Below are 72,089 nucleotides of genomic sequence, written 5' to 3' on the forward strand. Positions count from 1 at the left end.
CTTGGAAAAACAGTAACAGGGAATGAAGTATATATACTTTAGTGCCCGTAGCGGGAACTGCTAGAGGAGATAGCTGGGTACACATTTGTAGGCGTGGCTGCAAGCCCTTCTGTCTTGCTTGGTGGCTTGGTTGTTTGGAGGATTGGGGTTACGGGTGCAGTATATGTGGTTTCGCCCATTTGGGCACTGTGGATGGATGGATGGATGGATGGATGGATACGGCTGAACCCTTTACATCGGGCGGTGGCTCAAGCCACCTAGCCATGTCTTGTGAAATTTTACTCCTGTCTTGCTTTTAGCCACCAATCGGATAATCTCCGCTTGGTTACTTCTAACCTCTTAAAATCCACTTTCCGTTCACTATCCCTAAACCCCAATGCCTTGGGTAAGTCAGCCCCGCTGCCTTCCACTGTAGGGTGAAGCCCTTTACAGAAAAGTATCAAGTGTTCAGCTGTTTCCTCCTCCTCTCCGCACGCAGTGCACAAAGTGTCTATCTCCTGGTACCTGACTCTATACTTCTTAGTCCGCAAAACTCCAGTCCTGGCCTCAAACAACAAAGAACTTCCCCTACAATTATCATAGATATTTTCTTTGACAATTTCCTGTTTAAAGGTCCGGTATGTTTCTAGTGCCGATTTCGTCAGCATCCCTGTTTTCCACAAAGCTCTCTCTGTTCCTTTAACCTTTTTCTTAACCGATAATTGCTGATTTGCCCCCTTACTGCTGTCCAGATATTTGCTTGTCAATTTTCTAGTTCGCTTTCTCCATTTCGTGTCAACATTCTTTATATACAGGTATCTGAAAACTTTCCTAGCCCACCGCTTTTCCTCCATCCTTCACAATCGTTCCTCAAATGCTATCTTACTGCTAGCCTCTCTGCTCTCGAAAGACGCCCATCCCATATCACCCTGTACCCCCTGATTTGGTGTATTGCCATGTGCTCCCAAAGCTAACCTCCCTACTCCCCGTTGCCTAATTTCCAGCCTTGCTTGAACATCTGGCCTCATACACAGGACCGCATTCCCGAAGGTCAGGCTAGGGACCATCACCCCTTTCCAGATCCCTCTTACCACCTCATACCTATTGTAATTCCACAGTGCCCTATTTTTCATGACAGCTGCATTCCTACTAGCTTTATTCATTACATATTTTTCATGCTCTGTCAGATACTCAACACTGTTATTTATCCACACCCCAAGATACTTGTACTCATTCACTACCTTTAGCACGAACTCCTGTATTCTATGCTCGCCGCCCTCTTCATTAAATGTCATGACTGCAGATTTTTCCTTACTATACTTGAAGCCTAATCTATCTCCCTCTGTACTGCATATGTCTAACAACTTCTGCAGGTCTTCCTTGTTGTCAGCCATTATCACTATATCGTCCGCATATATTAGTCCCGGTAATGTCTGTTTAATCAATTCCCCTTGCTTGAAAAAAGGTAGGTTGAAACCTAGTCCGCTCCCCTCTAGCTTGGCCTCCAAACCTTGCAGGTACAACATGAACAACAAAGGGGACAGAGGACATCCTTGTCTAAGCCCCCGCTGTATCTCTACAGGCCCTGATACATTTTTTTCCCATTTTATGAGCACTCTGTTACCTCTATATATATCTTTTAAAAGATTAATTACTCCATTTTCCACATCCAATGTGCCCAATATGTCCCACAAATGCTCCTGAGTAACGTTGTCATAGGCTCCCCTAATATCCAGAAATGCTAGCAATAAGGGCCTATGTTCCTTTTCCGCAATTTCTATACACTGTGTCAATGGAAATAGATTGTCCTCCAACCTCCTTTGTTTCCGGAACCCATTCTGTATTTCCCCTAGCACCCCCTCGTTCTCCACCCAAGCCTGCAGTCTATCCTTTATAATTTGCATCACCACCCTGTAAACCACAGACGTCACTGTTATGGGGCGATAGTTACTTACGTCTGCTTTGTCCCCCTTTCCCTTATATATCATGTTCATTCTACTTAATCGCCATTCATCGGGGACTTTCTCATCCACTATCATTTTGTTCACTACCTGTATTAATGTTTGCTTGGATTTTGGTCCTAACTTCTTTATCAACATAATCGGGATACCATCTGGTCCTGTTGATGTGCCACTAGGAACCTTCTCTGCCCTTTCCCACTCTCCTTGCTCAAGTGAAGCTATTGCTGTAACCGGTCTATCCTGTAGTGCAGCAGCGCCACCTGTACCCTGGAATAAGAAATAAAGTGAACACAGCCTGCGATGAGGTCCGACAGGGAAAGCAACGGTCACAAATTCAAACCTGGAAACAATTAACGGCTTGCGCGGCTTCTTCCACTCCCGTGGCGCAATTTGTAGGGTATGAAAAAAGGGCAGTCGGCAGCGACGGGAGGTGGTAGTCCCAGGGCTGCACGGAAGCGTTGGTCTTACCCCTCTTTTCCGGAGCTTGCCGTGGGCCGTCGGAGTCAGCATTGCGGTACTGGTACCCACCAGAAGCCCTCACTGATCCGAGGGTTCCCGGTCGAGGCAGTGTAGATATCCCTTACTCGGACCCGCGGACTTAGCGTTGCGGCACTGGTTGCACTCTGGAAGCTCTCGTTACTTCCACGGCCCCCTGATCAGCCCCCCTAATCGTTCACGGCAGCGCCCCGCTGCGTTAGTATTTTATACCCCTGCAGTCGGACCCTCAAGTAAGATGTTGGAATTAATCAGCAAACCCCCCGGTTCGGTTTTCTGAATTCAACGACTCTCCGTCGCAACCAAGGCTGTTTCCTTCCTACTTGCGACAGTAAAAACTCATTGCGCTGCAGCCGCAACGAGAATCATATTTTGAAAAATCTAAAAACTGATGCGGATATTACAGTCAGCTATAATTAACCTTTCAATAAATAAGGCACATTACTGTAATTGGTAAAAAATTAAATCTTATACAGTATTGTGCGTTTTTATCGCTGACACATTCAAAAATTTCCCCGCCTCAACCGCTGGCTCATTTGTGGTGAAACTGCACACAGAGCTTGCGTATTATGGTAACTTTTGTATCGTAGCAAGTTTGACAATGGTACTTACTTAGTTCAGGCGCACATGATGCGAAAGCGTAAGCGTCTACGAGAGATCGGCGAGCCAAAATAATAATAATAATAATAATAATTGGTTTTTTGGGGAAAGGAAATGGCGCAGTATCTGTCTCATATATCTTTGGACACCTGAACCGCGCCGTAAGGGAAGGGATAAAGGAGGGAGTGAAAGAAGAAAGGAATAGGTGCCGTAGTGGAGGGCTCCGGCATAATTTCGACCACCTGGGGATCTTTAACGTGCACTGACATCGCACAGCACACGGGCGCCTTAGCGTTTTTCCTCCATAAAAACGCAGCCGCCGCGGTCGGGTTCGAACCCGGGAACTCCGGTTCAGTAGTCGAGCGCCCTAACCACTGAGCCACCGCGGCGGGGCCGAGCCAAAACCCGCAGACGACGCTTTTTCGCTGAAGGGCGGCGGTGGCGCCATCTGTTTGCGGTAGCGGAAAGCGTCACGACTAGGCCGCCGAGGCGAGCGTTGCAAGGAGCACGGGCTCGCCTCTTTAAATGAGTTGTTTTGATATTTTCCCGCTGAATTAGCCGAAAATGTTGTAGCGCTTCAGTTGAAGCAGACGCAAATGCCGAACGGCATATTCAAAGGGCCCGCGCTCCTTGCAACGCTCGCCTCGGTGGCCTAGTCGTGACGCTTTCCGCTACCGCAAACAGATGGCGCCACTGCCGGTTTTCAGCGAAAAAGCGTCGTCTGCGGGTTTTGGCTCGCCGATCTCTCGTAGACGCTTATGTTTTCGCATCATGTGCGCCTGAACAAAGTAAGTACCATTGTCAAACTTGCTACGATACAAAAGTTACTATAATACGCAAGCTCTGTGTGCAGTTTCACCGCAAACGAGCCAGCGGTTGAGGCGGGGAAATTTTTGAAAGTGTCAGCGATAAAAACGCACAATACTGTATATTAGATTACCAGCCTACTGTTTAAATAACACACGCTAGCTTTATTTTGATGCACTCTTTTAACACAAAAAAATCTATTTAAAAATTGTCACATCTTCGGAGAAACACAGTGTAGATCACAAATTTTTGAGTGATAATAGCATGTAGAGTACCTTCTAGAAATAAATTCGGCTCGGCATATATATATTTTCCAAATGAAAACGCTCACATGCACCTGCTGAATGGCATTTATTTTTTTTTTTTGTGCAATACATACCTTAGTTATTTTCTTCTTCCGTGTAACTACTACGTATTTCACATAGCAATAAAAACTATAGTTCTCTTCTTTCGTAACTACTACATATTTCACATAGCAAAAAAAACTAGTTCATCTGCAATTGTGAGTGCACATACTGGGATGCATTTCTCTAGGGATTATTTCTCTGCTGCAAGCGATCAACTTGCATCAGATCGCCCTGTTACCCATTCTCCTGGCCGAAACCTTAGCTGCAGCCACGGAATCAGCATTCTTGGGCATGTGTGACATCTGTGGTCATATCGTCCAGGTGGGTGATGTACGTGATTTGTGTGCATCTGGGAGAGGATGGCCCTATGGGTCATGTACACCCGGTATCTAAATATACGATTTTTTGGTATGCTACTGTGCTGAATCATATAGATGAAATTTGGTATTCCAAAGATGATTTGATCTCATTAGATATACAGCAAAACATTACTTATTTTAATTAAAGTTCCAGAGACAATATGAAGTTCAATTTTTGGGCTGCATGTACAACCTAAAGTGAGAGTTGAGTGTGCACTCGTGTTCATATATAATTGTTAAATGCACCAAAGCATTGAATGCAACAGAACATTGCTGCCGCATTTTTCATGGGACCGCGAAAAGAGAAAAAAAAAAGCCAGAACAGCCAGGAAATGCAGTAGCCGAATGTTTAGCGTGAAAAAAAAATTGTGCAGCGCTGCCTGCAGTTTTTTATTATTGTGACATATTCACCATATGCTTCTCTGGAATTAGCAAGGCTGTGTGATTCTCACGATAGTTCTGTATGTGTGCAACGCTTCAGAAATTTTACGCGCTGTGACGAGTCTCCGTTAGCCTGAGCAGCTGTCTGTGGAAGCTGGGGATTTAGCAGTGAAGAGGGAGCATGTCTAGAGCGTGCGAAGATGCGGTACGCGTGCTTTTCTTCGCTGCTATCGCGGTGGCCGCATTAATCCTATAGAATCATCGCCTATTGGCATCTAGAAATTGTGTATATTAAGGTGCAGGCGACAAGAATAAAGCGGTTGACAGAAACAAAATTTTCGGAGCGAACCCACACAAGCGCATTTCGTACAGCGCTGTTTGTGCCGTCTGCCGCGGCATAGTTTAGTTTTTGTGCTGTCGTTCGATCGCGCTAGCGTCGCAGCAGCGATGTAATTGTGCCAACAGACGCACAAAAAATCGCATGGTCCGTAAGTGTGTTGGCGTTGGCCTGGGTGTTTCCTTCCAGAAGTCGTCGAACCCAGCGGCGAACAAGCGCCTATATAGAGTACGGGCGTCGCCATTACTTGCGCATCGAACGAATTCCGGGACGGTGTAAACATACCGTCGTGAGATGACTTTCTCGACGTACGACCAGAGAATTATGCAACAATTGCATTATGTAACAAATATAGGCGGTCGAGTTTCTGTTTAGAAGAGTAAGTACGTTGACAGGCTGGTTGGTATTGCATGGTGAAGGAACAGCGCTATAAGTACGAAACAGGATCGAGACAAACATGGAAGAACAAACACGGGCGCTGACTGTCAACTGAATCTTTATTTCGGAGCACAAACATATGGTGGCAGTAAGGGGTGCGGAACATTGAGACATGCGCGGTCACAGGGAAAACTGGATAGTCACGTCAAATGATAAAATTAATAAAAACCTGAAGCTGGGAATGACAGATGGGTGAAGGCGATAAAACCGATAAAAGCTGCACGGCGAGAGGGCCGTCATGCAAACTGAGAAGGACCAGATGAAGGATTAAACAGGATGCGAAAGTATGGCACAAAAGGGCGTTTTGAGTGTTTAAAACTGATGAAAACGATAGTAATAGAACGATAAAAATGTTGCGGTGTAGAGGGCCAAACACATAAAAAGGGAAACACATTCAACAAATGTGAAGCTTAAAGGTAGCCAAAAGGGTAAAAAGTCTGTTAAAACAAAAACAAAACAACAACGAGAAAGGTTAAAACGCAGAAATACGAAGCTAGGGATCAAGCCACCGCTCAAAACGCATGGCCAGCTGCCCTTAGGGATATCAATTCTTAGATAGACGAAGTGCGAATTAACACAGGAGTCCTTGGCACTGTCATTTCAATGGCTTATATTATCTCCCTAGATAAACGATCTCGTCCTTTGTCGATAATCGCGCATCCATCGTACAGCTGGGGTGCAGGTGTGCAGCACCGGGAAAAACGCAGCAACCGCGAACGTAACAGCGGGGTTCTACTGGATGCTTGTTTTGCAAAGGGAAAAATCAATCCTCCCTTTTTTCATTGCGAGGGCTAGAAGCGCCAGCTGCTGAATTCCATGTCGTATCGATATCACCGTTTCGCTATGCCGCAGCAAGCACCATGATCAGTGCGTTTAGTGGTAAAACCCTTTATTCCTCAAACACACGCTCACACAGTGAACTCTCGTTGTTTCGTGCTCGCTTTTGTAGCTTATAAGCTGAGTTGCTTTCGTGGGCTCATTACTGGGAGGTTATATATGACCGCCTTGACCGAGTAGTTTTTTTATGGTTTATGGGGTTTTAACGTCCCAAAACGACTCAGGCTATGAGGGACGCTTTTGACCGAATAGTGCTCAGTTGGTTGCGTCTGTACGCGGAGGCCGCTAACTATTCTTTAACTACAACGTTCATGAATAGTCTGTAAAGCTATATTAGCGTGCTCATTACCAAGCCAGCGCCTCCTCTAGGTAGATGCCTGCCGTGCGCGCCAAAAACCTGCTGCCCTTACCTTCCCTTTTTTTTTCTCCTTTCCACTTAATGTAGTAGCTAGCGATTCTTGTGGCGGCCGCTTGCAACATATGCGCGCATGCGCACATCACTGCGCGGTCGCGGCGCGCCCGCGCCGTAGCAGACGACGTCTCTGCGAGACGGCGCCTTCCACGCGTTTTCGACTGTTTAAACAAACGATAACAAAAGCACGCAGAGCTGGAAGTAAAAAGCCGCAAATAAATTTATTTTACTCTCTCATAGGCTACTTAATTCCTCTTTAAATGAAGTTTAACGTGCGACTCGCATCATGCTGCGTAAGCGACACTCGAGGGCGACGCAAGTCTGTCAAAATAAAATATTTCCCGAGGGCGTCTTGTTACGTTACTTGTGAACGCTAACTACATTAACTGCAACAACTGCGGTACGTGCAAAAAACTAAAATTTCATTGCAAGTGACCAGAACACAATTACTTCGCTCAAATACAATTGAACAGACGGGTCGCGCCGCGCTTGCCGAGCAGCTAGAGCAGCGCCGCCGGTGCCGGCTACTAGCTGGTACTATAGTGCCTAGAAATATGGACCTCCTGCATGTTTGTAAACAAACGAGGTGGCGCTGCAGTCGCTAGCGAGCTCGTGGTAGGCAAAAGGTCGGGGAGTGGCGTCGCGTATAGACGCTTTACAGCGCCGTATCATGGGGGCTGCCATCTTTGGTCACGTGAGCACGCCGCCATTGCACGCCTCCTGACTGCTCCGAGCGCGCCTCGTCGCGACGGCTGCCGCGTCTGATGGTTCGGTTCCAACAGGCTGTGTTTCGGCTGATACGGTTGTAAAATAGTGGGAAGGAGACAGTATGGTTTGTCCAAAGATTCGAAGGACACGTGAGAACTCTAATTTGATCTCTTGTGGCCTTGAAAACGGTGTCCGGTTTCATAGCCAGCCGATGGATGGATTTCCTGATACTTGTCTTTGCGTCCGCAGAAGGCTTTACTGAATGTTTTTTTATTGTTATTATCTTAAACGGCAAGGTTTAATGCTTCTGCGGCAGCGCAGGTCGTTGTAGTATTCTGTACATGCACGCAGACACCGCTTTAAAACGCTCGCATGCACATCGTACGCATTTGTTTGCAGCCTGTTAACGGTGCTTAGGAAACCGAAAATATTTTCTATTGGTTTGTTAAGCACACAAAGGTGACAAAAATAAATAGACACACAAATGTTAACTACCATGTATAGCAGTACCATTCATCAAGCAGCCTTCACAATCTGGCGCGCAATCGTTTCGAAGGATTCCGCGATATAATTGTTATAACGCGCACAGCAACGCATTCACACTACACGAAGTTCATAATTATGTCAGTCTCACATATGAAATTGCGGTACGCTCCACTCTCGATATGCGGACATGAAAATGCTCGAGGTCTCGTTGGTGGTAAGTAATCAGCTTCTCTCTGAGCGCTGGCCTGGGGGTAACTTTTAGTGGCTGTCTCGCATGGACCGCGAGGAAGTGGCAATCATCCAGCCCAGCAGCCGTAACGCAAATGCTGTATTCCGAATCTGGTCCACGAAAAGCGCTCTACTTGGAGCGAAGTTCAAGAGTAGCACCAAGACGGCATACAATACACGGACGGTAAGCGTTGTCCGTTCGTACGGCTGTGCAGCGCACGATCTACAGTAGCGGCATGTATGAGCATAAGTCGTCCTTCTTTTCCGTACCTGATCTGGCCTCCGGCGCTGCTGTTACTACAATTGCCGAACACCTTAACTTACGAGCAATGGGGCCTCACTACACACGTAGGCGCAACTGCACAGCAACTGAAAGCACGAAGTGACGGTTTCGGTGGCGGAACACTTTGATCATGAAGCAATGTTGCGCACTTACCCTCGCAGATTTTCCAAGATCGTAACCTTTCTTTCTATATTGGCCATCTAGCACTGGCGGACGTGTTTGTCGCGTTCGCCCGTTCGGAAATGATGCATGGCAAACGGGCGCGAACAGGGGCAGTACTTCCTTGTGCAGTTCGGTTCCGTGAGGCTCGCAAACGATCGCATCCTGCACCTTTAACTCTCTGTCGCAATTCTTGCAATCCACAATAAAGCACGTATTTCCTCTGCCTTTCCCCATCTTCGCAGAAAGAACACTTCGGCAGCCACCCGCGATATTTCCATTACTGCATCGAGGCGTACACTCCGGCGACTTACGAGGTCCGTAATGGCGCCGTGTTCCGAGCGCGTCTGTGGCGCCATCTGGTCTCAAACCAATTTAAGGAACGGATTCAAGATGCCAAGCGAGAATGTTGAGGGAGACTACACTGAAGTACATTACATCAGTTATAGCTTAGTTTTTTAAGAGTAACGATAGGGTAATCTCCCTGAATGAAGATGCAAAGAGGACATCATAATAGAAAGCATAGATGTGACCTATCAAATGGAAAAAAAAGGGAGAAGGAAATATTCCCAAATGCACATCTGGAGGAAGAGATGAAACTGCAATCAAGTTACTAGAAATATCAACTTGGGAAAGGTGGCACTCTCCACTCATTCTTTACAAAGGGAAAAGCTGCCTACCGACCTGCCTGCCTGCTTGCTTGTTTACCCTTTTTTCTTCTGGGCCAAAGAAAGTTTTTATTTTTCGGCTCATGCGCGAGCCTACTCACTTTGAGGCTTGCTTCAGTAGCATCGCTGGCTGGTTTAAACTTGGTGAAACATTTTTGGATAGGGGTCTTCTCACCAGTTTTGTCCAAGAAATGAAATTAATATATTAACTATCTGTGGCTGATGTTATGCGTACTGTTCAACATGATGGAACAGCACTTTTTGCAGCTTTCAGACTTTCAGTGATATGCTTGGCCAAAGCATTCGTAATGTAAAATATTTCGTTCTGAATTGTTTTTCAGCAATAGTGATCTGCACACCTCGGCACAGCACACACTTCATGTTCTCTTTCATGACCGTGTCACATTCACCAAGAAGCTAGACTAATCCCAGAAAGTCCTCAAAATGTTTTTCTGTGAAAGGCTGACCTGAAGAGCCACAAATTGTTAAGCAGTGCTTCGAGATAGTGTTATCCTGATAAGATGCTCTAAGATACTCTTCCAGCACTTCTCTTGCATCATGATGAGTTCTATGTCCAAGCACGTTTCTTCGTTAACCCGTGTCTGTTCCTTCACCACTCTGCCTGCTTCTGGTCTCTTAATGTTACACCTATTATTTTTCGTTCAATAGCTCGCTGCGTTGCCTTCATGCTGAGCCCTTTTCGTTAGCCTCCATGTTTCTGCCCTATTCACCAGCTGTGTGCAGAAATCTTGCGCATTCAGCACAGTGCTCCGAAACGGCTGGCAACTTCAGCGTGGTTGCCGCCCTCCATGGGGTGCGTTTGCGAAACGAGAGGATATTAACAGCGAAGCTGTTCTTGGTCGATACTTTCATGGGACAAGGCGTGGTAACGCGGGCGCTGCAATGTGGAGAGGGCATAGCCTAGCGAGGGAGAGAGCAAGCGCCAAGCACAGGTGCAGCGTTGGGAGAAGGGGAGCAGGCGCAGGTGGGCGGAGTCAAGGAGAGGAGTCGGCCAACAGATGTTCGGAGGAGCGCATTTCTTGAATGTTCGGAAAATGATTCAGGTCGCGCGCTCTTCGGAAAGGAAACCGCCCGTCGGGAGCGCCAACGGGCACGGCGTTGCCGGGCGAACCCAGAAGCCCGCACGAGGGATACCGAGCTTCGAGTGAGAGAAGCCAAACGCCAGGCAGCTTCACTGCTAACATGAGCGTTCGCGACGTTAAGTCAGTGAAGCTGGGCTAATTTTTTTTTTCGTGCTAAAAGGTTGATTAACCGCGTCTTCAGGAAACTGGTTACAATCAGTGCATTTCTGTTCGGATGTCTTGCGCAAAAGAAATTTGACAGAAGTTCCCGCCACACGGAACAAAAACTCGTCTTCACCACTAGCTTGTTCGGGCTCGAATTTCGTACAGAGTTAGCATTCGGGGGCAAGTTCTGTTTTTTTTTTTTACTAAGTTTGGATGGAGTCCTTACCTGATTTGTTGAGAATTGTTCCATAAATCCTCACTGTCTGCAGCGACCAAGAAACAAAATATTTTGCATGATTGGTGCATGTAGCGCCATATCGTGCCTACAGGAGCAACGAGCATTCGTCATCGCACCTCCCTGCTCCCTCGAAATCTGTAGACCTACCCGCCTCGGTGGCTCAGTGGCTAGGGCGCTCGGCTACTGATCCGGAGTTCCCGGGTTCGAACCCGACCGCTGCGGCAGCGTTTCGATGGAGGCGGAACGCAAAGGCGCCCGTCAGTGCACGTTAAAGATCCCCAGGTGGTCTCGAAATTATTCCGGAGCCCTCCACTACGGCACCTCTTCCTTTCTTTCACTCCCTCCTTTATCCCTTCCCATATACGGCGCGGTTCAGGTGTCCAACGATATGTGAGACAGATACTGCGCCATTTTTCCTTTCACCCAAAATCAGTTTTCAATCCTCTCCCCATGTTCTCTCGTCAGTGCTTAGACAGCTTCCAGCAACCCCCACCCCTCTAGCTTGAAGAAATTCCCTCCATGCTTAGGTAGCTGTGCGAAATTTGAGTCCGAACAGGCTGTCTTCGCCGTCGCTGTTATCGCCAATCACGTCACAGTGGCGCAGACTGAGGCGTCCATTGACCAAGTGAGTCAATTATCCGCCCATCCTTTCCTCAGAATCGGAGTCTAGAAGGTTGACGATTAACAGCTAGGCGCCCCACCCAAGCTGCTGTGTGCAAAGTGTTGTGCGCGAGTGTTTTTCCTTTATTTTATTAATTTTGCACACGCACAACTTGTACAAATGTATTGCTATGTAAATAGTGTATCACCTCTCCCTTTATCCTTTCTCTCATCTCACCTCTTTCATTTCACTTCTAACTGCCTGCTATCCTTTATTTCCGCTGCCCCATCTTCAAATTGCCGCCGCCGTAGTGATGGCAGATGCCGGGGTTAGCAAGAAATTTCTACCTTCCTTTTTGTTTTTATTTTACATTAAACACTTATTACTTACTACTAGAAGGTTGTCAACGCCAACGCCAGTGAACGCCGACAGCTTTCGCTTTAACAAAAGAACTGTAGCGCGACCAAGACGAACGCAGTTCTTTTGTTACAGTATGCACCATCTAGCCCAACAAAAAGTTCTTCTAAACCAGCTTTCGCTTTGTATACCCTGGATTAACTGAGCTAATCCACATTTATTTTTTGCACGTATGCTCACAATTCTGAGCACTTTTCGCTCACAGATATCCAAGAGGAAAGAACTATACTCCGTTTTAAACATGTGCAACGCTGTAAAAGTTAGCGTTCTTGTTTGCGCTGCCTGCATCCGCGACCAAAAAGTAGTGCGTTATTTCTGGTGAGCGAAACATACTAAATGCTTTGCTTGTAGGCTTACCACATGACACATTTGTCACGGTCTTGAATAAATGCACTGTTATTGCTTACAACACGCTGTCGCTCCCTCGTGCCATAGACCACTCGGCCACAGAACAAGTGCTGAATAACACGCCTACCTTTATTTTCCTTTCCGGACTACTTTCGTACCTTTCCCAGCGTTGCAGCTGATGTATGAAACGGAGTATTCGGTCATTCCAGCTCCTATAGGTGGCGCGGCGGCAGCACGACATGGCGAACCAGGCGGTGATGGCGCCGTTGTCAGAGCGTGCGTCTCTATTGAAGCAAAACGGCTTCTTGACGTTGTGGCACTTTTGGTGCGATTTTTAGTGTCTTGATTAGCAGCATTACATGATTGTCGGTTATTAATAAGTTGCTATGCTGCATTACAGGTGCGAATTAAATTTTTATCGATATGAGCAAGGAATCGCTAGTTCGCAAGTGCCTCAAAAACTCCGAAACTTGCGAACTCAGCCTAGTAAAGTCCGACAAACATTTTGATCTGTAATTTTTTGCACGTTCACATTCTTGTTCTTTCGGCACTCACCCGAAGGCGGAAACTACTTTAACGACCCAAACAGTCTGACGCTATATTTCGTGCCTACACGAGCGCGGCCCTGACCCGCATAAATAAGGCATGTGTATTTATTGCGCGCTGATGTTATAAGGACACAATAGAAAACAATAAAATCAGCAGTTGGTAACACTGGCCACGGTCCATGGCGTAATATAACTGCACTTACCAATTACAACAGTGATCAAAATCATCTTTTTAATGGGGCTGTACCAGTGAAACCAGAAAGATCAAAACCCTTGAGCCTACAATTTTGACTCGTGATTGGCTGCTTGTTTAGATAAACAGAAAAGTTTTACCAGCGGTCTCCATGTTTTCAGGGAGGAATTCTGTTCGGTGGTGCTGAATGTGGGTGGATCTTAATACTGCAGACTTTATTGTACCCGACTATAGTCCACCTGCAGCGTACGTGGGTCACATATGCAGTAAAAGAAGAAGCAATGTAGTTGTTGTTTGAAGCGGCAGCCAGGGGGTCGTTCGAGCTATATTTATAATACAGTTCAAATTAGCGCTCAAAATGTGTTTTTTGACTAGCGGGGCAAAACGCTTTGATCGAGTGAGCAGACGACAGTTGCCAAGAAGCGTTTGCGGTTATTCATCCACTTTGTGCATTATGTCCGAGAACTGAAGGTACAATTGTGGAGTTCTTGCCATTCATATCGCCATTTAGCAGTCACGTTGTGGCCAGAAAGCCGTGTTTAATCCAGACTAGAATGGACTGAAGTGTCTTTGTTTTCTGCAAACGTCCGCCTTAAAATATAACCAATATTATTCATATCAGCTCAGTGTTTAAGCACTGCACTGATTTCATGTACGCTACGTTGGCCGAATGAACAAAACTCCGAACAGGAATGCATTGACGACACGGTGTCGTGGCGTCAACAGAGTACGTCGCTGAAGAACAGACGAGTCACTGGGCTCAAACATGTTATCAACCTGCAGAATACACTTAACCACTGCCTTTTGAACTCTTTACGTGTTTGCAGAAACAACTTGTTTGCTGTTTGGAATGTTCGCACATCGTAGAATAACAGAATATGCTAATTTTTTACGCGTATCTTACGCTCCTAACCACTGCGATTGCACGCGCCGCGCCGAGCGATCACCGGCTCGGCGCTTCAGGAAGAGGCCGTGTGGCGCCGCCACCGTCGCTGGAACGATCGTGTAGCGTATGCTTGCATGCACGCACAGCTCTCAGGGCAAAGCAACACTGTGCAGCTAGGTCAGCACACACACTATTTGGCCGTCTCCATGCTAAAAGCGGTTATTTTGACTAGCGGCTGCTTTGCGTCCCCAAGAAGGAAGCGACGGTGCGGCAGTTTGCGCTGTTTCTTTCCGTCACCTATGGAGCGTGAAAAGGAGTAACGCTAGCTGCTGTGCTGTTGGCTGCAACAGCACTTGTCGCAGTTCTCTGGGGAACAAATTTTACCGCTTCCGATGCGACACATGCGAGCACTAACGGCAGTGGTTCGGTGCACTGCAGCCTTCGCTACCCGCTATTGTGCTGCAAGCGATACCGCTCTTCTATCAGAACTCTGTAAAGATCCATAATGTCGGGAGTAACTAGGCTGATGGATTGGCGTGGCACTAATAAAGAAGGAATATTTGCATGTGGTGTGGGGTGGCGCTTGCGAGTAGACAAATTCTTGCATGTAAACAGACACAGGAGGCTGTAGAGAAGCTGTTCATATTCATCTTTCCAGGGTGAGTATCCGTATAACTTTGTGGTGGCCTAATAGGGGTGTTTCCAAAATTTGTGGAACGATGCACACGACAACACTAAAACACATATAAAACACCTAGAGTTGGTCTTTCTTTTATGTGGCCTTTGTTTTGGTTTGCGTTCCACCTTATGGATATTGTGCATTTGCTCTTAAATATACACTGTGGGCTGGCACGACCTGGAAGAAAAAAATGTATAGATTGTGTTAATTTTGTGGCAGGATTATTAAGTGAAAAAAAAGTATAGGCAGTTTGATATCAAAGACATATATATATATATATATATATATATATATATATATATATATATATATATATATATATATATATATATATATATATATATATATATATATATATATAATGCGTAGTGCTAATCACTGGGTTAATAATACTTAGATTAATCTATCGCTTAAAGATAATTACTGATAAAGCAGCAGAAAAAAACCATGTCGCTGATGGGATCCGAACCCATATATATATATATATATATATATATATATATATATATATATATATATATATATATATATATATATATATATATATATATATATATATATATATATATATATATATATTAATCTAAGTATTATTAACCCAGTGATTAGCACTACGCATTAAAAAAAGATTAAACATTCCACTATGCACCTTGGTTTCGGTAACTGTTGGCTCCCTTCATAAGTTTATATATGTATATATAAGATTACTGGCTCCCCAGGGTAGAAATCCTCCGGATTGCCTGAAATTCTGCCGTGAATTTATTAAAAAAGTTGGCTAAACTTGGCTGTCAATAATTGCTAGGGTGTATGCAATGACAGCCTTAACACTTTCATCCCAAAGAAATCCAAGAAAATGGGAAAGTGATCTCCCTGGACGACTGCTCGTCAAAATCTTGCATTTAACAAAGAAAATTGAGCATGAAAAACATGGCAGCGCCTGTCACAGAAATATTCAACCTAAGCAATCTCAACTTTTTAAAGCTACCAGGGAATGTATACAGGAGTATTTGAAGCCTACACTGGCCCACTATTTAGGAACTGAATTTTAACAAAATTGCGAAATTTTTTCCAAGAAAGAAATATGGATTCTCTGCAAGCAACGACAACAGAGTTTTCGCGGGCAGAACAAGCACTGGTGCGGAATTTCATGCCATTGTCATGGTGTGTTTTCAAACCCTTCCAAGCATCTACGCCATGGTAGTCTCGAATGCCGAGCTGTCTCTAACACTGTATCCTTTCTTGATGCGCATGCGATATTGTGGAACCTGGAAGTAAAAATGTCGCCTAAACCTCAGAGAATATGCAATGATTTCTCTCGAGGTTTTGCTGAGTTTAAAATCGTCATATTCCTTAGCACCCATCAGTGTCACATGTGACGATTACGAATAACGCGGACAGGCCGGAAGGCAGTTACCAGTAGTTAAACTAAACAATTGCAACAATGAAATTGCGAAGGCGGATACATTGCGAACCGCGCTTGCGATTGCAATGCTGGGAACGTCAGTTAAGGCCGAGTCACACTGCGGTAGAAGTTTAACTTCCATGCGGCAACACGACGTTTGCCTGATGTTACCGACCCTGTCAAACCGCGTCAACACTCATTAGAAACACATCCCTTTCATCCAGCAACATGTATCGGAAACCTCTGCGACAACGGTTGGAGAGCTGCCTGTCACATAGAAAAAAAAATTGGCACTGTAAACGTTTAACTTTTCTAAACCTAGTTAGACAAAGCGAGAGCTCTATTACAATTGGCTATGCGTGCTTGTACGTCTGAACCGCCTCGCAGGCGTTTCAGGCACACTGTCAGCCGCGCTCACATCCATGGCGAAACTGCATGCGAGATACGTCCCCTCTTTAAGCGAACGCCGAGTTCCGTGCATAATCACATGACTACATCTGGCGAATCGGCGGTTGGCGCACCGCTGTCGGAGCAGCGGCATGGCGTCTGCAGCTGCGGCGAGTCACGTGGTCTGATGTCACAGCCACACCTCCGGCGCTCCTCCTGCTGATGTTCAAACTGCAACATTTGATGACCTTTGCGAAACGAGGCGTAGTGCAGCTCTCGCTACAGAACTATTTCGGCGGCGCTTCTCCACCGCCTCTTGGGCGCTGCCGTTCGTCGTGCTCCCTTCCGGACGTGTGCAAAGCCCCGGAAACCGGACTTCTTTCGCGGCCGAGCTGCTTGTGCGTTTGGGAATAAAGATGCCGGGACGGATAACTGTCGTGTGCGGGTGCTGCGGCAGGCTTGTTAACGGGTCGCGCAAGTGTGTGTGTGTGTGGGGGGGGGGGGGGGGGGGGCTCTTTTGAGGGGGCATTCGAGCCGCTGGGAACGGGCCGCATTGCAGGCCGAGATTTTTCCTGTGGCGCGAAGAATACACATTTCTTTTGCCGCCATCGTTTACTACTCAATTTTGTAGCGATAGCTACATTACCGTAGCATTTCGAGCCTTCAGCGTGGCGACGCTGTGGCGGTGGCTGCGCTGCCACCCTATAGCCTTCAGCGTGGCGGCGGCGGTGGTGCGGCGCCATGGTTGGTCACGTAATCAAGTTACACTAGGCCAGCTGTAGCTATCGCGTCTCTACAGGTTTAACCAGAGCTAAACCACCGCCATTTTTTTCTTTCTGGTCGAGAGATCGCGCAGACAGACATACATCCACGAAATGTAGACCGGAGTCGGTTCGCTGTGCAAGAGGCTGCTTACTGCAGCCTTGGGCCATACGTAAAATCGAAATCGCTGCCCGGACACAAAAGCGGCGACAGAACACCGGACACAAGTGCCGCTGCATTTGGCTTTCCTCTGTGACAAGGAGTTTTACAACCTGCTGTAGCAGAAGTTTCCGATACGTGTGGCTTTACGAATGGGACCCTCACATTATTACAGTATGGTCGTCCGGCCGAAACAATGGTATGGTTTCTGTACCGTAGCCAATGTAGGAGAGTATTCGTTCTGGCAGAGCGTTTTAGGGAGCGGTCGTCTACTGTGAGGCAGTCACGTATAGGCATTTCCCTTTTTGGCCAAAAAGAGACTGCCCCTAGGATAGCGCATTTCTGTACGCCTCATTTGTGCGGCATGGTATACAGAAGTATACTTTAAAATAGTTATATGTTGGGCTGGTTGGATTTCTGACAAAGTATACATACCTTTAGCGCAACCAGAACAGGATACAGAAAGAAAGAACGTGTTAAATTTGTCTTTCGTTCTTTGTGTATCCTGTCTTGGTTGCCCTAAAAATGTGTATACTTTGGTATATAGAAGGTTTTGTGGTTTGTCTCACATTCTTAAGACTCGCGTTTGAAGCTCGTGCAAAGGCACTGCACAGTTTTTCGGAACAGAAAAGATGACTCGTACACCGGCTCTTCCTGTGATTCCTTTCAAGCTGTGAGACACCTGGAGTACGTATCATAATTACCGCGGAAATGCGGCTCTGCGCGCATCATGTTTGCATATATGGGTTATTTTTTGCCGAAAATCTCCCAGCATGATCTTCGCTATACTGCGCGCACAATGTGGTCGAAATTTTCATTCTCATGCTCCGGCTTTTCAAGCTAGCTTGCATTTAGTGTCGGCATGATCTAGGTAAGAAACCGTTAAAGCCGGCATCGCGTGCTGAGTGTGCGAGGATGAGCGTGTTAGAAATCAATTTATAATAAATTTTACTGCATTATTTTCTTCTTCACTTCGTTGTTAATCTACAATTTTTCATCATACGTTGTTAGTCTTTGATACAGCGCCAAGCGTTGGTTTTGATGAATTTCATCTGTTAATTGACTGACAGCAATAAATTGGTGGATCAGCCCCGTGTCCACTATCTCACGGTGCCTTTACCTATTCAGTACGTAATTACCAGTGTTACTACGAAAAACTAGTAACGTTGGCACTGACTAGCTCAAGAGAACGCTGCCACATTAAGCAAAAGGAGGATATCCATAGAATTTCCTAAAAGCGCTTTTGATAATAGGAGGAGCACTCATTAGAAGATTGTATGGCAGGGTTCGAGAGACAACAGGAACACAATGCTCCTCAAGAAATACTTTTCACGCGTGAAATACTGCGCTTGGAGCCTTAATTAACTGGCGCGCATGTCTTTCTTACCTGCTCCCGCCGAAAACACCTTAACATACTGCGCTAAAAGGCGCTGTTTTTTTAGGTGAAATAAAACATGGAAGATATTGCGTATTGGATGAGCGACAGTATAGGATGCCTTAAATGACAGCAAAATGAACGAGGGCTTACCATTTCATATCGGTAGAGATCTAAATCATGCCTGAACTTTGCTCCGATTTCTCGGGTATGGGGGGTGACGATAAGGTCTTTTGGTTTATTGGTGTCAAAATCATTGGTGATGAAGAAGCCACGTTGTGCAGTGCGGATCATGAAGGTATACTGAACACCGAATTGTACCCTGTTGGTGAAATACACTTTCTTGCTAGTTGTTGACATTTCGACGTACACCCTATAAACAGAGCAGAAAAAAAAACAACGTTAAATGCATTGACGTTCACAAGGAAGAATAGGCTCGCCGACTCAGCTAACACGGATTGACTTTCATTGATTCATCAAGGAAGCGTCTTCAGCCCTTACAAGTTCATTGCACAGCATATTGAGTGTCCGTGTGCTTTTATCTACAAACTCTATAGCTTTCTATAGACAAATAATATAGACTAGTTTCTGGGAAGTACGAATACTTTGGACAGTCAATAAGAAATCTATAAATTTACGGCCATGCACCTTTAGTAGATTTCGGTCTATAGACTATAGATACACAAAAGTTAATATCTAAAGGCAGGCAACAGAGTCTATAAGAAGTCTATAGATCTGTTCATAAAGAAGGGTGGCTTGCACAAGGGCTGACCAATAATCTTACTGTCCTGCAATCTTCAAAGTCTCATATCGTGCAGGCATCTGAAGAAAATGCTGAAAGATTTTTTGTTCCTCCTGTGTTCGCGAGACAAATAATTTATTTCGCCACTCGGTCTCGCTAAAAATTCCCAGCCTAGCCTAGAGTAGTTATCAGCTTCAAAACACACGTCTAACACACGTCTAACTCCATCACCTGGTTCCTCAATATTTTACAGCTTAGACGAAGTGGAAGTTGAAAGTTTATTTGTGATTCCAAAGGAAGTTGCAAGAATATACAGCGAGATGTCCCAATGTAAAAGACCGCAGGTGTGGGACCTCCCATGGAAATAAACTTCAATACATAAGTAATCACAAAACAGAAGCTAAAAAGACGATCAATCTACACGAATTATATGGCGAAACAACGTAGTCTATTAGATAGCAAGGTACATAATATAAGTTGCAAAACAAAAAGATTGAATATAAGAAATAGAATACAGAATATAATACAATTACACACAGTAGGATACCGTGACACAAGGAAAAGTTTCAATTTGTACTTAAACAAGGAAAGTATATTAGTTTGCTTGATGTCCAAATTAAAATAATTCCAAAATGATGGGATAGAAAATTGAAGGCATTGTTTCTAGTAGTTGGTTCTGACCTTACTATACCTTATTTCTACTATACCTTAGGTATAGCAGAAGTTATTACGCAGTGCGAACCGTGCGAAGTTGTTGCTTATGACCATATCGGGACGAAAGATGCTTAGCAGGAGCTGACGGTGACGAATCTTAAAAGAACTGAAGACAGCCATAATCATCTATACTTTACACGACGCTTCAGCTAATATTGTAACAGTTGTTACACTGAAAAGGAACTGCAGCGGCTGAACGAGGGCACCAGAGAAACGGACCTACACTTCAGCGTCGACTACTTCTAGAGGCTGCGATCTCTTTCTTCTTCTACTTCCAATCCTCGTGTCACTGCCCCCTCTTCAGAAGCATCGCCCCGATGCGGTGTTACCGTCAGACCGAATAGCGGGGAGAAAAAGTGTTCAAGAGGTACACCACGAGTCTGACATCAGCCGGAAAGTCACTCGGGGGGTCGCTCGTAGTACGGCTTCATTCGCACCACATGCACGACGTCGCTGCGCTTGCCGTTGTGCGATGAACGAGCTGGCGAGGCTGGTGCAACTTCGTACGTTACGTCGCTGAGGCGGCGGACAACAAGGTAAGGGCCGAAGTAGCGGCGCAGTAACTTTTCGGACAGCCCGCGACGACGAACTGGCGCCCAAACCCACACATAGTCTCCTGGGTGGTAGGTAACGTAGCGGCGTCCAAGGTTGTAGCGGTCAGCATCGATCTGCTGCTGACGGTGAATTCGGTGTCTGGCCAGTTGCCGTGCTTCTTCCGCGCGCCGAACATAGGTGGCGACGTCAACAAGTTCACTCTCACTGTCAGGGGGGTCCACGGGTAGCATAGCATCGAGGGGGGTGGTAACCTGTCGACCAAAGACTAATTCGAACGGAGTGAACTGCGTCGTCTCTTGCTGCGCGGTATTATACGCGAATGTTGCGTATGGGAGAATTTCGTCCCATGTCTTGTGCTCGATATCGATATACATGGAAAGCATGTCGGTCAAGGTCCTGTTGAGGCGTTCTACCAAGCCATTTGTCTGCGGGTGGTAGGCTGTTGTACGTCTGTGGCTGGTGTGCGTGAGCTTGAGTACAGCCTGAGTGAAGCGGGCCGTAAATGCAGCTCCACGGTCAGTAATGATAGCTGCAGGAGCGCCATGACGCAGGACGATGTTGTGGACGAAGAAGTCGGCGACTTCAGCAGCAGTACCGTTTGCAAGTGACGTGGTCTCAGCGTATCGGGTCAAATAATCTGTCGCGACCGCAATCCACCGGTTTCCTCTGGTCGACTTCGGAAAAGGGCCGAGGGGGTCTATGCCAATTTGGTGAAAAGGGGTCTTTGGTGGTGCTATGGGCTGTAGAAAGCCGGCTGGCTTCAGAGGAGGAGATTTGCGCCGTTGGCAATCCCGGCATGTTGTTACGTATCTACGCACGGATGGGAGTAAATTGGGCCAGTAATACTTAAGCTGAATATTTGCCAGTGTGCGACTAACCCCCAAGTGGCCGGCGGATGGTTCATCATGATAAGCGCTTAAGATTTCGGAACGTAACGGGGATGGCACAACATGCAGAAACGTCTCTTTGTTGCTGTCAAAGTTGCGCTTGTAGAGGACTCCACGCCGCAGAATGAAGGTCTGTAGTCCACGGCGAAACACACGAGGTACATGAGAATTCAAACCCTCCAGATACTTAACGAGTGGCGCCAACTCAGAATCTGCTCGTTGAAGCTGCGCCATACGGGAGATGCTAATGGCACAAAGAACAGGGAAATCTTCGGGGATGTCTTGCGTATCCGGTTCCGCGGGCGCTCGTGATAAACAGTCCGCGTCCTGGTGCTGCCGACCCGATTTATAGGCGACCGTAACGTCGTACTCCTGTAAACGGAGTCTCCATCTGGCCAACCGGCCAGAAGGGTCTTAAATGCTGGCCAGCCAGCATAGCGAGTGATGATCGCTGACAACACGAAACGGTCGGTCGAAGATATAAGGTCGAAACTTACTCAGAGCCCAGATGACGGCAAGGCACTCTTTTTCGGTCGTCGAATAGTTCCGTTCCGATCGAGAAAGTGTGCGGCTCGCGTAGGTGATTACTCGCTCTGCGCCGTCCTGCCACTGTACGAGGATCGCTCCGAAGCCGACATTGCTGGCGTAAGTGTGGACATCAGTCTCGGCATTCTCGTCAAAATGAGCTAGTATTGGTGGACTTTGGAGGCGGCAGTGGAGTTCCTCGAAGGCTGCGTCTTGGGCACTTCCCCATACGAAGTGTGTGTCATCTCGAGTCAAGGCAGTCAATGGCTCAGCTAGGCGAGAAAAATCTTTAACAAAGCGGCGGTAATACGAGCAGAGGCCCAAAAAACGTCGGAGGGCCTTCTTGTCGGTTGGGCGTGGGAAACTGGAGACGGCGGAAGTCTTGTCGGGGTCTGGAAGAAAACCTTGTGCGCTGACAACATGTCCTAAGAAACGGAGCTCCTCGAAGGCGAAATGGCATTTCTCTGGCTTGATCGTTAGTTGTGCAGACTGAAGAGCTTGAAGGACAATGCGCAATCGCTGAAAGTGTTGTTCGAAGCTAGACGAAAAGATGACCACGTCGTCCAGGTACACAAGGCACGTCTGCCACTTCAAACCAGCTAAAACAGTGTCCATCATGCGTTTAAATGTGGCCGGAGCGGAGCAAAGTCCAAACGGGAGCACCTTAAATTCGTACAGACCGTCGGGTGTCACGAAAGCCGTTTTCTCGCGGTCTCGCTCGTCCACCTCGATCTGCCAATATCCGCTTTTCAGATCTAAGGAAGAGAAGAACCTGGCGTCCCGGAGTCGGTCAAGGGCATCATCGATCCTCGGGAGTGGGTATACGTCCTTTTTGGTAACATTATTCAGTATCCTGTAATCAACACAGAATCACAACGTGTTGTCTTTCTTTTTCACCAGGACCACCGGCGACGCCCACGGACTTGTTGACGGCTGTATAACGTCGTCTGCGAGCATTTCATCGACTTGCGTCCTAATAGCTTCGCGCTCTTTAGGCGAAACGCGGTATGGACGCTGACAAACTGGTGGCGTGGCCGAATCGGTGACAATGCGATGCTTGGCTACCGGCGTACGTCCGACCTTGGAGCTCGCCGCGAAGCAATCTTTAAAATCAAGTAGCAGCGACGACAGAAGGTTCTTCCGATGAGGTGACAACTCCGGGTTGATTTTAACCTTCTGAAGGGCGTTACTTGGTGCGGCATCGTCGTGAAGATTCACCTGTACGGGGCACAGATTCGGCAACCTATCCACGTCGTCGAGGAAGGCGACGGCCGTTCCCTTGGCGAGGTGCTGAATTTCGTTCGTGAAATTCGTCAGAAAAACTGTCGCACAGCCGTCATTCAGTTCAACAAGACCGCGCGCGATAGCCACACCCTTCTCGAGCAACAGCGAAGGGTGACTGTCCGCAATACCTTCGTAGTCGTGAAACGAGTCATTCCTCACTAACACCAGCACACTGGACCGTGGTGGCAGCATTACGTCGTCTTCGACTATACGCAGAGCGTTGACTCCTGGGTCTTCTGTGTTACTGTGCGCCACGGCTTGCTTCGTCGAAAATGTGACTCGCGCCTCGTGTAGATCGATCACAGCACCGTTTGCCTGTAGAAAGTCGGGGCCCAGGATCAAATCTCTCGAACACTCGCTCAACACGACGAATTCACCCACGTAGACGAAACCGCGGATGCCGACTCGGGCTGTGCACCTTCCGGCCGGGCTAATGAGGTGACCTCCAGCCGTGTGAATGCTAGGGCCCAACCATGGTGTCAAAACTTTGCTCAATTCCTGGGCGAGGGTGTGGCTCATCACGGAATAGTCAGCCCCAGTATCAAGTAAAGCGATGGTGTCAGTTCCGTCAATCGTCACACGCAAATCAGAAGTAGCGCGTCGGATGCTGTCGCTACCCTGCCCCGGTGAGGAATCAGCGTATCGGTATATCGGCGGCGGAGGATCTTGTTTTCCCTACAGCAGCGGCCTTGCCACCGGAGACCGCTGGAATTAGTTTTCCCGGCGCGGACTGGGAGAACGCCGCTCAGGGTAGCCGGCGTCTCGGCGAGGGCTTGGGGAACGGTAACGCAGCGGAGATGACGACCTAGGATCGTAGCGACCGTATGTCCCAGGCCTCTGACGGGCCGACAGATGAGCTTCAATTTCGAATGGTCGTTCGCCATTCCGGGGGCAAGGGTCGTCGGGCGCGAAACCACGCAGACCCACTCGGTGGTACGGGCAGGCCCTGTAAAGATGTCCCGCCTCACCACAGTAGTAGCAAAGGGGCCGCCGGTCCGGTGCACGCCACACTTCACACTTCCGTGGCCGCTGATAAGCTGGTCGAGCAGGCACACGGGAAAGACCAGACTGCTGCGCTGCGTGAGTCGCGGTATTCACGTCGTAGCTTGGCGTTGGGGCCCGGCAGAGGACAGATGCATAGGTTGGTCTGACCTCAGTCTGTCTTGGGATCTCAGGCAGTTGTTGCTGCTGTGCTGCTAGGCGCACCTCGTCCCGGACGACTTCAGACAGCGATGTAACAGACGGCGCGCTGGGAGGCAGCTGGAGGGCTTGTAATTCCTCCCTGACGATCGACCTGATTAGGTCCCGTAAAACGGCCGCATCACTCCCTAGCGGCATCGAAGAAACAGCGGGCCCAAGCGTGCTTACATCCCGATTGTATTGCCGGGATCGTTGCAGGAGCGTCGTCTCCATGGTAGTCGCTTCCGTGAGGAATTCGGCAACAGTACGCGGTGGACTGCGCACAAGACCGGCGAAAAGTTCCTGCTTGACCCCACGCATGAGGTGGCGAAGCTTCGTCTCCTCCGCCATGGATGGGTCAGCACGCTTGAAGAGACGCGTCATGTCCTCTACATACATGCGGACGCTTTCGTTAGTCCGCTGGTTACGGGAGCGAAGCGCAGCTTCAGCTTTCTCCCGGCGGTCTGCGTTGGGGAATGTAGATATGAGATTTTGGCGAAATGTCTCCCAGGTGGACAGGTTGCTCTCGTGGTTCTCGTACCATGTCCTAGCGGAGTCCTCGAGCGCAAAATACACATTATGGAGCTTACGGTCGTCGCTCCAACCGTTGTAGCGGGCGACCCGCTCGAAGGTGTCCAGCCAGTCTTCCGCATCTTCGTACACGTCGCCGTGAAAAGATGGCGGTGTTCGCGGCGTGTGGTAGAGGATGGGCGCCGGGAACCTACTGTCTGTGGCCATTTCCGGTGGGACCGTCGGTCGAGGCTGCGTCTTCCTCGTCGGGTTGTCAAGAGGCCCGAACTCAGGTGTCTCACCGCGGAGGCGGCGACTTGGGCGCTGATGGACCGGTGTGAGTGCCGTCTTTATCTCGTAGGCATACTCAGGTCGGGAAGCGTACCCAGCACTGCTCTACCAGATGTGTAACAGTTGTTACACTGAAAAGGAACTGCAGCGGCTGAACGAGGGCACCAGAGAAACGGACCTACACTTCAGCGTCGTCTACATCTAGAGGCTGCGATCTCTTTCTTCTTCTACTTCCAATCCTCGTGTCATAATCATCTGTAGTTTACACGACGCTTCAGCTAATATAACATTATGCCGCTGAAGCTACTAAAAGATAAATGATTTTTTGTGCAGCTAAAGAATTTATTCTTACTTATTAAACATCACAGGAAACCAGTTGACAGATACAGACGCGCTTGGTTACGCTACAGAATATTTTCAAGACGCCTCCGTATCTAGTTCTTGTAGATCCGTTGTTTTGAAAATTTTCTCCTTTGAACACATTGTGTATCTTGCGTTAGTTCCCGGGTTCGAACCCGACCGCGGCGGCTGCGTTTTTATGGAGGAAAAACGCTAAGGCGCCCGTGTGCTGTGCGATGTCAGTGCACGTTAAAGATCCCCAGGTGGTCGAAATTATTCCGGAGCCCTCCACTACGGCACCTCTCCTTTCTTTCTTTTTTCACTCCCTCCTTTACCCTGTCCCTTACGGCGCGGTTCAGGTGTCCAACGATATATGAGACAGATACTGCGCCATTTCCTTTCCCCCAGAGCCAATTATTATTATTATTATTATTATTATTATTATTATTATTATTATCTTTAGAACTTAGCGTTACATTTTTGGTTGCTGAATCGTGCTACCTGTACCGTTTTGCTGTTTTCCCCCTACAATAATGCCAGTTTCAGGGAGCTGTGGGAATCTGACTAAATAAATAAATAAATAAATAAGTAAATAAAGAAATAAAAAAATAAATAAATAAATAATGACCTGTTAGAGATAAATGCATTTTAGTATAGATGACATCTATACCTCTAATATCAATTTTTATTTTTTTGTTTGATGCGCGCGGTTTTCTTTGGTAAGGTGCCCGGGTGTCCTACCATGGGGTACACCAATCAGCTTATCCAGAAGGCATCACCAAAACAAGCACAGTTCGCATGTGTGAACATTTTGAAAAATTGACCAGTCGTGCTGCACAGTTTTGCATCCGTGAACAATAGTGCATAACGAACTAACCTCAGCGTACCACAAAACATCGTTTCAGCAGCGCTTAGAGCCTCTTGGTATTTACTCGTGCACAAAATGCCCACCTTTTTAGCCGTTCGGTGACAGAGTTTCACTCCTTAAGTCAAGGGCACCAAGTATGATAAACCACTCACAACGCTGACCAAGCCAGCCAGAGAAAAAAATTTTGAGCACGAGAATGAACTTGGTTGCAGGTATTAAGTGCATTTCCGAAGTATGGGATCATTCGTTTTCTGCACAGTTATGAATATCAACTCTTAAACCGGCTTTATTTTCGTCCGTTGAATCTGCAAATTTTCTTAAAACTGTTGCAACATTGCAATAGCGAACAATAGATGTATTCACTAGAAACCCCCCACACTGACTAGTTCCCTATTTCCGCACCCAAAATAAGTTTCAGTCATTAAAGCATAATGTTCCATCACTTCTAAACAAATATCCATAGGAATTTTTTCCATCTAAGAAAGAACGTAAAAATTATTTCTGTAACCTCAACTGAACTCTTACGTGTCACCCTGATTTGATGTATCTGGCCTTGGTTTTAATCTGGCCTTGGTTTTAAACTGACTAATTGTCCTTTGACCGCGTGTTTCCATATCATCTCATGATTTTATTCTTTTTGCCTCACTGTTTGTTTCGTTATATATGAGCTTTTGAGACCTGCTTTATTGCCCATATATTTTCAATGTGACCTTTGGTGAGTGCGGTTTTCGTTCTTTTCTTGATAATCTGCGCTGACTGCTGTCTTGCAAGGTGGCCCCTGGGCCGTCGTCAAGTTGCTTAGTGCAACTTTTTGTACTGGGGACCATTCAGAGTTTGTGTTTGTATTACTCTGATAAATAAACGAATTGAATTGAATGTACCAGCATTGTACTAAGAGTGTTTGACCCGCGCAATAATCCGCCACTGCAGACGTTTATGGCTGCGGACCTGAAGTGCCCCCCTTTTGGCACTGTATGCATACTGAATGCATTCCTGACTGACTCGAGAGCGTGAAACCGTTTTGAAGCGAAAAGCTTCACTACGCTAGGTAAAGCAGTTATCGGGTAGGCGGCACAACGACCCTGAACGACCTTCAGCCCAACCAAGGAAAGCCGTGTATGACTATATGTGGTACAATTATGGTGTTGAACCCTTGACCCCCTGATCTTTACCGATGACCTTTAGTTAACCTTTGACCTTAAGAACATCCGATGGGGTGATGTGAAGCCACGTGATGACATCCGATGGGGGTGTCGTAAGACCATGTGATACCACGTCACAGCCATGTGGTCATGTGGGTATAGTATATAGAACGGCTGTAGCGAGGGTATAGCGGAGCTGCCATGGACGAGCCTCAGACGCTTAATTCCAGTATTAGCCAAGTTAAGCCAGTGCCAATTTTTTAAATCCATATATTTAACAGAATGCACATGCCGATGCTTTTGGCGTCCCAAGATTAATGGGCGGGATGGCAGCAAGGTTTCTAAAAGATTGCGCTTCATATAATTTAGGTTCTCTGATTCCTCCTTCTTATATAACGCAAGATTTCACTATAACAATCAAAATATCCGCAGTTCATCCGACGGCAGTCTTGTATTTTTTTCTTTCTATTAATATTTTCCTATCGTCAAAAGCGTTCCCAATTGTTTTTCTATGGCAGTCTTAAATGTTCGATGCGATCGATGGGAACACCTTAAAAGAAAGAAAGAATTGACCATTACCTTCAATATTTTCATAAGAGTGCCTCAAAATTTTCCAATTTTCAAAATGTTTGTCCGAGAATGTCGAACATTAAAGACTGCTGCCAGAAATGCCGTGGGTCGTGCGGTCTGTTTACCTCCTCCTCTTGATGATTACAGGATTGCCCTGCTTGATCTGTCACTGACTTGGACACTGGACGGCAGTCGCTTGGCATTGTCTTCCTCTTCATATTTTTGCATGGACTCATTGACTAAATGTATCTAGCCGCTTTGATCAAGCTTGGGGTGCCTGAAGGGTCGGTGGCACAAAGCAATGTGTTTGACATCTCACCGTTCAAAACTCAGCACCATTGTGTTGATGATTTGCACGTAAGTGCTATGGAACCATCTGGTCTTGCTCTATTTCAACACGATTTTTACTCTTTTAAAGGGAACCGGCCTTCCTGACTGTTATTCTAACACCCTTTGACTGTTAACTGTTTCTACCGTTCATTGTTGTCTTCTTCTTTTTTTCATTGATCTTTTTTGATTATTTTGTTATTGTTAATTGTTATTTTCTCCTTCATTGCTCTGAGTGCAATTAACAAAGAAATAAATTGATCAACAGATAAAATCCCTGCGAAGGACTTTTGCTCTAGAAACAAAAGAGCCAGGCCGAAAACAAGGCTTTGTTTTCGGCTGAAATCCCTCTAGAATTGGGAAGCGACCAATGAGGCAGAAAGAGGCGAACGCAGGAAAGTCAGGGATGCTGATTAGCCGTTGCATGAGTGGCTTCCCTCATCATATGTAATGGGAATGAAGGATCTGAAAGGGATAATAATAATAATTGGTTTTTGGGGAAAGGAAATGGCGCAGTATCTGTCTCATATATCGTTGGACACCTGAACCGCGCCGTAAGGGAAGGGATAAAGGAGGGAGTGAAAGAAGAAAGGAAGAGGTGCCATGGTAGAGGGCTCTGGAATAATTTGCACCACCTGGGAATCTTTAACGTGCACTGACATCGCACAGCACACGGGCGCCTTATCGTTTTCCTCCATAAAAACGCAGCCGCCGCGGTCGCGTTCGAACGCGGAAACACCAGATCAGTAGCCGAGCGCGCTAATCACTGAGCCACCGAGGCGGGTCGATTTTAAAGGAAACAGATGTTCTTTCGAATCAATATATAAAGAGATACTTACTCTAATGGATTACTCCTCGTCGGTATGACGATGTAGGTGCAAATTGTGTTTATCGGCACCGGCACAGGCAACCAATAATTATGTCCATACTGGAATGATGGAAAGTGTTCGCTGTGATATGTTCACATCAAAATACGCCACAAAAGCTCCATTTCAGTGCGTGCTAAGCTACTGACTGACGCGGCAAAAATAAGCCGACGCTAAGGCAGCGATCGAATATCGAGCGTTACCGCACCTAACACAGGTCGCAGGTTCGAATCCCTGCCGCAAACCAGACTCTAACCTAACTAGTAAGTTTATGGTGAACGAAACGCTGAATGGTATGACACCATTCGGAACATTCTGCGGCAAACGCTTGGCTTATAATTATTACACGGATGTCGGGACTAAGTGGCCTGACTCTGACTTCTGCCAGACAGGGATGTATATACCGGATCGAGATGTAACTTGGCTCGGACTTCCGGCAGTCTCAAATCACCAGCAACGCATGCCATAAACCTTACTTGACTTGAAAGACGACTTGCGCCCGACTTGGCTCGATCGAAGTCGGGCCAAGCCGGATCAAAACTCAGGACACAGCATGGGCTGCCTTGGGAGCGACTTCTCGCATATTTTTCAAAATGGCCGCCACCCGAAGGGACGTTGCTCGGCGTATCGCTGCTTTCGAGTTCGCGTGCCATGCCGTCGAAGTTGTATCTTCGGAGGCATACTGTATGCCTCCGATACCAAGACCGGCCATTCGTGACCGGGAAAACCCGATGGAACTGTTCGATGAGGAACAGTTCCTATCGCGGTACCGCTTCACGAAGAGCACAGTGCGCCGACTGCTCGCTATGCTGCCCGTGCGGGAAAGCAGCGATAACAAAGGACAACCAGTGCCTCCCATGCTCCAGCTGCTGATGGCTCTGAGATTTTACGGCGCAGGAACCTTTCAAACGGTAACTGGAGATCTGGTCCGGATCCCGCAGTCGACTGTGTGCCGTGCCGTCGGGAAGATGACCCTCCTCATAGCCAAACATTTGCGACCTCTGCTCGGGAACTTTCCGGATGTGTCGCAGTTTGGGAATGTGATGAGGGATTTCTACGGTGTGGCCGAATTCCCCGGCGTCACCGGGTGCATCGACTGCACCCATGTGCGCATAAAGAGCCCCGGCGGTCCAAATGCGGAGGTATTCCGGAACCGGAAGGGCTACTTCTCCATCAACGTGCAGGTAAGCAATAGTGCCCTCCCGAGAGCTGCCGATTTTTTAGCGTATGCTTTACAATGCACGTCCGCTCTTTCGGCGCACTATGTTACGTGTTCGCGCAAACGTTCACTTATCTCGAGCGCTACAACGGCGGATCAGATGTAAAGTTGTATTAGCGCAGCGCTTGGTGGGCTCCGTAGTCGTGCTCAAGACCAAGCATTTTCTCTAGAACCCTTTGACTGCTTTAAAATATACTTTCCTTTCCTCGGTAGAGCGCCAGTTTGGCACTCTTTACAAACGTACTTGTGCCTTTATGTTCTTGCATTCCAATACGTGTTTTCCTCAGTGGCGCACGAGAGAGGAGATTTTTCGGGGATTGCAGAACTGCGCTTCTTTACACGAATTACCTTAGCGTGGTTGAGTGACATAGCATTAAGGAACACCACTACACAGGGCAGTTTATGATGAGTCATGGAAATACAATGCTAAGGTGCGCCGGGCTAGTGTTGCTGATGAGCGTATGATTCATTTGATGCAGGCTGTCACCGGGCCACAGCTGCAGTTTTATAACATTGTAGCCAGCTGGCCGGGGTCCGTACACGACAGCCGAATCTTCGACAACTCCCGTGTGCGGGTGCTGTATGAGGAGCGGCGGGTGCCAGGAGTGATGCTGGTCAAGGCCAGATACGCCTGCCAGCCATTTCTGATGACACCTCTGGCAGATCCTGGCCCAGCTAACACACCTCGAGGAAGGTAAGTCGACAAGAAGGCATTGATACTGTGCAACACGAACTTTGCAAACATCACCGCTGGCTTGCCTACTAAACAACTAATGCACTGTTGAACACAAATCCATATGCAAGTGCATTTTCGCGATTTTGCTGTCATGTGATATGGCAACATTTTTATTAGTGGCGGCCACACACGTGTCCAAGACTCCTCCATTCAGCAAGGTTAATTTACATTCATCAAATAGATTCATGGCTCAAATTAGGACGACGCTAAACAGTGTACAGTGGTGTGTACAGCCCGAGCATTCAACCATGAGTGCAATGCTGCAACCTTGCTGGCCTCTATATCCGCGGTCTGCAACCTCTCAAGGTTGTACATGTGCAAAAGAAAATGCAGCAATTCACTCAGCTTCCACACAATGTATATATTGCTGTCTCTTATGGTGCAAGAGTGTCACGGATTTCTACAGGGCACTGAAAATTACTTTCCTAACATAGTGACACCCTACATGTATTGTTAAAAACCGCATAAAAGCTTGCATGAATCACCAATCATGAAGGCGAAGTTGTAATATTCTTTTATATATGCAGGTATAACAAGTCGCAAATAAAAACAAGAAACAGTGTGGCGCGGGCCTTTGGTGTGTGGAAGCGCCGCTTCCCTTGTCTAGACATGGGGCTACAACACAAGCCTGAGAAAGCAGCCATGATCATCACAGCGTGCGCAGCATTGCACAACTTGGCGTGCTTGCTGCGAGATCCCCAGCCTCCACAAAGCTCTTGTGTCGTTCCTTTGTGCAGCTCCACCACTACAAACAGTGCCACTCGCCCACCGTACCTGCCGCCTGTCAGTGGTCAAAGTGACAGCTTGACAGGGATGCAGGCACGCAACCTTCTGATACAGAGGAGCTTTTCGTAGGGCAAAACTGCATGTTTATTCACACTCAGGTATGCAAATAAGATTTTAAAACAATCAGAACAGCAGCTTCAAAGTGTATGAAAAACTCCTAACAGCATCTGAACATTCATTTTTTGAAGGAAATATATGGTAGATATGTAGTGCTTGAGGTCCCAACGCAGCAAGGGCTATGCCCTCATAGCCCTTGCTGCGTTTGGACCTCAAGCACTACTACGCCGTAGTGAAGGATGCCAGATTAATTTCGACCACGCAGGGTTCTTTAACGAGCACTGACATATTACTTATTACTTATGTGCCAGCGAATATTGGCCGAAATATATACTTTTTTTGCCGTGTAACACGCATTCTGAAAATGAGTCCGTTGTTAATCTCGATCACAGACGCTCAATGTGCTCTTGCGTCGAAGCACGCCCTCGACTTGACGAAGCAAGCCGGGGTGAACGTCTATGAAACGCGCTGGCCGACTTGGGCGTTTTGAAGTCAGTTGGCTACTCCGCGCGGACTTCGCAAAATAAAGTGAAGTCGGAGCCAAGTTACATCTCTGCATTCGGTGGTTAGTCTCGAGATGGAGTCCTTAACAGGAAAAACTACGCCCCGACGGAAGCTGCGTATCTCCTCGTCCCCTCCGCGCTTCGTCAGGAAGTTTTCACTGCATGCTGCGACCTTCTCGTCGCATCGGTTTTTGTAGCGCGAGCTACAGTTCGCTACCAGTCGAGCGTTTCACTGTGGTTCGGAGAGGCCAGCTGTGCGCATGCGCCATTACCATGGCAACCGAAGAGGAGCAATCGTTGCGGCGCGCTTTGCCGCGGCCGTGCGCACGCTCCACCGTCGGAGACGTGCGTGACGTGACGCGGATGAGCAGTTGTGCGCATGCGCCGATGCCATGGTAACCAGAGTGACCCCACAGGTGCGCGGCACGCTTCTTCGCTGCCTCGCCGCACGCCGCTATATCAAACAAACCGCGCGTCGCATGCGCAGCATTGCGTATGAAAGGCGGAGATGTAATGGGCGGATGTATCGCAACGTTTGACATGGATGCAGAGAAGGAGAGTCCAGCAGCTCTTTAACGGCGGTATAGACAAGAGAAGATCCGATACTGAGGTTGTCGTTGTCGCCTGGCACTTGGCTACTCAACAAAGAGAGAATGAGCGTAAGAAGGCGAAGAGAGCAGCGGAGACGCCCGAACAGAGAGACGAACGGCTTGCCGAACGGAGAGAGATGCCAGACTGAAGAGCGGAGATGGAGCCCAATGCCTCTCATTGCTAAACATACCATGACCACAACAAGCCAGAGAAACGTACCTCTCGCTACGTAAATCCTAGCATACAGCCGAGCTAAGCCACGGCTAATCTTTCCAGAACATTGGGACGTGAGGCCGAGTTTCCTTAATAAAGGTCGGCATCCCCGACAATGGACGCGGGACAAGAAGAGTCGGCATTAACGAACTGCGCCGGCTCACACTCCCTATTTCCTTCATAAAGGTTTGCTCTCTCTCTCTCTCTCGAGTTGTGGTGGTCGAACATCACGCAGCTGCCTGTTATTGTTTTATTCCATTATGTAACGACTTCGGTTGCCTTGGCAACCACCTGGTGGCCGCCATCTTAGATTTTATGCGCGGAATCAGCATAACTCGGCGCCTCGAAACGCGACCAGTAGAGCTAACGCTAAAAAATTGGGCGACGAATACGATACTCGGTAATGCGAAAGTTGAGCCCAGCTCATTAGGTATTTGCTGTCGGACCGCGGTGCTCAACACTGTGCCGCCATCTCCGAACGAGAGCCGGCAACAACTTTCACTCCTTGCGATGGAGTCGCCGCGTACATTGCCCATTACGTCATCGGCGAAAGCACGACGGCACGCGCCATAGAGTTTCTTACCATTAACTAGAGGGAAAGCTGCGCCGCTGCCCTTCAGCCTCTATGGACGTTGTAAGCATCATGGGCCGGTGAGCTACTTGGTGCGGGACAGTCGGATTTTTTCGGCTACACAGAGGGGCGTTACTGAGATGTCTGATTCGGTACACGGCGCGCCCCGCGCACAGACGGCTGCGGCGCGAGCGTAGTGCGCAAAAGCCATAGTAGCGAAAACGCAACAGCACACGACGACAATAAAAGGTTTCTCTTTTCCGAAAGGCCATTAAAAAATCTCTGAAAATGTTTAAGCAACGACATTAAAAAACATTTATTCTTAAAAGTGCGCCTGTTAAGCACGAAATATTGGTTTTTGTTGTCTGCAATACTTGGCCAATAGCACTTGGCAAGCCATTGTTTATTTTGGACAAACTATGCATTCAAATGCTTTTCTGCTCGTTTGTTGCAATTTATAGGCAGGATATTGAATTTTAGGGCATTCTTGATTGTCGAGCAACTGTTGTCATGCCGCAAAATTCATTAGTGCTGGGACTATACATACAGGGTGCTTAAAATTAGGCATTAATTTTTTAAAGTTCCAAGAGCAGTACACATAAGTCATTATTGTAAATAGGTTATGCGCCCAGCTGGACGCAAATACGGAGAAAAATTCTCATCTGAGCCTTAATTATTGCTGAAATTAATTATTTAAATTTTAATTCACTACAGTTAGCACGTATGTTTATATTGAAAACTTAGCTGCAGTGCCTTTCAAAGCATATGCTTTTTTTGTACAATATTAGTAACGACCAAGTGTCCTGTGATCGGCACATATAAAACTTAAGCCGCCGCCGCGGTGGCTCACTCGTTATGGCGCTCGGCCGCTGACCCTAAACACGCGGGTTCGATCCCGGCCGCGGCACTCGCATTTCGATGAAGGCGAAATTCCAGAGGCCCGAGTACTGTGCGACGTCAGGGCATGCGCTAAAAAAACCCAGGTGTATGAAATTTCCGGAGCCCTTCACTACGGCGTCCCCATAGCCTGAATAGCTTTGGGACGTTAAAAATCCCCGTAACTCATAACCCACAACCCATAACCCATAAAACTTCAACCCACACCCTGTGTTACGCATGCGAGACAGCGGCACTCAGAATGAGTCTCCTCCCTATTGTCACTCAGCTGTTGCGTTTTGTACTTCTTCTTGCAAGAATGTGGCAAGGGTTATAAATTTTCGTTCTTGGCCAGCAAGTCTAAAGCGGCGCGCCTTATCACCCGCTCTAGATAAGCAATCGCTTAGACTGTGCTCGCCCCGTTCCGCCGAGATAGCGGTACTTCGGCTTCGCCGGGAAACAAGGAAAAGTTATCACCGGTGCCTGCAGCTCCGTGCTCTTGTCTGGCGAAGCGCCATAATAATAATAATAATAATAATAATAATAATAATAATAATAATAATAATAATAATAATAATAATAATAATAATAATAATAATAATAATAATAATAATAATAATAATAATAATAATAATAATAGGATTTGGGGAAAGGAAATGGCGCAGTATCCGCCTCATATATCGTTGGACACCTGAACCGCGCCGTCAGGGAAGGAATAAACGAGGGAGTGAAAGAAGAAACGAAGAGAGGTGCCGTAGTGGAGGGCTCCGGAATAATTTCGTCCACCTGGGGATCTTTAACGTGCACTGACATCGCACAGCACATGGGAGCCTTAGCGTTTTGCCTCCATAAAAAGGCCGCCGCCGCGGTCGGGTTCAAACCTGGAAACTCCGGATCAGTAGCCGAACGCGCTAACCACTGAGCCACCGCGGCGGGTAGCCTCATGCTGAGTGCCACGGTGTCGCGTGCGTAATTAATGGCACGGTTTGAGCCTAAATTTTAGACCGTAGATCTCAGGACGTCGGCGCGTTGTAGAAATGTGCGAAATAGAATAGCCCTTGAATTCCAATGACTAAGCTTTCAGTAGGAATATGCAAGTCAACTGCAGTGAATGAATAGTTAATTAATGAATTTCGGTTATTTACTCAGGTTACGATGAAAGTTACAAAGATTGTCTCCACCTGGCCACACAACCCATTCAGAATAATACCATGACTGTTGTGTATGCTCTGAGTATTTTTAAAAACCCGTAAAATGGAATTTTCGACATACTATATATAGAACCTCGAAATAAAAAGAACAGAAACATTCCTTTATGCTTGCTTTTGTTGAGCGACTGCTGGCTACCTTAATATATGTATATTCAACAACTCGGTGAATGTATTTGGTCGCGGTACAGGTCCTGCGGCCGAAACGTAAATTAAACTGCTGTTACTTCCCACGTGACACATTATACTAGTGTGTCACGTGAGACACATTATGGAACTCTATTGGGAGAAATGTACAATCCTGGGTTTTCGACAGCGATTATCGGCAAATTTATGAAGCTGTACTTTCGATCTTGAAGTCAGGTTCAGCGAAATCAGCTCTGTATAACATTCCTTACAGGAATAGCTTTCCTTACACTTTTAGTTGGGCCTACGCAGCAAGCTTGCGTACGCATCGCTTACTGCGTTGCGTGCGCTGTAAACAGTGTAAACAAGACACAACACTTTTAGTAGGCCGTGCCGTAGCGGTTCTCAGGGGTGCGCGTAAACAGTGGCGCCAACTAGCGACAAGATGTAAAAGCACATCAACGCTCGGTTGAAGAAATTTTCATCGGTGATTACTGGTAACTGAGATGAGTGCATTGCGAGCCTTTTTTTATCTCCCAAGAAGAAAAACTATGCAAACAGAAGAAAATGTAAGGACTAAAAGCTTGAAAACTGCCTCGGCAGGTGTGGTTGCTACGAGGAATACGCATTGCATTTAGTTAGGGCTAAGAGCTTGAAAATAGCGTAATTATCTGAGAAACAGGCGCTAGTTATCGCTTATACCGTCACGTGTGGGCGAGAGTGTGAGAAATAAAAGCGAACCACTACCATTTGAGCGAGCTATTGCGACGGAGAATCCAGCGGCGACATGTATTTATTCCTAAGCGGGCGAGCAGGGCGCCGCCATCTTGTCAAACCATAACGTGCCTGCTGCGCGCGCACTCTATGGTTTGCAGCGTGCGTACGCCCGTAAGACGCTGAGAGATACGTAGCGTTCTGAGCATGCATAGTCATTGCCCGCGGAGTCACCGAGTACGCTAGCTCACTGCGTACGCCCAACTCAAAGTGTCTAATAATCACCATTTTTCGCCATGCCTTTACGTAAACATGCCTGTAGTGCCATGTGTCATTGCAATTTCCGCGTGGTTTTCATTGACTGCTGTTTCTTGGACGGAGAAATTGCTCTTCCTATAAAAATGTGTTGATAACGTGTAAGTGAATAGTTCGCCTCAAGTCAACGACTTACCCATCTGGCGGTGGCCCCGTCGGCGCCTTCCTCAATAGTTACGTGTAATGAAAGAAGTTTGTGCTTCGAAACCTCGTGTTTTATTCTGTAGTGTTCGGCTGAAAAAGAAAAATATGAACAAAAAATTGCGAAGATGAACTCTTCCATCTGTGGCGAGAGAAAAGGCGTGCATTGCTTGTTCTTCTATAGACATGCAGAACCAAGACCAGTTGTGAGTAAAGATTTCCTGCAGAGGCCACCAGGGCAATACCTATGAAGGAAGCGATTATGAAATGGATGGAAATGGTAGAAATATATAAACAAAAGAAGCAAACTTTATACCTGGTCTCTCCGAGTATCGCGACTGACGCGGCACAGCCTTAGCATACTCTCTTGTTCTTCGATTTGTATTTCTCATGAAATTTCACCGAAGCGAACAGCAGCTGAACTGTTTAATGCGACATTATAGCTGTCCTACACTAAAACCCCGCCGATGTCGGAGACGAAATTCGCTGATTGGTTGAGAGAGGGGCGTGATGCCATCACAACTTGCCTTTCGGGTTGAGAACAAACTAGTTCCTATACAGTAAGCCAGAAATGCCGGCGCCGTCACAACATAGCGAACACCTACTACTGTAGCTAGCAGCCGAATAAGGCGGTTGACGGACAGGGAACTGCCGATATGTGAAATGCACAGCGCCATCTCTTGGCGCTCCGAGAACTAGGCTCACCGTGTTGGTTCGGTCTAGAAATTAACATCGCTAACCAGCGTTGAGTCAAGGATCCTGCACATTGTGTGCGAGGCAAAATGCCGACGCACTGTTGCGCAACGCTTTGCTGTCCGCGAGGATAATATACGATGCTTGCGGTAACCAGGTGCGATGTCAGTGCACGTTAAAGATTCCCAGGTGGTCGAAATTATTCCGGAGCCCTGCACTACGGCACCTCTTTCTTCCTTCCTTCTTTCACTCCCACCTTTATCCTTTCCCTTACGGCGCAGTTCAGGTGTCCGCCGATATGTGAGGCAGATATTGCGCCATTTCCACGCGATGCAGGTTTCTCAAAAAATGAAGATTTTCTCTCCAGTCAGGCGTACAATGAAGGCCGTTAAAACATTGAAAGTAAGGAATAAAAAAATTGCGGGTGATTTCATGCGGTTAGGCCAAAGGCAGATTAGATGCGCTAGCGCTTCGTCTTTCACTTCGGTTTGGCTTCGAGTCGCGGTTTTTAAGGTCTAGCAGACTTCATACACTGCTGGGCTAAATTAAGCTCAATTAAGGTCTGCCTAAAGGGCATGACGCGTTAGCGTTGCTGGGCTTATCCGCACTAAGCGCGGAATAGGTCAGCCTTCGTTTTACATTCACTGGTCTCTATAGGAGTCCTCGTATCACACCTGGCACAGTGGCGCAGTGGTGCAGGGGTTAAGCGATGTGCCACTGTCTTGCAATGGCAGGTGCTGCCACCGGTGGGGCTTGTGCGACCCAGGTTGCTCTTCCCGAGCAACCTCTCGTGACAGCCATTGAGTGTACTTGCACCTGCCACGGTAGACAGTTTGCTCACAGTCGGGCGAGCAGGCTGTGGTGATGTGACAAGGTCACATAACAATGCAATGTTTTCACTAACTAATCGGCAAGAAAGAAACTTGGTAAAAGATTAGTATAAGCAGTGCGGCGGCTGCAGCCTGGATTTTGGAATTTTACTCGCGAGATTAACGACAGGTGTATCAATGCCAAGCAAACACTCTGGCAAACAGCGTATCTTGCTCGACCGGTGTAACGTTAGGGTGCCTACTGGAAAAGCAAGAGATGCCTTAGGCAGGTTTGTTGCGGAAAAAAAGTGCGTTTTAGACTTCAGAATTATCACGTACAATAGGCGTATTGAGCAGCAAATGTACTGCGCGCTAGAAAGTTCGACAAGACATAATCGCGATACAGCAATGCCACCCTAGTGAACTGGGTTGTTTATGACGGAATTGCGTAAGCGGTGGCCGGCATTTTGCCGCAGTAGTATATTCAATTCCATGGTGCGTTCTGGTCATGTCCATCATTCTCGGACAAAAAAATTGAAAATTAGAATTCGATATGGGTAACGTTAAGAGACCGGAAGCGGGCAGAGTGGGTGAGGGGACAAACGCGGATTAATGACATCCTAGTCATAACAAGGGGAAGAAATGTGCTTGGGCAGGGCATGTGATGCGAAGGAAAGACAACCGCTGGTCCTCAAGGGTAACGGAGTGGATTCCAAGGGAAGGTAATCGTAGCAGGGGGTGGCAGAAAGTTAGGTGGGCGGATGAGATTAAGAAGTTTGCTGGGATATGGCGGTCGCAGCTGGCAAAGAACAGGGTTAATTGGAGAAACATGGGAGAGGCCTTTGTCCTGCAGTGGGTGTAGTCATGCTGATGATGACGATGCTCGACCGAACCAAGGTGGCGACCGGAAACTACGTGTTTGGTGTTGCCAGACCTCCAAAGAGTTTCGGGTATCATCATCATCAGCAGCAGCCTGACTACACCCACTGAAGGGCAAAGGCCTCTCCCATGTCTCTCCAATTAACCCTGTCCTTTGCCAGATGCGCAAAGAAACTGAAGCAAACGAACACATAAGCTGCAACAGAAGCTGCGACAAATGTGAAATGTGATGCTATCGCATTCCGCTATTAAGCGTCCATTAAAGTCCCTCCTCCTCCTCCTTTTCACAGGTCTTCCGAAAAGGACTGTCAACCAAACATTGGCGCTTGATATGCAGAGCAGAACCTTGTCGGCCTTCATATTTGGCCATATAGTGAAGATAGTGCAAATTTATTATTCCACGCGGGACTGTGGCTGGTATTTACTGTCGGCCGCAAAGGTTTGCGGGATCTGCGATGCGTGGCGGAGCGAAGCAAAACTTCATTGATGCGCCCTCTGCCGTCACAGAACGCGGTGTCGAGGCGCATTCACGGTACTGGCACAGCAGGCGTGCAGTGAGCCTCTACACCACGTTCTGTGACGGCAGATGGCGCAGCAATGCAGTTTTGTTTCGCTCCGCCACGCATCGCAGATCCCGCAAAATTTTGCGGCCGACAGTAGGTAAAAGATCTGTAACAACAATAGTCGACAGAGAAAAGGCCGTTTTCGAGCGAATCGGTGAGAAACTGCACACCCAACAATTCTGGACAAAGGCGTTTTCGTATAATAGAAGATTTCGCTATAACAATCAATATATCCGCAGGCCATCCGAAGGCAGTCTTGCATTTTTTTCTGTTCACGTTTTCGCTGTGATCGAAAGCTTTCCCTTATTTTTCTTCTATGGCAGTCTTAACTGTTTGATGTGATCGAAGGAAACACTTTAAAGATTTTGCTGCATATAAGAAGAATGGACCACTGCCTTCAATATTTCCATAGGAGTATCTTACAATTTTCTAATATTCAAATTTTTTGTCCGAGAATGATGGACATGACCTGAACGCACCGTAGAATTGAACATATTATTGCGTCAAAATGTCGGCTGCCGCTTGCACAATTCTGTCATAAACAACTCTGTTCACTGGGGTGGCATTGGAATACCGCGATTACGTCTTGCCGAATTTTCTAGCGCACAGTAAATTTCCAGTTGAATACGGCTATTCCGCATGATAATTCTGAAGTTTAAGATGCGTTTTTTTTTCGCAACAAACTGGCCTAATGCATCTCTTGCTTTTTTCAGGAAGCAAAAGTGTTCTCGAGAGTATCGATTGGTGCAGTGTAGGAGCCAGTTGGTCGCCGGCTGGTCGACGGCGTCACACAGGCGCGTTTACGTCGACCCCCGACTATAGAGTTGGAACAAGCCCTGCTCGTTAAGCGCAACGATTATCGCCGCTTTAGTGATGCAAGAACGATAGCTCGCGCAATTGTCTTTCAAGCCTGCCTTTCAGCCACGGATAAGCTTTCTCGTCGACCGCACAAAGCACTAAAAAACAAACTATGGGCATGCTGAAGTCACCTGAAGTGTGGAATGGAATCTTACACACTTGGCGCAGTCGGTTTAATTGCACATAATGCATACTTTCTTCATTTTGATTTCGATTCCCTATCTATGTTGCTGTCTAGAAACCAGGATGCTCACAACCCTGTACGCAAGTTGTGATAACTTCATAAGGTCACTTGACCTCTCTCGACCAATTATTAATTTCATTGCCACATTGGCAGGTCGCTCACAATCCAGAGGCAAGGCTGAGATGACGTCACAAGGTCACGTGACATCTCGAAAAATCAGCGACTTGCGTCTCGGACATCGACGGTGCTTTGGTGGGACGACAGCTCTAGCGCTATCGCACTGAAAGAGGAAATAGACAAGCATCCTACGCATTTTCCCGCATGTGGCGCCACATCTCGGTGAGACGGAGAACGAATCGACTTTTCCTATGGCCTTCAAGATCACCCGATTCGCGACCCCGGGCGAATGATCTCGGAGGCAGTGCCCATCCATAGGGTGCCTCGATGCGCGCGCATCGAGGGGCACCCTGCCCCTCCACGTTCCGACACGCCCTTCATCATCAGCGGCAGCCATTGGAGCGAAACAGGAAGCCTCGTTGCCGCTTGGCCTCTGCCAGGCCTGACGTGAGTGCAGTCGTCCTCGCTGAGGGAGGGATTCCATAGCCGGTCTTATTGCCGCGTAAACGGCGCAGATCAACGTGGCAACATAATCTCGTTAGAAAATGACGATGCGTAGAAATTGGGTGCTTTAGCTCAGAATGCTTAACAAGCCTTCTGCAAGTCTTCTGAGATTTTTGAGAACTTGTCCTTCTTTACGGTCCATTATTTGCTGCTTCCGTAGCTTTGTTCATATATTCTAGCTTTTTCCTCCGCTACTGAGAAATGCCGGCCTTGCGAACTTTGTACATATATTGAACTATCTAAGCAATAACAGATGCGCTCATTTTCATTGCGATGACAAGCTCTAATGTCAGTTCTTGCTCTTTTTGCCACATGAAACATGTCGATACGGAAAGTTGCATAGGATAGGATGCACTATATAGCACCATCCATATAGTGCTTTGTGACACCACTGCTTTGATACGTACTGTCTCTGGTGGCATTGCCAACTTCTTCTGTGTTTTCAGGTTGTTCATTAAAAAACGTCTGGAATAAAGCATGAAAGGAAAGCGGGAAAACGTTAGACTAAGTGAAGTTTGTGCTCGTTAAAGAGATAATAATAATAATAATAATAATAATAATAATAATAATAATAATAATAATAATAATAATAATAATAATAATAATAATAATAATAATATAATAATAATAATAATTGTTTTTTTGGGGGAAAGGAAATGGCGCAGTATCTGTCTCATATATCGTTGGACACCTGAACCGCGCCGTAAGGGAAAGGAAAAGGAGGCAAAAACGAGACATTGAGGAGTGAGCGTTACAGACCACGTGTTGGCGCTCTAATGAGCAGAGCTACCGCGTTGCCGGTGCCAAGACTCCGCAGGAGTGGCTTCGATTCCTTCCGATGCCCCGCTTCTTGGCTTGTTCTTTATCGTTTGCCGCCGGTTTCCTTGATGCACCCCCAGCTCCCAGTATCGGCCCAAGATTGGGAATGGATTGGCATATGCCGGTTTAACAGAGAATCAGAATGAAACCATCCTTATCCAATATTGGGCCAATTAACCACCTGCGCTCCTCAGGACAGTAAAATGGGGGGATCGTGGCACACGTCACAGTCTCAGTTACATGGAAGTTCAAATGGCTTTTTTTCGAGAATTCGAGGTGACACGAGAATTGGAATGTATGAAGATTATACCCAAACAGCACATAACATCGGCCTAATATTGAAAGGTATTGACATAGGCTAGGCCTACAAAGGATCAGCCTTAGCTAGCACATTTCCAACATTGGACTGATGCCTTGTGCTGCTTGGGTAGGTAAAGCGTGCGAAGTAGTTTTGCAACACCATTTAATATGATTACGTAATGGCTGATTAAAAACTGGACGATGTTCACGCTTCTCACTTGCGATTGAGAAGTGCGGGAAAACTCATTGTGACGTCCTTGTTGCCGAAATTTCAGATTACCGCTGCCTTGTCTACAATCTGCCATGCGTCGTTCGGCGTTGCCAAAGAAAGCTTCGGGGCTTCACCTTCTGTGACGGTGCTTTTCTTTATTGAAGCAACTATTTCTTCTCTAGAAACCTATCGTCACCGTGCATGACGTCATCATTACGGCCTCCGCCAGTGACTGTGAACTGCAGAGAAGCCTGAACGCCGACGCTGCTTTATTAGGCAATTACGTAAGTATTTTAAATGCTGGCACAAAAAGAGTTCACATGCTTTACATAGAACTTTCGCACATTAAATTGTTTTCAATTCATCGAATTCCTAAACCTTTCCAGTTGCTTTTAAAATAGCTCGAAGAATGTTAAATTAGTCGTCATGTTAAAAATATATTCCCACAATTGCCTGCAATTTATTGCCGACTGAAATTGTGATTCCATTCCTGGGATTTGGATTGTCAGTTTGGTGGTGTTCATAACAATTTATTGCCACAATTTTCAGTACTTCACTTTGTAATAAAATCTTGTTGATATTTGTAGGTTTTGGTTGTTAGTTGAGTCGTGTTATTAATAACTGATTCCGAAAATTTCCAGTACTTTTCTACACAATGAGAATTATTCCCATTCTGGTGCATTGGAATGTTGTTTTTGTCTTTCAAATCATAATTTACTCCCTCATTTCTAATGTCTCATACCCTAATGAAAATTGTGTTTTGATTCCCGTGCCTTATAATGTTATTTTTGTCGTCCAAGTAACAATTTATTCCTATAATTTCTAGTACTTCACTCATAATGAAAGTCATGTTTTTATTCCTAGGCTTTCCAATGTTAGTTTCGTCGCCATAGTAATAATAAATAACACTCACAGTGTCTATCATATCTCTGCCTGCTAAAAATTGTGCGTCCATTTCCGGGTTTTGGAATGTTATTTTAGTCGGCTTAACACTTATTTATTCCCGCAATTTCTTGAACATGACTTATTAAACAAAATTGTGTTCTCATTTCCAGACTCCTGAACGCTATTCCCCGCAAGACGTCAGTACTGTAAACAGGTATATAAATTGAATGCACTTGCCTGCAAGTATGCTGTGCCCGAAACTCTGACCGCAATGGAAAAGAAGTCTCCTGGGTTGACAGGCCGTCGCACGGATGGCTCTACCTCTGTTTTATTATAGTGATTGTGGCCAACCGGTTCAGAGAGGAACCTGCCATGCTTAACCGACGCAGTGTTGCCGAAGTATCTGCTGCCGTTGTATCTAACAACTTCAAGTTCACTCACACCCCTGAAAAGAGAAAAAGAAAAAGTACGCATTGCGATCAAATATGTGCACATTAGATTGGCCGCGAGAGTCTGATATTGAAAAAAAGTAAGTGCTTCTGGCCCACAGTATTGAATAAAAATTCATTGGAGACACTTAGATATCTCTTAAGTGCAGGAAGGCGACAGCCGTTTGCGACTCATTGCACTGATTTGAATTTGCCACGCTTGACTTCATTTCATGACAGAGGAGTAGAGCGAAGCGAGAGGAAGCGGTGACGTCACGCTGCTCCTTTCATTTGATGTAACATCTCCAGGTCGAATGTAAATACCGTTACTGTATATAAACCTTAACTATAAACACAGTATCGGCCCCAGAGCTGTGTCGTAGTGAATAAGATAGCTCCGCATACTCTTGGGAGGTAGCAGGTGGGTTGGAATTCTTTGCGGTGCCACATGCGACGCACTCTAGGTCGGTATTCCACCCTAACGAAAGACTGTGACGGTAACTGGACAATGGCTCCCTCGCCTGGCCACTGCTTTGTGTGCGGATTGGGTGCGGTCCTCCTCTATGTGAAGCAACTATTCTTCAGCGGTTTTTCTCCTAAATCGTTCCTAAACCTTTTTGGTGCTTAGTTAAGACTTCCGGCACATGCCAAGGTTCCAAGTTTACAGGTCAGGTTGTGATCATGTGACAGGGTCACGTGACCTAGGTGGCGGTGTAATGGACCGACGATCACCGCGAGGTCACGTAACCGGATGGACGGTCACCGCGAGTATGAGCCAATAAACGGACGGACGGTCACCGCGAGTATGCGCCATTAAACAGACGGACGGTCACCGTGAGGTCACGTAACCGGACGAACGGTCACCGCGAGTATGAGCCAATAAACGGACGGACGGTCACCGCGAGTATGCGCCATTAAACAGACGAACGGTCACCGTGAGATCACGTAACCGGACGGACGGTCACCGCGAGTATGAGCCAATAAACGGACGGACGGTCACCGCGAGTATGCGCCATTAAACAGACGGACGGTCACCGTGAGGTCACGTAACCAGACGGACGGTCACTGCGAGTATGAGCCAATAAACGGATGGACGGTCACCGCGAGTATGCGCCATTAAACAGACGGACGGTCACCGTGAGATCACGTAACCGGACGGACGGTCGCCGCGAGTATGAGCCAATAAACAGACTGACGGTCACCGCGAGTATGCGCCATTAAACAGACGGACGGTCACCGTGAGATCACGTAACCGGACGGACGGTCACCGCGAGTATGAGCCAATAAACGGACGGACGGTCACCGCGAGTATGCGCCATTAAACAGACGGACGGTCACCGTGAGATCACGTAACCGGACGGACGGCCACCGCGAGTATGAGCCAAAAAACGGACAGACGGTCACCGTGAGGCCACGTGGCGAAGTTGACCCACTCCCAAATATTCCAAAGCACCCCACAAATTTCGGAGGCAGGCTCACCTAAGAAAATGGATTAAGGTTGATTATGTACGATTAGCGGGTGGAATAAACAAGATAACAGGGCGGAATAATGTGGTTTAATGAGGATGAGTAGTTGCAGTAAGGTGGAAGAGTTGGTCAGGTTAGTGTATACAATCCCACGTGGTGATCGAATGGAAGCTACTCGAACATTCTAGTCCCACATTTACAAATTTGGCGTTGCTGATGATGTCACAACCGCCTTGACCAATAAGGGAATTTCCTCACAGAGAAACCGGGACGTTTTTGCAAAACAACATGAAGTGCTATAGCATAACTTATATTCACTTCTGGAGACGCAACTTGCTTAATACGTAGCAGGGTTTCTATCAACGGCAGTTTTTAAAATCTGAAAACGTTTTGGCACAGTAAAAATAATTACACCGCAGGAAGAAAAATGCTAACTACGAGAGCGAAAATTCTCAGGTAAGAAATTTATTTTAAATGGGAGTAATTACTCATTGGGCATCCTCCCAAGCGCAGCCATACCACTGCAAAGGAAAGCTATACGTCTTTCTCAGAAGCTTCGTAGTTAAAGAAAAATTCGTCTTGGTTCGAGGTTGGAACCCGGGACGAGGTTTCATCGGAGCAGTCGCTCTACCAACTGAGCTAACCGGGACGGCTTGCTTATGGTAGGGCGAGAGGGAATTGATCAATAACTCGAAGTGGGAACAGTGTTGGTCGAATATTTCTATGGGAATCCCCAGGGTGGAGTAGATTTGTAAATGGGGTTCTACAAATTCCACAGGTGAGTATTTCACAAGGTGTGCTGTGTCTTCAGGTAGCATGCGTTACGGAAGCACTAAACAGTAATTCCTGCTGGGTCGCGGTGTGCGCGTTGAATGAAATGACGAAGGGAATATGGCACAAGAAATAAAAGACAGCACCGAGCTCTTGAAAAAGATCAACTTCATAATGGATCCAAATTTTAAGCAAATTTACAGTTCATACTCTTAGAAAAACTACAGGGGGTGGGAATGAAACCGGGATATAAAAAATGGCAGGGGTTTATCTCTGGTTTAGCTCTGGTTATACCAGGAGAGACGCGACAGCTACTGCTGGCCGAGTGGAGCTCACTAAGTCGAATTGCAAAGTCAGTCTTTCGCCGCCGCGTTTTGCTAGGCGCTCCTTCATCTTCGTCCCTGGTCGTGGATCTACTCTATCCCCCCTGCCCACTCCTCTCCCTCTCGTTTTCGCCGGTGCGCCGCCGGCAGCTGCCACGTGGCCATGGCGCCGCCACCGCGCTGAAGGCTCGGAATGCTACCGTAATGTAGGCGCATGGCGCGCACACCAGCTGCGTGCTCTGACGTCACTCCGCGCATGCGCACAACTGACGAGGCGGGTGGCGTTTGCTCCACCGTCGGCGCAGCGGCAAGGCGCGCGGCGCGCACACCAGCTGCGGGCTATGACGTTCCTCCACGCATGCGCACAGCTGGCGGAGCGGTGGTACCACGGCTCAGCGGGCAGCCATGCTGACCTCGCGAAGTGGCTGGCCTAGTGTAGCTATCGCTACAAAATAGAACCGCTTGGGATCCAAGCACGCTATTAAAATAGAGCGTGATCTCTGTCCAGGTCGTACTATTTAATAACTTGTCGATGTGCAGTATCGCGCATGTTCACGGTGTGGTCCCAAAACAATCACCATGTTATCGCCAGCATTTATTCCTTTCTAAAAGAACTCTCCTCAGAGTAAGCCGTTAACAATGCCTATTCTGTTGGGCCGTATCACCCCGCCGCGGTGGCTCAGGAGTTAGAGAGCTCGGCTACTGAGCCGGAGTTCCCGCGTGTTCGAACCCCACCGCGGCGGCCGCGTTTCGATGGAGGCGAAACGCAAAGGTGCCCGTGTGCAGTGCGATGTCAGTGCTCGTTAAAGATCCCCAGGTGGACGAAATTATTCAGGAGCCCTCTACTACGGCACCTCTTACTCTCTTTCTTCTGTCACTCCCACCTTCCTCTCTTCCCTGACGGTGTATTTCGGGTGTCAGCTGAGATATGAGACAGATGCTGAGCCATTTTTTTCGCTGAGAAAGCAAATTAAAAAAAAATTCAGTTTGAGCCGTATGAAATTCGAAGTTAATCGTAATGTAGTTGCACAGCAGAAAATTGCACGATTCGGTGCGCTACGACGTTATTATTAGGGAGGCACACTCGCCCGAAAACCTATCCACTCCTACCTCCCTAAACTTGGGAGTGGGTGAGTGTGGGCGTGCACATGTGTGCGAACTTAATCAGCACCAATTTTTTTCGTCCTGCCTTGACCAATAAAATTCGCTTTTGATTTGACTTTACTAATAATACATTGGGCACTATTAAATGTTTTTAAACTGAGATGTGTTTGGTGCGGAGACTTCTATAAAGCGTTCAGAAGCATATAAGTTCTGAGAACAGAAGTGCGATATTTTTACAGGTCGTGTTTCGAGCCTCCGAGTTATGCTGATTCCACGGATAGAATCCAAGATGGCGGCCCCCATAGCAACGACATTGTATTAGAGCGTTAAGCTCTACTTCTCGCGTTTCGGATTGCAGCGTTATGCGTTATTACGCAAATCGTAATCAACTGAGCGTCATGGTAATCTAGGCGGTTACATAACGGAATAAAATAATTACAGAAGACAGCGTGATGCGCGAGCACCACAACTCAAAGCTAAACGATGTTGATCCGGTATACATAACTCTGTCTGGCAGTCGCCAAAGTCGGGCCGCATAGTCCGTACATTCGTGCAAAATTTGTGGTCTAATCGTTTGCCGCAGAATTTTCTGGACAGTGTCATACGATTCAGAGTTCTGTGTAGCATAAACTTACTAGTCAAGTTAGCGCCTAACTCACGGCAGGCATTCGAACAGGTGACATATGTACCGCCAATTCAACGTCCTGACGAATCTGCATGTGAAAGTTGCGGCTGAGCATTTTGTCGCGAGTGTTCGGGTTGGTGGCATACGATTTCCCGTTTCGTGCAGCATTAATTTCTAGTTAAGGTCTACGTTGCGGTAGGGATTCGAACTGCTACCAATGTCGTCTGCGTTAACGCTCGGTATTTGATGGCTACCTCAGCGTCGGCTCATTTTTTACGTATCAGATTCAGAACCGCTGCTTAAATTTGAACTGCAGCGTAAAAATGTTAACACCATTTAGCGATTATTTCTCCACAGATTAGGGTAAATTGTTAGATTCTTCATGCCTATCGCATGCTCAGAATGCAGCACCTTTGCCAACTCGCCCAATTTCTCGTTGTCCTGAAGTTGACGCAAAAATCACCTTTTTTTGCCGTCGTCCATTCTCTTTATTACATTGGGTTTAACGTAGCAGTCACACAGTAGGAAACCGGCTTGTCGGACGCCGGCATGCGCAGTGTTCCCGGCTGGCCGCACCCATGTTACTGCGCGTGCACAGCCGGCGTACGACACACCGGCATACGGCTACGTCAATACGTCTCCGGTATGATAAATCTCTCATCATCCACAGGTCCCGCCAAACTGTCCAAAGCAAAGGAGATGTCATCAAGTGCCGAATTGTCTTCGAGGAGATAGACGCTCTGGCGGATATTAAAACAAGAATGCTTCAAGCGTTCAGCAATCGGTATCCCTGGTAAGGAATTTCGCGGCAAGAAAAAAGTGGCAGTGGTTGAACTCTTCTAGACCTAGTTAGAACGGAAGCTCTGTTACACTTCAGTATATGGTTGGCTAGACGCTTGGAACGCCTCGCAGGCGTTTCAGGCGCGCTGTCAGCCGCTCTCTCATCCATGGCGAAACTGCACGCGAGAGCGGCGTCGCCTCCTTAAGCGAACGCAGTCAGGTGCATAATCACATGACCACATCTGACAAAGCGGCGGTGGGAGAGGGAGAGAGAAACAACTTTATTGCCACGGATTTGTATAGATTGCGGGCGCCTGTACCGCAGTGTGACCCTTTTAATGGGTGACCTCCAAGGCCCCAGTTAACGAGCGCTTCCTGTGTTGTCTTCTCCTGCTTCAGCAGCAGTTGATTCCAAATCTCTTCGGAGGGACCTGGCAGGAGCTTCCGGGACGGAGGCTTGACCTCACATCCCGATAATATGTGATATTGGGTTGCCATTTCCTGGGAATTGAGGCATGCAGGGTTATACTCCCTGTTCGTAATAAACGATAACCTTTGGGAACTTAAAATGGATGGAGTCTGGATCCTTCTAGGCATGGTGGCCAGTGCTTTGTCAAAGTCCGCAAGCAGAGGCGGATAAATGCGTCTTCTATCCTTATAATAATTAGTATTATGTCATGGTACGTGAAGCGGCGGTTGGCGCACCGCGGTGGAAGCAGCGGCGCGGCGGCCGCAGCTGTGGTGATGTCACGTGGTCTGAAGTCACAGCCACACTTCCGGCGCTCCTCCTGCTGAAGGTCAAACTCCAACACCCGATGACCTTCGCGGAACATGGTGTAGTGGAGCTCTCGCTCCAAAAATCATTTCCTGGCAGGTTTTGTGGCGAAAGCTGCATTATACGCTAGTCAGAGCCGTGTTTCGCGTGGTCAGCCGGAGCCAGAACTGCGCATGCACCTTACCATGGCAATCAAAACACCTGTCGCCATCTGACAGGTGTTCGCCGCTTCGCCGCGCCGGTCTCCACCGCTGCGCTGATGCGTGACGTCACGCCTCACTACCGCGCATGCGCCGTTACCATGGCAAATAGCTGCGCCGTTCCGCCGGTGTTGCAGTTGAGCCTGGCTATGGAGCTTGACGTATAAAATCCCTGAGGGTATGCGCATTGCCGGCGACGCGCGTCTTGTCTTTCAATCTTTCCTCTCACATCTCTTAACTCTCCTGCTGTCTGCACCTGGCAGCGATTGTGGCTCAGCTTGAGCCAGTGGGCAGGCCAGTGCACTTTACTTTTCATACTTCCTTCAGGCGCAGTAGCAACAACAACATTGCTAGTGAGCAAGCTCCATGGGTGAAGAAGCTGACGATGAGCGCGTGCACTGCACGCGGCATATTCGTGGCTACGAGAAGCTATAGCAATAGCCATTGCCCAAACCAATGCGGCTTATACTTAGCGATTCCAAAACAGCCGTTCTTAACTTCGCCCGCGGAAGCTTTTTCGGACGACCCCGAAATCGTTGCTTGGAGTAAAGAGGCGCGTCAGCGTAAGAATGAAGCACGAAGGGCTAAGCGTGACTTCGTAAATCTCGCTACGCATATCCTGGCATAGCTGAGCTAAGCCATTGCTAATTTTTTTAAACCACAAGAACGAACAACCATTCCAAGTATTATTTGCGTGGGAGAACCAACATTACTAGATGCATTTGTAGCTTATCCCCACGCACAATTCGGGTTCAAAGAACAAAAGCGCTTCATACTTACGTAGTGTCGGTGCAGTATATAAACATGCGGACCGTGTATCCAGTTCTCTTCGGCAGTGGTGTCTCGTGGCTACGCTTGCCGATTATCTCTGTCCCATTCTGAAAAAAAAAACGGAGGGCGCAATTGAGGCTGCTTACCTGCTCTCAAGACGAAAGCAACAGTGGAGTTCGACCTGGACGGAGGTTGCGTACTGAGAAATGAAACGCAGATCTGTAGCGGCGACTCAGTGGTTAGGCCACTCGTCTACTGATCCGGAGTAGCCGGGTTCGAACCCGACCGCGGCGGCGGCGTTTCGATGGAGGCGAAACGGCAAGACGCCCGTGTGCTGTGCGATGTCAGTGCACGTTAAAGATCCCAAGGTGGTCGAAATTATTCCGGTGAAGCACACTGAAGCACACTGTCGCCTTAGTGTTTCACCTCTATCGAATCGCGGCCGCGGCGGTCGGCTTCGAACCCGGCTACTCCGGATCAGTAGCCGAGCGCCCTAATCACTGAGACACCGCCGCTCACGACTAATTTTCAAGGCGTTCCTCCGAACGCTGATTCCACAAACTCCGAATCCACAAAGGTCGCAGTTAAACCGTGCATTGCGGGCCGCTTCCCTTTTATCCGTGTTCGCAGGGCATTCCCCGCGAAAAATGGCGTGCAGCGGAGCTTAAACACTCGGACACTTGGTTTGAGTACCTCTCGCGAGCTAGCCTCGAAACTAAGAAGCGCATGCGATATATAACGAGATACTGTAAGGCACCACTCGTAAAGCTGTACGACGAACTCTTGCGTCAAAATTTTAATGAACTGAAAATTGGGATTTTGAGGAAAAGCAATGCGCTGTTTCTTTCCTCAAAATCATTATAGAACGTTGTCAACGCCAACGCCGGTGAATACAATGAACAACGACGGCCTATAGCTTCAGCGGCGCGTTTATGCCACAACGTTGCGAATGAAAAACGCATGCAGCGCACATCTGTCTCTGCCGCCACGTAGCTTTAAGCGTGACTGATGTGCCCACTGTTCCTGAGGTAAAGGGGCTTTTGAAGCTCCCGCACTTCATCGGTTTCAACGCAGCTTCGCACGCCGCGCGCTGAAGGTCGCTGAAGGTCGCTGAAGGTCGAATGTGTGCTGTCGGCGAAATTCGCGCAACAGGCCGTAGTAAAGCTTTCACTTTAAAAACCGAAAGCATAAGCCATACAGATGAACATGTTACTCGAAGCGCCGTTTGGAGGTGTGCGTGGAATCACTACGATTTGGAAATGAGGAGTACTTGTTTTGCTTGCAGATTACATGAGCCTGCAACATCGAGTTAACCCTTGGAAGATTAAGAAACGTACGCACTTACCTGATAAAAGAAGTGGTAGCCAGATCGTTCCATTATTTGTCTCCGGAATGCCAATATTTGGAAAGGCATGTCCCTAAAAATGTCGTATTTTGCCATTGCGTCAAACCGCGAATCGATTTACCAACCTTCCGCGCGGACGGGAGTAAACTGTTCGCGGCTTCGCGTCTGCGAGGGTATATAAGACGTTGAGAATGTTCTAGAACTGCACCTGCTTTTCCAAGTGCGCAAACAATGAGGTAGTCTTTCAATCCTGCCTCGGAACCCTCTTGTCACAGCGAGAATAAGGGTTCGGCGGAGGCCATATATTAGCCAGGAAGTGCGGTTGGGAAAATAAGCCTAAATTCTGTATCCTTAGCCTTGAAATTTTTGTACAAACAAACATGGCGTAGCCCTGTTAGCATGAAGCAGTTTAAAAAATGCTATTCAAAAAGCAACAAGCAAACTGAAATGAACATAAAATAATGAAAAGGAATTTCCGCCAAGTTCGCCCTGCTGCATCAGTGGCGAATAACTCTGGAAGAGGAAGTAAGGTGCGGTCAATGCGAGCACATCTATGGTAGGCAGGAGACCTTGTTTGTGTACTTTTCATGATCAGAGGTCGTTATTTTGATGCCTGCAGGCTAGGAATGCACCCGTTCGGGTTATTTGTGACGTCCGAGAAATGAAGCTATCGAGCGTTCACAAATGTCCTGAAGGTACTGAAAACAGCTCAGGTGCCTGCAGCTCCTGTTAATATCTATGAAACACGAAGCATTCACTTCACCATCCCACACAATTATGAAGGGGTCGTACATGCCATTTGATTTCGAAGGTGCACATTTTTGACACTTGCATCTTTTTGTTCAGTGAAACGAGTGGTGTGATATCATTCCTTGAAAGGAGTACTTGCTGTACTCTGCTAATTTGGTGGCTGCTGTTTTGCTGAAAACTGGGCTTTATTGGCTGAAGCAGGCATGAAAAAAGCTGTATTGGAGAGACATATCTTGTTGATTCACTGTAGTTCTCACCGGACAAGCAAGCAAGTGTCAGAACCAGAGGTGTGGTCAATACATCTTACCATACTCTTCTGAAATCTTGTTTATTCACTGTAGTTCTCACCGGGCAAGCAAGCAAGTGTCAGAACCAGAGGTGTGGTCAATACATCTTACCATACTCTTCTGAAATCTTGTTTATTCACTGTAGTTCTCACCGGGCAAGCAAGCAAGTGTCAGAACCAGAGGTGTGGTCAATACATCTTACCATACTCTTCTGAAATCTTGTTTATTCACTGTAGTTCTCACCGGACAAGCAAGCAAGTGTCAGAACCAGAGGTGTGGTCAATACATCTTACCATACTCTTCTGAAATCTTGTTTATTCACTGTAGTTCTCACCGGACAAGCAAGCAAGTGTCAGAACCAGAGGTGTGGTCAATACATCTTACCATACTCTTCTGAAATCTTGTTTATTCACTGTAGTTCTCACCGGGCAAGCAAGCAAGTGTCAGAACCAGAGGTGTGGTCAATACATCTTACCATACTCTTCTGAAATCTTGTTTATTCACTGTAGTTCTCACCGGACAAGCAAGCAAGTGTCAGAACCAGAGGTGTGGTCAATACATCTTACCATACTCTTCTGAAATCTTGTTTATTCACTGTAGTTCTCACCGGGCAAGCAAGCAAGTGTCAGAACCAGAGGTGTGGTCAATACATCTTACCATACTCTTCTGAAATCTTGTTTATTCACTGTAGTTCTCACCGGGCAAGCAAGCAAGTGTCAGAACCAGAGGTGTGGTCAATACATCTTACCATACTCTTCTGAAATCTTGTTTATTCACTGTAGTTCTCACCGGGCAAGCAAGCAAGTGTCAGAACCAGAGGTGTGGTCAATACATCTTACCATACTCTTCTGAAATCTTGTTTATTCACTGTAGTTCTCACCGGGTAAGCAAGCAAGTGTCAGAACCAGAGGTGTGGTCAATACATCTTACCATACTCTTTTGAAGACTTGCGGTGCATTCCTCATGCATTCCTCTATAAAAACCCAATCCGCCCAAATAACGTTTGGCCTGGAAAATAATGCTATGCCTGGAAAGCAAGCTGATACAAATTTTTGTTTGGAAAACACAGAGCACCCTTAAGACATGGACTGAGAAAGATAGGAAAACACAGCGCTGACTTCAACTAGTTCTTTTATTGCAGAGCGACACAATATATATGGGAAAAGTGGGCGGGAAAACACAGGGAAAAGCGGCTGGGCTTGCACGGGACAGAAAGATGACTAACGTACAATAAAAGCCACGAGATGACAATGCTAGGAGGAGCCTGAGTAAGCACACCCTCGGCAGCCCTAACAAAACGGGAATTAAACTATTTGAGCCAGGTTTCGTTTAAGTAATCAGGTCGTCCTACCCCAACTTCGTAGTTTTAATGGTTAGGGTTTCTGAATTCAACTTTATAGCTCTTATTGGTATTTCCGGTGTTGATTATTTTCGTCCTTATGCGTTTAACGGCCTTTTGGCGATTTTATTGCTTTTTGATTTCCATGTTGTATTCCCATAATGTCGTGTCTTACTTTGTTATTGCCTATAGGCGTCATCCTTTTACCGGACATTCTACTTTAGTCTGTTCCCAGGTACAGCATTGTTATCTCGTGTCTTTTATTTTACCTTATCTTTCTGCCGCGTGCAAGCGCAGAAGCAGTTTCCAATGTTTCCCAGCCCACTTTTCCTATATATATCGTGTCGCTCTGCAATAAACGAACTAGTTGAAGTCAGCGCTTTCTCAGTCCATGTCTTAAGGGTGGGCTGTGTTTTCCAAACATGAATTACCAACTAGCCCGTTCGACCACCATTAATAATAATAAATTGGTTATTGGGCAAAAGAAAGGCATAGTATCTGTCGCACATATCGGCGGAAACCTGAACCGCGCCCTAAGGGAAGAGATAAAGGAGGGACTTAGAGAAGACGTGAAGAAAGCGGGGCCGTAGTGGAGTCCTCCGGAATAATTTCGACCACCTGGGCATCTTTGACGTACACTGACAACGCACAGAACACGGGTGCCTTTGCGTTTCGCCCTTGCATGATAAACATTTGTGCTTCTGTTGTAAGATTTGGACTTTAATAGTTAGCACGGCATATGCGGGACAGCAGATGCGGCTTTACAGCCATAGCTGCGGCCAATGATACCTCTTTGACCCAGTGTCCACCGAAAGCCGAAACTCCCATTTGCTGTTACAGCGCGAAGCATTGGAGTAGGAGAAGCGGGCTGACACTTTTGGCCGAAAGCACGACCGGCACATCGGTCGCAGAGTTAAACAATATATTGGTTAGCCGAAGAGACGCGGAATTTCGAACTTGCACAATGGATGCATTGAATATGCACTAGAAAGCAACGCTGATATTTTGGCGTGACGTGCTATTGAGCAATAATAACGCAGAATGAATTTATTTGGCCTTCAAAGTCTTTATAATTCTGCACAAAGTCATTTCCCATTTGAATTCAGAACAGGTTATGCATAACGTGGGGCGGATAAGGTAGATGGGTCAAGGGATGGATGGAAACATTTATTACACGAAAAAAAAAATCGGAGGTCGCTTAAGCTTCGCTTTTAAGAGTGGAACGCGACAGCGTGTTGCGGCACTAGCTGCCAGGGAGTCCACGGAACGCCGTTGCCCGTTAGGCGCGACGCCTTGCCCGTTAGACTAATCGCTTTGCTACGTACGGTGAAACGGACGCGCGGAGGGCAAACCACGCAGAAGCGCTTCCAGGCGCCTTGCCGAAACGCGCGGGACTGAAATTGCAGTGAAGTTCGTCGGCACAACGTTCCCGACAAAGCCGATGCCACGAACGCCAGCGTAGCTTCCACGCCGAACGAACGGGCAGCAAGCCACAAGCTTCGTGGTGAACGCGCTTTGGATGTGCGCTGCGTTGTTCGCCCCTCACCGCGTGATTCCTGCGTGCCCTCACGGCCCCACTGCGCCCGAACGAGAGATATGTCAGCAGCGTCATTTCCTTTCCTTAAAATCAATTTTCATTTCGTTTTCCTTTCCTTACGGCGCGGTTCGGGCGTCCACAGAGATATGTGAGACAGGCGTCACTTCCTTTCCTTAAAACCAATTTTCATGCCATTTTCCTTGTCTAGCGGCGCGGTTCGGGCTCCACCGAAATATGTGACAGGCGTCCCTTCCTTTTCCTTGCGCTGCCGTCGCGTGCAATCTGTTGGGACAGTGGGGTACATTGCGAGGAGGAGGAGGAGGATGGATTTTTCCTTTACGGCCGACGCCGACGACACCGGCTTTTCTGCGACACGAGCTCCTTAACGCTGTCGCGTTAAAAAAAAGAAGAAATCTTCCAGGGTGGTCATTTACTGGTCCAGGAGTCCACCGGCCTCTGCTTCACATAAAGCCCGATCCACCAGCCATTTCTAGCCGGTAGGCTGAGCGGCCCGTAAAGCAGCCTCCCAGGAAGAAGGAGTTGGATTGGGGATGGGGGTACTGCTTGCGGGGAAGGACACTCCCAAAGGTAGTGGAAAAGTGTGGATCTGGGCACGCCACAGGTGTTACAATGAGGAGGGAAGGTGGGGTGAAAGCATGAGAGGCGGTAGTAGATGGGTCTAGAGAGGGGATGCTGCAAGTATTTTCATCGTTGTTCTAGTTAGATTTAAAGTGGGAAAAATCATTCCCGCTTGATCTCCTGTAGCCTTTCCTTGCGACCGGCACGGCCTCTTTCTCCCAGAAAACTTTTCAATCTCACCTTTCCACCTAGCTCTGTGCCTTCTTCTGTTATGGTTAACCTTCCCGTGGAATCCGGATTAATGTACATACAACTGGTCCATCGAGTGTCACCTGCGCCCTGCGCTAATTACATCTCCCCTCCCCCCACCCCAATTACATTTTTTTTTGTTTCGGCTAAGGTGTCACTACTCGTGCTGTGTGGACTGACTTTCCGGTCTTTTCCTGATTTTTGTTTCGACATCCGCTTGCGCCGACGGCATTCTTTTTCGGCTGTAGCGGGTCGACAGTGGTTCGCGGCAGGAAGTTTGTGTCCGTGTGCTTCAGCTGATATTTGGAGACGAAAGAGAGGCGAAATAAAAACAAATTCGAAACCTCAAGGTTGAAGGGAGGCGGCCTGACGTGTTTTGAAACATTCGCTAGCTAGTACGTCGCCACAAAGCTTGGTACTCACTGACCATGTGATTTGTTCTGCTGTTTGATCTTGATCCTTGCTTGGAACGGGCAGGAGTACACCATTTCATCGTTAATGACCGCTTTTTGAGCTTATCACCAGGTTACTACACCGGCCCGTACCCGGTGGCCGGTGGCGGGGGGGGGGGGGGCGGCACATGCAGGCCGCACAGTCGGATTTCCCCTCCAGACAGACAGACAGACAGACAGACAGACAGACAGACAGACAGACAGACAGACAGACAGACAGACAGACAGACAGAAAAAAATTGACGATGGGCAAGCTCTGTTAGGCCAGGATATACGTAGTGAAAGCGCGGCGACGTATGGTTCAGAAGAGTTATTATAAGGTTTTCTTTTTATTCAGTGAGTGTGCGGGGGTTTCAGTGACTCCCGCCACCGACCACGTGGTTGGTCACGTGGTCGTCACGTGGTGCAGAGCAGCTGCCAGCGGTGCGGCGCCTTAGCTGGTCACCCGCCGCGGTGGCTCAGGGGTTAGGGCGCCCGACTACTGAGCCGGAGTTCACAGGTTCGAACCCGACCGCGGCGGCTGCGTTTTTATGGAGGAAAAACGCTAAGGCGCCCGTGTGCTGTGCGATGTTAGTGCACGTTAAAGATCCCCAGGTAGTCGAAATTATTCCGGAGCCCTCGACTACGGCACCTATTTCTTCCTTTCTTCTTTCACTCCCTCCCTTATCTCTTCCCATACGGCGCGGTTCAGGTGTCCAGCGATATATGAGACAGATACTGCGCCATTTCCTTTCCCCAAAAACCAATTATTATTATTATTATTATTATTATTATTATTATTATTATTATTATTAGCTGGTCACGTGCTTTGTCACGCGGTTGGTCACGTGGTTAGTCACGTGGTTGGCACGTGGTGCGGTGCGACCCAGTAGGACTGCGAGCACGGCGAATAAGCGAGTTCGTGGCCAATGTAGCTTTCGCTACAAAACTTTATTTCTGCAAGTGAGTTTTAGGCCCTGCTAGGTCTCTGGGCCACTGCCCGGTCCCACACTGCATCAACTAGGTCATGTCGGGACATGACGTCGGCAGCCCGAGTCACCGGAGCAAGCTGCGATGTCGGGTCTGCAGACGTGAGCAGGGCCTCCCATTCCTTCCAGCTCGAGATGGCGGGGGAGGGTCAGCAGGGCAGCCGGAAAGGATGTGGGAGAGCGTGGCGTGAGGGTCACCCCATAGGGAGCATGCAGGGGACGTGCCACAATAGTGGGATAACAGCTGAAGGGATGACAGAGAGCGGGTCTGGAGGCGTCTGAAGAGGATCTGTTGGGAGTGCGTAAGAGAGGGGTGGGGAGATTGGTAAGTCCGGCGGTCCAAACGGGGCATTTGCGTGAGCTCCGCAAAGGTGTGCGCCCGCTCCCTTGAGAATTCTGGATCGAGTTTGTCCTGAGCCCGGCAAATCAAACCTCGGGCAAATTTATCGGCAGCCTCGTTTCCTAGTGTACAGGCGGCAAAGGGCGCGCCGGCTGTTTGGCGCGTTGTACTCGTTCGCCGCAAGGGTGCTGAAAGGCCTTGGCACGTTGCTTCTTCGCGATTTGTTTCAAAGTTGAGGGATCCAGTAGGACAGGTATGTGTACCCGCTAATATGTCATGTGCGTTAGGCGTGGCTGGCTTTTTGCACCCTGGTGCACGCGCCTCACTGTTTGCCCGCTTATTGTCTCCGATGCCTACGCGTGCAGGCAACCAGAAAATTGTCGCAGTAGTGTTGAGTGTTAGGTGCAGTTTCTGACATATAGCTGCTAAATCACCAATGACGCAGTGACATGCTGACGGGCTCGCGCTAACTCGTCTGCATGTTTCATATGCGCGAAGCTAGGACGTGAAAGAGTACGGTCGGTGCTTACAGTCCTCATGAGGAAATGTTTGTAGGACCCGAACCACGCCGTAAGGGAAGGAAGGAAGGAAGGTTGGAGGCTTTCTTTTTTCACTCCCACCTTCCTCTCTTCCCTTTCGGTGCGGTTAGAGTGTCCGCCGAGCTGTGACACAATTACTACGCCATTTCTTTTCTTCAAAAACCAGTTTTCAATTTTTCTCAGCGCTGCTTTGCAAAGCTGTGTTCCCGCAGTGTGGACGTCCTCAACGATGGAGAGTGTAGCCGTATTCGCCACCCGATTGGTGACGTCGACCCACGCCACTGTCCGGACATGCTCGGGAACTCTATACTCACCTGTCCTATAGTCATCGCACCGAGTGCTTTGAACTATACATGCAGTCCATATCTCGTTCACGCCTTTTAGTAGGAGGTGGATGTAGCCTGCCGGGATGTAACGGAGTTCGGAAACACTGATCCGGGATCTGTTTGACTACGCTAAAGCAGCTTGCAGCTAGTCCAGGTTTTTACACACAGAGCAAGCAGCGGTTTTTTGAGGCTGGAAGCCATCAGTATTTACTTTTTTTATTTACAGAATTCTGGAGGAACTTAGGCGGGCCCTGACAGGAGAGGAAAGAGTAACAGAATTAGTACACAGAATACAATAATGAATGTGTCAAGGGCAGCGAGAACGAACTCACCTTGTAAAGTAGTAAAATGGAATACATCAGTCATAACAGAAAACAAGAAAAAGGGAAATCTTTAATTATGAAAACCCGGAAGTACCGCTAAAAGTCGCAAAAGCATTCAGCAGTTCGTCAAGATTTAATTAGGTCAATCATGTCGATGCTACTTGTTAGATGAGGTGGCAGTCGGTTCCATTCTTCTATTGCATGTAGAAAAAAAGAATATTGAATAGCATTAATTCTGGAATTACAAGGAGTTATTTGTTGTTCGTGCCGATGCCTCGTCAGACGAGTATCTAGTGGTTTCAGGTAGGGAGGGGGGCTCATTAGCAATTTATTAGACTTATTAGTTTTAGTAAGAACAGAAATTTAAGTCTTTGAAACTTGCGCCTCAGGTAGAGCGCTCGAATATTATGCTTCGTCATAAGGTCAGTTGACGAATCTGTTCTTCGATATTCTGAAAAAAAAAAAACGAGCAGCTTTGCGTTAGATGCTTTCGAGTGCGTTAATGTTACGATTTGTGCACGGGCCCCAAACGGTGGAAGCATATTTAAGCTTAGGTCTTCTGATTGATGAATACACTAAGAGCCTCACATCAGGTGGAGTTTGCTTTAGTTTATGTCGTATGAAAGACAGTTTTTGAAACGAAGATGAACATATGTTAGAAACATGTCCGTTCCAGTTAAGTTTATTAGTTATTGTGACTCCAAGCTATAGATGAAAGGATCCTGTAGGTCACGTTTGGTGATGTTAGATTTTAACTAACCCAGTACGCTGCGAGCAAGGTCAGGGCGCTGAAGGCGTGCTCACGTTCGAGTAACTTCATACAGGTGCGTCAACCTGGGCCTGGAAGGTGGATCTTTCCACGAGATACCTAGTTTTCTAGAAAGTATGTGCTGATTGGTTCGAGCAAGCACGTGATACCAAGTGCAACATTCAAAGTGAAAAGGTAGATGAAGGCTCTGCCATCCGACCCTTAGAAGCATGCAATTGAAATACAAGTCAATATAACTATGTATGAAGGGTCAATGACCACAGTGCGGATGCCGGTGTCCTGCGTCGGACCCACAAGAGGCAGGGTGCTTTCTTCCTTACCGACCCACGGGAACATCTTCATTCTCTCCCCCTTTGCTGTCCCCGGTCCCACCACCGTCCAAGAGGACAGCTGACTTGGACCACGTCGAAGGGAAACCGCTGGTATTCAAACGATCTTACAGGCGGCGCAAAACACAAAATAAGCAAAGAGGCACATGACAACGACGTGAATGGTGCCGCTTACCCCATGTCCCGTCATTTTTATACGCGTTCTTTGGCCATGTTCTCTTTCGCGACGTTTACAGTTATGAAGCAACTAGCCAAAACCAAAGCTTTACTTGCGAATATGTACCGCTAGAGCATAAATAAACAGTGTATGCTTTCGTCCGTAAACGCCTTTTTACAAATCGGCGATGGACAAAACAATGGCCACAAGAACGAAGATCTGTGCCCAGCGTTAGTCAACGCTTGTTCAACACCGCGACTGCGCTCGTGCTTTCATGACAGATGCCGGCATTCAGTGCTTCATCCTGGTCATCGCGGCTTCTACGCCTGCCATTGTACTTCGAGGGTAACATGAACGTGGAGAGGGCGCAGAGAAGATCCCAGCTGCTCACGCTGTGCGGGGAGGAGAGGTACACTCTTTGCCAAAAGTAACCAGGCTGCATGGTTTGCTTCTCCCTCATATACTGCAGTCCCTACGGCTTCCCCCAAAAAACAAAAGGTGTTGAAAGGTGAGGAAAAGGGTTCTCCTTACCTCACAGTGATTTATAGCTTGATGAGTGCGATAAGTGTTTCGCTATACAACTGAGAAGTAAATCTGGCAGTCTGGTTACTTTTGGCAAAGACTGTACACACGACACTGCATGGGCTCTGGTCCAGCCAGGCACACCAGTGACCTTGGCGTACCACGAGATCGTAGGTGCATTGCAGAAGTAGTTCGCGCCGCCGCCATCCGCAGGCTGAAGCCTGGCTCGTTTTCAACGAGGATGTTGAATTGCACAGCACTTAAGAAAACAATTTTCGGGCAATAATACAGAGGAATGCACAGGACGAGTGCTTTTTCTCAGCCTGTGTTTAATAATAATAATTGGTTTTGGGGGGAAAGGAAATGGCGCAGTATCTGTCTCATATATCGTTGGACACCTGAACCGCGCCGTAAGGGGGGGGGGGGTAAAGGAGGAAGTGAAAGAATAAATGAAGAGAGAGGTGCCGTAGTGGAGGGCTCCGGAATAATTTCGACCACCTGGGGATCTTTAACGTGCACTGACATCGCACAGCACACGGGCGCCTTAGCGTTTTTCCTCCATAAAAACGCAGCCGCCGCGGTCGGGTTCGAACCCTGGAACTCCGGATTAGTAGTCGAGCGCCCTAACCACTGAGCCACCGCGGCGGGGCAGCCTGTGTTTCTCGGTTATATTTCTCCAAAAAATTGTCCCCTTTAGCTGTGTTTAATTCAACATGTCTTACAAAGTCGTCCTAATCCTCGGTATTCTGTCGTTAACACCAACAAGGAACCGTTTGAAGCATTAAAACTAAGCAGCTATGTTACGGCGCTTAAGAAGCTGGCTGCTGACCGGAACTTTCGGACGCTGGGCTGTGAGTGATGGAAAAGCTTGAAATGAATTATTTTGCTGCACATCGGAAGAATGGAACATTACCTTCAGGATTTCTGCAACAGTACCCTACAATTTCACACTAATAAAAATTTTTGGCCGAATGTGTTGGACATTCTGGGGAGACGAGGTTGACGGGAAGAGCGTAAATGTTCAAACGATTTGATACCCTACACTGTAACAACTTATATAGGCATTTATAAAATAAAAAACGCCCGGAAAGAGGTTTTCAAGTCAAGCCTATGCGTTTGTCAAGCCAGACGCCGAAAGAATTTGCTCTCCGTTTCATAAAAGAAAACTTTTGTTCCACTGACACAAGCACCGCCGGTTCTCTTGACGTGGTACGCCTCCAACAGCTCACGTGCTATTGCGCTCCTGCTTCCGCCTAGAGAGAGAGAGAGAGAGAGAAAGAAACAGAAGAACGGAAAGGCAGGGAGGTTACCCAGGCGATGCCCAGCAGGCTACCCTACATCTGGGGAGGGGAACAAAGGGGGAAAAAGGAAAGAAAGAGTGGAAACGAAATGAGGTTTTCGCTGTCCATCGACCACTACGACAAGGGAAAAGAGGGCGCACATTTAAAGCTTAAAGTTTAGAGTTGGGTACTCAACTCCCATTCCTTTAAGAACTTCAGGAGCGCTTTCACCGCTGTCGTTTGTGATGAAGGTTTGGCCCAAGGCCCGAGAAAATTTGGTTTCTGTAAGAGGACGCGAGTGCGCGAGGACGCGAGAGTAGCAGCCAGGAAGGCACGCTCTCGCTCAAAACGAGGGCAGTCACAAAGTAAGTGCCCGATTGTTTCATCGCAACCGCACTGCTCACACGCTGAAGTATTCCAACAGCGTTGTATCACAGCGTGGGAGGCCGAATGGTATTTGAAGTTGAAGTAAGGGGTCGAAGTGGTGCTAGCGGGGTGTCCATCCTCCAGGGGCAGACTGCGACTGCACAGTCACGTTTCAGGCGAGCAGTTAAAGGCTCCTTGCTGCGTCAGCTCTCGATTCTTGCTAGCGCCTAGAATCAAGATATTCGTAAGTCCTGACTAACAGCTCTTTCGCCCAATGCAATACAAGAGAAAGTTGACTTATAGTCCTTTTTCTTCGATAGCGCATGGTTCCTTGCACGGTCGTTAACAAAGCGTCCACACTTGAGCGGAATTTGGCAGACGGCAACCGTGGAACATTTACAAGCGTTTTGTCGCGCTTCGTTGGTCGACTCTTTCGCCTTTGATCCTGGGACATAGTCTGACCAGCTGTCGTGGTGTTGAAAAACCACATAGATGCAATGCCTGTTTGCTGCCTTCTTTATATTGGGGACCACTTTGCGCATATACGGCAGAACAGTGGGCTTCATCTTTGCGAAGGCCTGCTCGTTCCTGTCGTGGGATTTTTCTCTTTTAAACTTCTTTAGCAGGCTTTTAACAGTAGCCGTGATAACCACGCTAGGGAAGCCGGCTGGACGCAGGCTTTAAACATGATTTTGAAAGGTGGACGGCACTGCAGGCCGAGACGACTTACTTCGTCACTGGTATGCTAAAAACGTATATTGACGACGAAATACCCACACGTGTGCCGGTTCCCCAACCGCTGGCACACCCACTTGTAAGGGGCAAGGAAGTGTTGTGTACAGCCAGAGCCACGAATGGCGGCGTGCTTTCCTGCTGTCCTATCGGCGGAGAACATCCTCCTTGCCTCCGCCTTTCCGGTTCCGCCCCTTACCACCATCCCAGAGGGACTGCGGTGGAGGCCGGATACGTGCTGGTCGAGTAGAAATAAAAACCTGTTTTTTCGCCCGCAAATGCTTTGTTACTAGCCAATGGATGACATAACAGTCAGATGACCGTAGACCCGATAAAGCCATAAAATAATTGTAAAACTTGGGTAACCAGGGGAAGTCGTTAAGAATACGGATTGTTTTGCTTTCAAGAATGGGCACGGTTTGCACTAGAGTCCAGCTAAATTCATTCTACGATTTCGGAGCAATGGGGAACTTGGGCTGAAGTTTGCGGTGCCGATTGCAGCGCCATAACACACTGCCTAGTGAGAAGAGCAAGCAGTTTTGGGTAGCACTCTTAGTACTTTTCCGCGCCACCTTCAGGCGCTCATTGGCGTGAGCCTCTGCGCTCTGTCGAAGGCGCACGTGCCGTGCGTCGGCTATCTGGGCTACGCCGAGAGAAGCTAGCCAATGAATGCTGTCAGCCAAACGCGGGTATCTAATTGCGCAGGATGTGTTTTCGCGTTTGCAGCGGCCCAAGCGGCTGACAAAAGCACTTTTGAGTCACTCAATGGCGCAATTGCAGTGCCACCTTGGCAGCGCAGGTTCCCCATAGCGCAACAGTACAAGGGCCCAAGGACGAGTAGACACACTCGGTCCCTTGTCCTGTTGCGCTATTGTTCCGAAGTATGAACCAACAACCCCGAATTTATTCGTTGCTCATTCTACGATTGCCGCAAATTTCGATGTTTTATGAAGACTGGTCAACGAAGGCAGATGTGTGTTGTTTATCGAAGTTACTTGCCATAGAGACCAGCCACTTCGTAAGGGCGCACCAAAAGGAAATATTGCCGCAAAAATTTACAATGTCTATTTTTTCTTGCTCAGTACCGCCGGTACACGGCTTTATCACTTTGTTTGAGATGCCAGAGGCGACCAGATATACATCGGTTGGTCTCACCCAAGCAGAACAGATTCTACTTTGTTCATGAGTGTTGTGGTTACTTTGCACGCCGTATTTCGCAAGTTCGTTGTCAGCATTAAATTGAGCACCGCCGAAAACGGCGGGCATTCTGTTCGAAGATCGCAGAGCACGCTTGTTGCTACACCGCCGCCGAGTCATTCACATCTTTGTGGGGGTGAGTAAGCCCCAAAAAAAGTTTCTTTTGCAAGCCTTTTTGCTGTCTTCAGGCTTGCCGCACTGCCGTCACCACTACGTGACAATATTAAACTTACTCTTGACCGACATCTTACCGTTCGGGGACGCAGCTAAGGTGTTTTATGTGTCGAAAGTTTACCGCGTTCCTGGGATAAATACAAATGAAGTCCCCGGCTTGCTCCCCTTTGTGCTTTTGTGGCTTATGGGTTGCATGCTTGCCTCGCAATCGTGTAGGTATGCATTGAGTGCCCCGAACATTCGGTAGACTTTTTACTTTTTTTAATACCTTGGTGACGTCATGCGGGATTTTTCGTGACTAGTGTTGCTGTTGATAATGACAACGCCAGGTTTCGTTGCTAATGAGCCCCACGATGCTTTCGCATTGAAAAGTGTGCACGCGCCTGAGAGACGGTGCTTGGCTTGTGCATGCCAAGTTGATGCGTTTGTCGGTTGCACACAACTGGAAGCCGGATATTGGAATTGAACGACTTCTGCCATGTGAATGTCAGCAGCACTCGTCGTTCGGGTTTCTCAAGCGACACTATGCTGAAGCCTTTAGTTCTTTCGCGTTATTGTCGAAGGTGTGTCCGCGGCAAGATGTATATTTGCAGGCATGTGGTACCAATCACTCAATCCCGCTTTATTTGTGTTTCCTGTTAATGCACGTGTATTTTTGACCAGCACAACGACATTTCACAGCGTGAGCACTAGTCTATGCATCTGAGCATCTAAATGAAGTTGCGCATTTTTATTGCTGGAAATGAAGAAACTTTGTCAGTAGGAAAACACGAACAGAAATGTAGCACTTTTGTAGCGATAGCTACATTACGGTAGCATTTCGAGCCTTCAGCTTGGCGGCGCTGCCACCCTGTGGCTGCGCCGCCACGCTGTCTCGTGGTTGGTCACGTGGTGCGGAGCAACGTGACCAGCCACATGGTGCAGAGCGGCGCGCCGCTGAAACCGAGCTGCCACAGCTCTGCACATGCGCCGTGTCAAGTGGAACGAAGATGAAGAAGGAACGTCCAGCGAAACGCAGCGGCAAAAGGCTGATTTTGCCATTCAACTGAGCAAGTTTCACTCGGCCAGCAGTGGCTATCGCGTCACTCCAGGTTTAGTCAGAGCTAAACCACCGCCAATTTTTTTTTCATGGAGTTATGTAGTCAGCGTATTCATTGAATTGAATTTAGGAGTTAATATATATTGGTGGCACGTTAACCGAACACGGCCTTAGGTTACAATTCACTTTTGTTGAATAGTCGACAGACGACATCATTTCGGACGACCTTCGGTGCAAGAGAAAACAAATAGTGCCCATCATGTAATTGTGCTTTCAACTTAGTCCCCCATCAGCCGAAAATGCGAATCCGCATCCATCGTTTTCGATTTTTAACCCTCAGCAAAACACAGTTGCTTCTGAGAAGGCTAATAGGAAGCTTGTTGCTTCGTCTACTTAAAATATTCCTTTAAAAATTTCCGTGGCTGCTCTCTACCTACCGGGAAGAACCAGGATTTTATTGCACTCCGCACGCGCACACCTACCATCGAGGCACAGCCTCTGTGCTGTATTGCATGTACTCAAGGAGAGAGCCAGCCCTAAAGGAAAACTGCGTTGAAAAGGCACCTCCTTTTACTCTATTTCCCTTTGTTTTCATAGGCGGTACTACGTAGTTCCGAACGCGAGAAAGGCGTAAGCAGTTATCGCTCCGACATCCGTGTATCGCTCAGCACAGAGCGTGGCCGAGTGGCAGAGTCGATATTGGGAGCGGAAAAACGCGACTTCCGGAGCTCCTAGAACAAAAGCCCAGCCATTTTATCGTCGGCGTCGTCTTTGAGGAGCTGTTGTTGAGCCTTGCAGAACGTTGCGAGCCGAGAAGAGGCCAGTGAGTCGTCCGCGATCACGTCATGCCGTGCTGACAGGTCCTTCCATTCGATGACGCCCTCCTCAGTTGCAACGGGCGTCACCACCCTCAACAGCCGACCTGCGACTGGCGCGAGCTGCAAACAGTGCTTTCCTTTGAGAACCATGCATGGAGGAGGCGCGATATGTAACCTTTGTGCAAGAGTTAATGTTTGGCTGTAGCTCGCATCCACTGTAGGCAGCGAACGCCGTCTTTATCATCTGCCTGCCCTGGGTATAGTGCTCATCCAGTGGCGCTGATCCCGAGTGGTGCCTTTTGGCTGTCGATGGTTTTTGACCACTTCTGTGGTGCTGCTGGAAGCCTGCCGAAGACTAACTGTTGTGCGCCTTCGTGCGAAGGTATTAAGAGACGCGGTCAACATCACCGCCACGGATGCATCTCTCCACAGCTGGCACAGTTCCGAGACAGGTCCCCTTCAAGGGGTCCATTCCGTCTGGCCCGTTGCTGGTCAAGGGCATTGTTGTGATCTTTTTCGCCGTCTGTTTACTGGGTAAGTCTTGCCATTTTAAACAGCTTCCCAGATATAAATTTATTGATGATGATTATAGGTTTTTATGGCGCAAGGGCGACTATGGCCAAAGAGCGCCATAGCACAAGGTATTTTTCGGCTACTCAAGGTGGGGTCTATGACCCATTTCCCAAGTATTACACCCTAAATAAGCCGAGCACCATACCAGGGGAAAGCTTGTACCCATTGTATCACCGCTGGGTACCCGGTGGCACTGGGGATCGAAACCGGACGACGGACGATTTTGCTTGGTGTTGGTAGCCATTGGATCAGTGCTTGCGGACTAACAGTAACATACCACTTGAACACATGTCAAAGAGGAGACTCAGTGCTGTCCTTTATCTCTTCGAAGACAATTACGGGAATGCTTGTGTGGAAAATTCTTCTTGAAATATGCTGCCGTCAAATCTACAAACTGAGTTACGCCTGCTTCTGTTGCATGCGTAGACAAAGTGACAATGTTATTGTTCTGAGTATTTGTATTGCTTTGTTTTTCCAAGGTTGCATTCATTGAGCGCAGAAATACTGCTGTGAGCATTGCTTATTCAAAATTTAGGCATTTATTTTACGGCGCTCCCACCTGCAGCTCTCTTGTGGACGCGGGGCGCGGGGTGTCTTTAAGCTTTATTTCGGCAGGATTTTTCCCTGCGTCCCCTCTTTCCCTGTGATATTTTGTACCATTTAGAGACAAATAAACCAACCTTAAAAAGAAAGAAAATCTTCACATTAACGGTGCCTAGCACGATGGACAGAAGCGAGAGAAAGACAGTGGAGCTTTCAGCAGCAGAGCCTTGACCTCTACGTCGACATCCATTTGTGAGCCGTCGTATATACGTTACGTCTTTCCTGCTATGCATTTCATTTTTACACCTGCTGTAGACGACGAAATAGGGCGCAGTCTTTTTCTATCTAATTAGCTATCAGCAAGCGCAATTTATGCAGGGGAGGTACGGGAGAGGGGTATTGTATGTCCCAACTGTCTAGCTCAGGCTGGTTGATTAACTCGCCTCTCAACGTGCTCTATTAGGCTTACTCATGTGAAGGACGTTGAATATCAGACGCGTTGACATTGTTATAGTGACATTGGAATCCTATATTGAAGCCTTGTGAAGATGGGAAAGGGGATTCTGCACGATTTAGTCGGCTGACTGCTGTGGCGTTCTGCAGTAAAGCTGCTATTTGCAATACGGCAGCAATACAATGGAAATCATGCTAATCATCACCAACCTCTCCACCAAAACCTAGTTCATCAGCCGAATATGTTTAGGCCATTGCCAGTTTGGCCTTTCTACGCCACATGATCCAGCGCTTGCTCGACCACCATGCATATGCTTGCAAACATTCTCACGGATTTACCGAACTTGAAAACCACACTTGTCAGCTGATTTGATTTTCAAAAAGTATACTGATATCTTCATAGAATTTTTATTTTGGGGTGCAGCATGTAGAGTGCGGATTCAACAATAATTTTTCTAGAATAATAATAGATTCTAGAAGGCTTTTGAAGGTGCATGTAGAATTTCAGATGACTCCGTGGATCGTCAAAAAGCATTTTGTTTTCAATTTAGTGAACCACAGGAAACGTGGCATGCAGAAAAATCTTTCGAACCATGCAATTTGAAACTTTTTGTTCAAAAACTGCCAAAGTAGGAAGGCAAATACATAAGCCGAGGACGCATCAAAAAGACTGCATTAAACGAATTCTGGTATTTAATAGTCATCAGTGTTGCGACGAAAACCCACCAAACAGCAAAAATGCTTCTTTTGACGAGTAATAACCCCTCTTTTTCTGGCAAAACACGAACACCCAATACATACTTCTACAGACACTTGTCCGTGCACTACAAGGTAAATGAGTTTCAAAAGGATATTAGTTGTTAAACATGCGAAATAATATTTCGAAGAATAAATTTATTGGAGTAGTGAATTTGGGCAGTCTTGCGTGATATGAGCGTGAGAGGGTTGTTTCTAGGCAAGGAAGGCTATTGTAGCATTAGTTGCCGTTAAGGCAAGAGGCTCTTCATTCTTCAGTTGCTGTTTTCTTAGGCAGCCTTCGACTTATCGAGACCATAGAAAAAGATATTCTGGAACGAAAACCAGCGTTAATTTGGAGGCTACTTTCACTTGAGTATTTGGCGGCTATTATAGCAACTGCACAAAAAACTTTGTCATGCTCAAGACGTAGATATATTCTAGGCGCCAAGTAACTGTGTGAATACACCCTAGGGCTTGCAAGCATAACATTTTGCAAACAGCTCACCTCCGTCATAGGATTCTATGAGAAGCGGTCGAGTAGACTCGCCATTTTCCCAGAATAAGCGTGCTGCTATGCACCCTAAGATTAGCGCTGCACGGCTGTGGCAAGGGTTCATGCTTGTTTATCACTTCCAATTATATTTGAACGCAGTCCAATATAGCCTGCGTCGACATTTGTTTCAAAAGTCTCAACAGCGCCGTCTGCATCCGGGGTTCAATGCTTGTGCCAGTGCTGAGGCCAACTTCCAATAAAAAGAAAGTTATATCCTCGGGAAACTTCTCTCGTAAGTAGAGAAGAGACAAAAGTTTACAGACGTATGCATTGCGTATTTTTAGTGGGGACATTAGAGGGACTTTTTTGCGCTTAAAAGTCACGCGTCTGAACGGGTTACAGTGAAGGCAACTATCTTAACAGTTTTGGTTACTTACTAAGAGAAAGAGAATCAACTTTATTGAGAGCCTGCAGTCGGTATGGCTACCCTAACATGGGTGCCGAGTTACCGCGACGCGTCCTGGACGTCGTCACGTCAGCGGCTTTAAGACTGCATCCGGGTACTATCCGCGGGTAGCGTAAGGCTTGCGCCCTCCCCCGCTGAGTTCCCCGGTCGCTGTCTGTCGAGGGCCGCGCCGCGAACTGCTGGACGGCCTGAAGTTGGGTGTCGTAGTCTCCACTCCGCGCTGCAGCTTCAAATTGCGGCGGGATCGTTGCCATCGCATTGGCCTCACACGGACAAAGTTCACAGTTCCACAAGATGTGGGCTGCAGTGGCCCGCTCCTTCGCGCATAATCTGCACACGTCACTTTTATACACTTCTGGGCACATATGCTTAGCAAGCACTTGAGTTAGTAACGAGCCGGTCTGTAATTGTCTGTAGATCACGGCCTCCGACCGGGCGAGATCCGGGTGTGGGGGCGGCATAGTCCTCCTTCGTAAACGATACCATTTCACAACTATTATTATTGGTTATTTACTAAAAAAACATTTTTGAAAAGTTTCAAGTTTGATGCGCTTTAAGCCTATACAAAGCAGGTGCGTTTTTAGTTATGCGACTTCTGATCAAACATTTATAATCCCACGCACTGTCCTGTTTTCCTGTGCACGGTTTTGCTTGCGTTGCAAGCGAATTCAGTCTACGCAAACCTCTCGTCCTGTGTAAGCAGTATTAAAACCATTCAACAATTTCGAATGCATTTAGAAAAAAAAAATAAAATGTTG

The 72,089-nt window shown here is 47.6% G+C and overlaps 2 protein-coding genes across 2 annotated transcripts in view; one reads left to right on the plus strand and one right to left on the minus strand.

The window, feature by feature from the left end:
• Positions 1–14,586: 14,586 nt before the first annotated feature.
• Positions 14,587–53,155, minus strand: LOC144110510 (uncharacterized). The gene is made up of 8 exons (XM_077643486.1): positions 52,994–53,155; positions 51,658–51,755; positions 44,642–44,849; positions 42,597–42,654; positions 37,578–37,675; positions 29,500–29,588; positions 18,881–19,100; positions 14,587–14,819 (listed from the first exon to the last, which is right to left on the minus strand). The coding sequence occupies exons 1-8, from the start codon at positions 53,087–53,089 to the stop codon at positions 14,769–14,771; spliced, it is 918 nt and encodes a 305-aa protein (XP_077499612.1). The 5' UTR covers positions 53,090–53,155; the 3' UTR covers positions 14,587–14,768.
• A 14,859-nt stretch (positions 53,156–68,014) lies between these two features.
• The window catches only part of LOC144110923 (receptor-type tyrosine-protein phosphatase T-like), a 39,012-nt gene continuing 34,937 nt past the window's right edge, over positions 68,015–72,089 (plus strand). Inside the window, exon 1 of the mRNA XM_077643991.1 lies at positions 68,015–68,599. Coding sequence (XP_077500117.1) covers positions 68,482–68,599 — 118 coding nt within the window. The 5' untranslated portion in view covers positions 68,015–68,481. The remainder of the gene's footprint in view (positions 68,600–72,089) is intronic.

Source organism: Amblyomma americanum, chromosome 11, assembly GCF_052857255.1.
Source record: "Amblyomma americanum isolate KBUSLIRL-KWMA chromosome 11, ASM5285725v1, whole genome shotgun sequence".
NCBI lineage: Eukaryota > Metazoa > Arthropoda > Arachnida > Ixodida > Ixodidae > Amblyomma > Amblyomma americanum.

What these genes read in the sequence shown, in the direction of transcription:
- LOC144110510 (XM_077643486.1), bottom strand. Translation starts at nt 53,089, where the DNA reads ATGGCAAAATACGACATTTTTAGGGACATGCCTTTCCAAATATTGGCA. An exon ending in ACGAGGAGTAATCCATTAGA is followed by an intron (nt 19,101 to 29,499) that starts GTAAGTATCTCT and finishes CTCTGTTTATAG; the next exon opens with GGTGTACGTCGAAATGTCAA. An exon ending in ATCTCTACCGATATGAAATG is followed by an intron (nt 14,820 to 18,880) that starts GTAAGCCCTCGT and finishes TTTTTCTTCCAG; the next exon opens with GTCGTGCCAGCCCACAGTGT.